The sequence below is a fragment of the Colius striatus genome, chromosome 4, assembly GCF_028858725.1.
Source record: "Colius striatus isolate bColStr4 chromosome 4, bColStr4.1.hap1, whole genome shotgun sequence".
Taxonomy (NCBI): domain Eukaryota; kingdom Metazoa; phylum Chordata; class Aves; order Coliiformes; family Coliidae; genus Colius; species Colius striatus.
Window position 1 is genome coordinate 43,242,433 of NC_084762.1, and position 69,298 is coordinate 43,311,730.

The 69,298-nt window shown below is 48.8% G+C and overlaps 6 protein-coding genes across 6 annotated transcripts; 5 read left to right on the forward strand and 1 right to left on the reverse strand.

Annotated features, from left to right (window-relative positions):
• Positions 1–612: 612 nt before the first annotated feature.
• VAPA (VAMP associated protein A) lies at positions 613–33,687 on the reverse strand. Its single transcript, XM_061995094.1, has 6 exons — positions 33,404–33,687; positions 14,683–14,835; positions 6,506–6,609; positions 5,141–5,221; positions 2,333–2,509; positions 613–1,394 (listed from the first exon to the last, which is right to left on the reverse strand). Exons 1-6 carry the CDS (start codon positions 33,477–33,479, stop codon positions 1,236–1,238), a joined length of 750 nt encoding a protein of 249 aa, XP_061851078.1. The 5' UTR covers positions 33,480–33,687; the 3' UTR covers positions 613–1,235.
• Positions 33,688–41,784: 8,097 nt separating this feature from the next.
• Positions 41,785–42,553, forward strand: LOC133625272 (feather keratin 1-like). Its single transcript, XM_061994519.1, has 2 exons — positions 41,785–41,911; positions 42,237–42,553. The coding sequence occupies exons 1-2, from the start codon at positions 41,785–41,787 to the stop codon at positions 42,551–42,553; spliced, it is 444 nt and encodes a 147-aa protein (XP_061850503.1).
• Positions 42,554–47,901: 5,348 nt separating this feature from the next.
• Positions 47,902–48,670, forward strand: LOC133625271 (feather keratin 1-like). The gene is made up of 2 exons (XM_061994518.1): positions 47,902–48,028; positions 48,354–48,670. Exons 1-2 carry the CDS (start codon positions 47,902–47,904, stop codon positions 48,668–48,670), a joined length of 444 nt encoding a protein of 147 aa, XP_061850502.1.
• Positions 48,671–54,017: 5,347 nt separating this feature from the next.
• On the forward strand, positions 54,018–54,786 carry LOC133625277 (feather keratin 1-like). Its single transcript, XM_061994576.1, has 2 exons — positions 54,018–54,144; positions 54,470–54,786. The coding sequence occupies exons 1-2, from the start codon at positions 54,018–54,020 to the stop codon at positions 54,784–54,786; spliced, it is 444 nt and encodes a 147-aa protein (XP_061850560.1).
• Positions 54,787–60,133: 5,347 nt separating this feature from the next.
• LOC133625276 (feather keratin 1-like) lies at positions 60,134–60,902 on the forward strand. The gene is made up of 2 exons (XM_061994575.1): positions 60,134–60,260; positions 60,586–60,902. Exons 1-2 carry the CDS (start codon positions 60,134–60,136, stop codon positions 60,900–60,902), a joined length of 444 nt encoding a protein of 147 aa, XP_061850559.1.
• A 5,348-nt stretch (positions 60,903–66,250) lies between these two features.
• On the forward strand, positions 66,251–67,019 carry LOC133625278 (feather keratin 1-like). The gene is made up of 2 exons (XM_061994593.1): positions 66,251–66,377; positions 66,703–67,019. Exons 1-2 carry the CDS (start codon positions 66,251–66,253, stop codon positions 67,017–67,019), a joined length of 444 nt encoding a protein of 147 aa, XP_061850577.1.
• Positions 67,020–69,298: the final 2,279 nt, after the last annotated feature.

Sequence of the window (69,298 nt, forward strand, 5' to 3'; positions counted from 1 at the left end):
TATACATGGTTTAACACAGGTAGATCTGCCAAGAGTTGCATAAAAATCACTTTCATTTTCAAAAGGTGAACAACTGAGGCTCACTCAGCAAGTATCAACTCTTCTGCATCATGGAAGTCACTATGGGTGTCTGAATGATTCAAATTGCGTTTTTGATTATCTGCTAAAATTACAACTAAGTTAGTATACGTGCATTAAGTATCCTTTCAAAATCAAAGAATAATGTGGACTCCTGGAAGACACCCAGAAGACCCAAAGATAGAACAGAAGGTTGATTGTTACACTCCTGCACAATCCAAGCAAATTCTTAATATATGAAAATCATTTATGTCTGCTATTTATACCTGCTGGATATCCAAATTATTCTGTCCCAAGGCAATCCTGGTAATCATCTGCTCTGTAGTTGAAAGCAGCCAGAAAACAGTTCATTTTTTTTTAAACAAATGGAATGGAAGCCTTTCCCCCTGCTCCCCCAAGCTTCAATTACAACAGTCTAAGCCAGAGACTTAAGCAAATAAACTTCAAAACAGCCATTTGTTACAAGTAGCAAATCACCATGAACAATGAATTTGTTAGGAATCCCTTCTAAAAGTACGACACAAACAAACAGGCTACCCAGCAGAAAAATCTGTTAACAATTTTATTTCTTTGTAATGTTAAATATTACGGGACAGGATTGTAAAGATGAAGAATTCTCAACAATGCCTCACAAGGAATAAGAAAGAAATTCTGCCATATTAGCAAAGTAAGGTAAGGAGAAAATTTACACAGTAAGAGGCACCATTCCCCCCAGAACACCTCTTGCCATATTCCTGAATGAGTGGGATTAGCAATCTAATAAATCATTTTTCAAGAGGTAACAGCAACAGATAAAATTTTAAAGGATTATTAAAATAACATTTACAAGACTCTGAACAATTTTTGAATTCTTATTAAAACCACAGAAAGAACAATTCTTTATTTATGAATTTTCCAAGGACTGACTGTGCAACTGACACCTGCTATTGATGACTTAATGTACAATTTTGTCCAGTAGCCGAACAGTTTGTCTTTTCAGATTGTGTTTTCTAACCGTGTGAGATCATTAAAGGCAAAGCCTGTTATGATGCTGTACACAAAATGGCCACTTGGGCCATACTACCAATGAAGTGGTAGGTAAACAAATCTTTTTCTGGCCAAGAAAAAAAAAAAAAGAAAAGAAGCTGCATTTTGCATGCTTCTCTCACTTATTCTTTCTACAAGATGAACTTCCCTAGAAAGAATCCAATGAAAATGGCTGCAATTACAACAAGAAGTGAAGGAAGAGAATTAGAGCCATTATCTCTGAGGGCCAAAGCTGTGGGTGATCCAGATTTATCCGAGTGCGCTAACTTTCTGAGCCTCAAGCCTTCATCCTGCGGGGGAAAAAGAAACAGATGGAAAACAATTTATTACTACATCTTCTTTACAATCACAAAAACAGAACTCAAAGGCCAAATTTACCGGTGAACATCTAAAGAAAGTTAAAAAAACAGCATTCAAAGGTTAACATAGCAAACTATATTTGAAAAAAGGACAGGTAATCCACCGAGCTCTCTCTCTGTGCTCCGGTTCAGAAAGATTCTGAAATTCTGGCAAGGTACATCGAAGAATGCTGCTTCTACTTCCTATGTGTCAGAATTTAATAGCAGTAATTCCTTATTGTTAAGGAGAAATACCTGCTTTGTCTAGTGTTTCTCCAAATGTTCCAATCAGAATTGCAGGTGTGGAGATATCAGCATTATGTCATGTTTCTTTAAAAGGTTACCATGGCCAATGAAACTGTCAGATACCCAAAAGTAAATATACAGAGATGTCACAAAGCCAAGTATTGACTAGTTACAGGTTACCAAAATGGCACCTTTACATCAGGGTACTGGAAAGTGGTGTTTGCTTTCCTCCTCTGGTCAAACAATTGCTCTTGTTAAGTAACAATTTCTGACACAGAACATGTTACCACTTTAGATCTCATTTACTCATTTTTAATGAATAATAAAGCACTTTTAATGAAAGATACTAACTCGGTACCTCTGATGTAAAGTAACTACAACCACCTTAAATACGACGATTTCATTTGAGGAGAAAATTATGTAACTTCAGTATCTCATCTACGACAAGCACTAAGTGTCAGTCACCACAAAATTAAAAATATACAACATATACAAGACAGTAAAATGATACTACAAATTAATCTTGACATTACAACACTTGTATCTACTTTCTGGAATTCATGTCTATTGTCCTAATGGCAAACCAGATCTTTCCATCAAGAAGAGTGAAGCCACCTCAATATAAACCTGTAAACAGAACTTACTCTCAGGTGTCGATTTTCATCTGTCAGCTTCATAATCTCTGCTTGAAGTCGTTTGCACTCCTCCATTAGTTTCCTCGTTTCAGTATCATTAAGTGAAACACTATGTGGTTTTGGCATCGGTCCATCCTGCTTAGATGTATTCAGTACTGGGGCGGGTTTGCTTGCATCTATATCATTCTATAAATATTAAGAATGACTTGAGAATTTTACTTACCTAGAGAAAAATCATCCACAGCTTAAAAGTGAAACAATTCAGCCACTAATGTAGCTCTATTAAGTTTTTGTTTACAATAATCTGAACAAATACTTCTATTATCAGTTCAATTCTGATTAACTCAAATATTTTAATATTTGCAGGAGACGACTGAACTTTTTACATTGGGTACAACATTCTAGCAAGCATCCAAAAGGTGGCATGAAATACACTAAGCTGCAATTGATCTTGAGGGGAAAAAAATAAAAGGGGGAAAGTAATCCTGCCATGGTAATAAACAAAAAGTGAAAAGAAAATAGGTTGTGTCACACACTAATATGAAGTATGTGTGGCACAAATATTCTGTACTTATAGCACCTCTTAATGAAAGAAAAGTGTTGCACAAACATGGAATCTTACTATCACAGCATTTCTGAAACACACATTACTAATTTTGAATACAGTAAAAAAAAATTAAAATCTAGTTCTCCAAGCTCTGCTCAAAATACACAATGATCTTCAGTAGACATTAATAATACAATGGATTCAACTGTATATCCCAGGTTTCCATTTGTAAAAACACAGTACTCATATGGCAATACACTCAGAAACAGCTCAGATTCAGGCTTCTCTATTCCTACTTGTTTGGCTACAGTTATATCACTTAGACCACCACCATACTTGCATCCTTCATAACCAAAGTAGTCCAAGAGCAGTACTAAATGTAACAGAAAAAGGGTAAACACATCTTTGTAATAATAAAGCAACTAAAAAAAAAGCAAGAATTTCTTTAGTTTCTATGCAAGTAGCAGTTACTTGGTCTACAGCATCTACTTGCCTTTTACTTTTTTTGTAATGCAGCCACAGATAAGACTAAGATCCTGCTACTGCATACAGGCACTCCTCCTAACTGGATTTTAAAAGACCAACACATTTATATTATGAGTAAACAGACCAGGATCTGTTGCTTAGTTAATCAGTTTGCTAGCTCAACTTACTTCCTTTAGTAGCACCAAAATTTCACTAGAGATCTAAGACTTTTCTCCCTGGAACAAACCTCCTTCTGCTGCTTGACCTCACTGACTGGATTCTTCATGTCAGTCTTCTGGCTATGACTGGTAAGCATCTGAAGAATGAGGTTGCTGACTGGAGCGAGATACTCATGTCCTGCTGTAAGTATATCCTGAGGTGACAGGCAGGGCTTATCCTCAGGACTTGACAGATTTCTCATTTCCAGGTTTAAGGAATTGACTAAGTCAACTGCTAAAGAGGGGTTCTGCAACCCTATGCTGCTACTCAGAAAAATACTAATATTATGTAGAGTCAATTCTATGAAGATATCACATTAAAGGAAATACAAAAGGTGGCAGCTTTGTATAATCCATTACACTTATCTCTCACCACATTACACACTCTAGAAAATTAAAAACAAGTATAATTTTTCTAATATCCAAGATGTAATTTAGTAAGATAACCACAGAAAGTAGTCAACTAAGTGCCTTGATAATAAATGCTTAACGATTTAACAAGCAAGACACATTTAGGCAGCTTACACCTGAATAAAAGACTGCATTTCATAAATAATCCTCTACTAACACTGGAAAAAAAACCCTATCAAAAAACATTATACTGACATTGTACCTAAAAATTATCCTTACATTAGAATCCAAAAACTATATCAAAAGAATGTTTGCAAGGACAGCTACTGGCCAGCTAGCAGCCTCCACTGAGACCCTTTACGGATGTAAATAATGAGATGGTTTTTTACATGCACGGATTTGTGCTACAACATGCCTTAAAGACTACTGTAAAAATGGGATAGTGCTAAAAACGGTCAAGGCTATAAAGCAAAAAAATAAATAAAAGTTAATGCATAAGAATTTAATAATATTCTGCAAATCTTCTAGCTAACTGACAGTTAACTATTATTCCAAATACGAGGCAACACAAAATGACATCTTCAGTCTACATACAATGAAACTGTCATCTCCTACACAACTGGAATAGATTTTTGTCTGAAGGCAAGAGCATGAAAGAAGTGATGGGATTTATATCTTTTTTTTAATTATCTGTCTTTACCAGTACCTTAAAAAATGCATTTAAGATTCCCAAGGCATGTATTACTATCTAATCAGTACTTCCTTTTCTACTTCATCTGAATTAGAAACAGAATGTGTTAAACTGAAAAGCATTTAATACTTTAAAAAAACAAATGATGCAATCCACTTTTCACTGTATGCAGTACTGAAGAGTCTCTTTTTTTTAATCTGACAGCAATAAAATGCTAAAGCAAATAAATATCAACAAAAGTATAGCAATTTTTTGCACTAGTCTCCATTGCTGGAGGTTTTTAAAGTAGGGTTGAATAGGGAGCTCTCTTTCCAACAAAAGGTTAGACCAGATGGTATTTCAAGGTCCCTTTCACAACCTGCACTGTTCTATGATTCTCTGCACTCTTCAAAACTTACATACTGAACATCCCTCCCGCCTCATTTAGTACAAATTCCTACATATCATTTAATTGACAAATTGAATAGGTTTAAAAAACATTTAAAACAAATTTCTGAGAGATTCTACCAGTCAGCGTATGATAGTTTCTTACTTTTCTTACTTACCAGTTTATCATTTTCATTAGGCATTTCAAACACACATCTCAATTTGGAGTCCATTAATTCATCAGGTTTTGCTTCTTTCCACTAAGACAATAATTAATGTAGTTACTTAAAAAATGCAAACACTTGAACACTCTATAAGCTTGTTCTTAGTACTTGCCTCCTATACAGCTACTGTCCTTATCCTAGCCACACATTTCAGACTTGCTTCTGAACAATGTTCTTTGTTCACATTGACTGCCACAAAGTAAAAAAAGCTAGAAATGGTTAATTCAGTCTGGAAATGGATATGAGTAAACTGAATCTAAGAATGAATCCAGAGATTTGTGGGGGATAGGCAGGGTACAATACAGCAGTTGCTTTAACACACAATGAGGAACAAGTAACATCTGAGCCTGTTTAAGAACAGAGTTCTAGTTCTATTACTCCTTGGTAAATATACTCCTTATACTTGGAAGCATGAATTTTAAGCAAATGATTGAAAGACACCTTTTAGTGACTCTGTGTTTAGTTGCAAAATAAATTTCTTTAGTTCTTCACATTTTAGACTTTTGACCACTCCCTCCTTTGACTGCATAATACATAACAATTTGGGTTTGGAGAACTTCCCGAAGCTGTTTATAAAAAACATTTTAAATTACAATGGTTATCAATATTTAAGTAACTGTGAAATATGCTGGAATCTTTCTGTTCAACTGACAAAAAACTTTGAATGCATACACTTCTTGTAGTTGCCCTAAAGATTTAGGCTCACAGACCCATCTGAAGTCTGTGACAATCAATAGGTCCCTTTGAAGTTAGCTTGGTCTTAAAAGACTAGAATATTGAGGCTTTTCTTAACATCCTTCAGGGTTGGAGAGGGGTGTTCCTTTTTTTTCAGTGGCATTAGTTGTACTGTAATTTATAACTACAATTACTGATTTTCTGCAAAATCGGTTTCTCAGTACGCTATACATGAACATGCTGAGAAAATAGTTATTTCAAAGGGACTTCTAAAGTAAGTTTTTATATCCTCACTAAATTGCTACACTTCACTTACCACACATAACCAAGAGCTATCAGAGCATATTAAGAAAAAGTAAACCAAATCAACAAGGAAGGAGACATTAACTCTCTAGCTACAGTCTCAAAAGCTTAACAATTACTATCATTACAACACTGAACTGACCTTACCATATTCACTACTATTTTCATTTGCTGAGCTTGTATTTAATGTTACAAACCCTGAATCACAAACGGAAGCCATACTGGTTCACAAAAACTCCCAACTCCTCTCTAAAAATAAACTGCAAAACCATGATACGTTTACACTTAAACCTGTATTTTTAAGAAAAACAATACAAGTCACTTTACCCCAGTTTTACTTACCACTGCCTCCATATCTGAAATATTTGGTGGTGCATAGGTTGTTTGTACCATAAACTTGTGTTTACTCTTCTCATTTGGGTCATAGTCAAAAGGCTGCAGCATTACTGTTCAAAAGAGAAAATAAAGCATAAAACCGATTCTTTAGCTAACCACTGCCATGAGCATGGTATTCACTTTGGATTTGCTTCTCATTAAAGAGACACTCAAAGTTAAAATGCAAAGACATTCTTGAAAAAACAGTAGATAAACACTGACAACAGCTATGGAGAAGAAAGATTCTAAAGCCTTTCAGAGTCTGGCTTAGATGACATAACTAGTTCTGTAATTACTATAGCTAAAAGACATTTCATACACAATTACGAAGAAACGGATTCAGTAAGATAGACAAAAAAATCCCCAAGCAAACACTACAGGACTTTACCTTGGAATAAACACATTTTATGATCAGTAAACGTGCAGTTAAAGAACTGTAGCACATATTGTCACAGTCACTCAGTGGGGAGGGGGTGAAGAAATTAAAAAAAAAAAAGAAAAGAGAACCTACATGAGGTAGATCACCAAGCTGTGGCGCGAGTTCGACTGACTTCGAAAGGTATAGTAATCAAAGCTGGGAGCAAAATTTGTAAAATACTCCATGCAAACTATAGTTACTATGGGAAGTAAAGCTGCCTGGGGTTTTAATAATATATCTTTGTACAACACACTCGTATTGAGCTCTTTAAAAAGAAAATTATAGTGATTAAGTAGTAACTACACAACACATTTTACTCACATTCCAACGTTCTTTGACACAGGTCCAATCTAACAGTTAACATTTGTCCACAAGTACAGTAAAGCCCAGGTACGCTCTTTAATTCTATGGCAAGTTTTATGCCTCTAGCATATTTTGCCAGCAAAGAAAGTGGGATGGGACACAAAATCAAATTCCCTGTAAAGGTAGCTTTAAGTAAAACACTGAAATAAAACTCATAATACTCACTCCTTTAATTTTGTCTTATGTATTTTCTCACTGCATTTTCAGCTTTCAGGAGATTAAAAAAAACAACCAATCAACAAATCTTCCAGATGAAAACAGACATTTTTGACACATCATTTTTCCTACAAATACCAGAGACAGAGTATGCAAGCAGTTCAGACTTTCTGAATGACATCCTTTTTATGAACATTCAGCTTTTTGAAGTTGAAAACTGTTGGTCAACAATAGAAATTCACGTTTCTGAAGTTATTTTGAAGTGTGAACAAGCTCAGTGAAAAAAATTACTTATTTGACAGTATTTATAGCCTCCATCACCTGTACAGCACTACAGTAGTTTTAAATTAAAGTTTTTACTACAGAAGCAGGGTACCTTCATCCAAGTTGTACAAAATCATCCAGTAGTAGACTGTTTTTACACCACACAGTGGTTGCCCAGGTCAACTCGGTATCACTATTTTGTGTGTGGTTTCTTCATTTCAAAGGGACTGACATAATACAGTGTCTATGATGCAGACCAGGAGGTTAGAACTTTTATAGGATACAGTTGCGTATTCAGAGAATAATGTAAGGGTTTGCAGACATACCAGACCACATAACTTTTGTTATGGTGGTGTTGAGGAAGTACAGAAGCAGAGGGATGGTGTCATGGGTTTGTGTTGAGACACTTTTTGCTTGGTGACAGGGGGAGGGATCTGCAGTGCTGTCCCAGTAAGCAGTTCTCAAAAGATTCCCTGTCTCTGAGGTGAACTTATTCCAGCCGGCCGGGCCAATCTGATGCCTCTGCCATCACTAAGAAGGGAAATCCACAACAGAAGAGGAGGTGGAGGAGTGGTACAAGATGGAGGCCCCCATGTGGACCCCACAGTCAGAGAACGAGCAAGGAAGGAGGCTGTGCCCTGCAACCCATGCGGGGTATTGTTAAAACTGAGAGCCATCAGCAGCTCCGGGTGAGTGCACCCAGACAGGCAGGAGACTCTGTGAGGAGGCAGTCATGGTGCAGGCCATGCTGGAGAGCCTGCAGGCCCTAGAGACCCATAGAGGAGATGGAAAGGAACTGCAGCCTTTGGGATGAATGGACATTGGAGCAGCCCGTGCAGGGCTGCCATGTGTGTGAGGGATCTCGCAGTGGAACAGGGAGGACCAGCGAAGAGCCCAACTGCCCTGAGGAGAGCCCAGAGGGTGGTGATCAATGGCACGGAATCGAGTTGGAGGCCTGTGGCCAGTGGAGTTCCACAGGGATCGGTTCTGGGGCCAGTCTTGTTCAACATCTTCATCAACTACCTGGAGGAGGGGACAGAGTGTACCCTCAGAAAAGTTCCCTGATGACACCAAACTGGGAGGACTGGCTGATTCCCCAGAAGGCTGTGCTGCCATTCAGCAGGATCTCGACCAGCTTGAGAGCTGGGCAGAAGGAAACCTCATGAGCTTCAACAAGGACAAGTAGAGAGTCCTGCATCTGGGAAGGAACAACCTCGTGCACCAGTACAGGCTGGGGACTAACCTGCTGGAGAGCAGCTCTGCAGAGAGAGACCTGGGAGTCCTGATTGATAATAAACTAAATATGAGCCAGCAATGTGCCCTCGTGGCCAAGAAGGCCAATGGCATCCTGGGATGCATCAAGAAGAGTGTGGCCAGCAGGTCAAGGGAGGTTCTTCTCCCCCTCTACTCTGCCCTGGTGAGGCCTCATCTGGAGTCCTGTGTCCAGTTCTGGGCTCCTCAGCTCAAGAGGGACAGGGAAGTGCTAGAGAGAATCCAGCGCAGGGCCATCAAGATGATCAGGGAACTGGAATATCTTTCATATGAGGAAAGGCTGCAGGAACTGGGGTTGTTTAGTCTAGAAAAGAGGAGACTGAGGGGGGATCTTATTGACATTTACAAATATCTAAAGGGTGGGTGTCAGGAGGTTGGGACGTCCCTTTTTTTCTGTAGTAGCTAGCAACAGGACAAGGGGTAATGGAATGAAGCTGGAACACAAAAAGTTCCACTTAAATATAAGAAAAAACTATTTCACTGTGAGGGTGAGGGAGCCCTGGCACAGGCTGCCCAGGGAGGGTGTGGAGTCTCCTTCCTTGGAGGTCTTCAAGACCCACCTAGATGTGTTCCTATGTGACCTGACCTAGGTGAACCTGCAGGGGTTTGGACTAGATGATCTCTAAAGGTCCCTTCCAACCCCTACCATTCTATGATTCTATGAAGTGGTAGGAGCCATCAGAGCAGGACTGACTGAAATCCCCATTCCCTGCCTCCCTGAGTCAGTCAGTGGGAAAAAAACAAAGACGCTGGGACCAGGGTAATGAGCCCGTATCAGGGGCAGAGACTCATTTTGCTAAAGCCAGCCCCAGACCAGGGGCAGCGATTCACTTCATTAAAGGCCCTGAGCCAGGGACAGTGATTTTGGCCGGAGGAAGCCGTGCCCTAAAGGAGGGACCCTTTATCACTATGGCCGGAGCAGGCCCTGTCCCAAGGAAGGGACCCAATATGCACAGCTCCAACTGTGGGGAGGAACCCATGACAAAGTAGCTCATTAAACTTATGCCCAGAAGAGGCCTTGTCCCGAGAGAGGGACCCTGCAACTACAGAAACTGCAACCGCAGTGAAGAATCCACGCCAGAGACATTCACCAAGGACTGTGTCCCGTGTGAGGGAACCTGTATTGGCAGAAGCCACAGCTGTTGGGAACAACCCACACCAGAGAAGTTTGTTAAGGACTGTGTTCCGGGGGAGGAACCCCATGTTGAAGCAGGGGAAGAATGCAAGGAGTCGTCCTCATCTGAGAAGACAGAAGCAGCAGAGCCCATCTGTGAGAGACTGACCACATCCCCCATTCCCTGCCTCTCTGAGCCATTGTGGGGGAAGAGGTAGAGATATCGGGAGCAGTGAGCTGGGCCCAGGAAGAAAGGAGGGATGAGGGAGGGAGATCTTAAAGTGCTGGTTGTAATTTTCTCATCATCCTACTCCCTTTTTGCTTTTATTCCGTTCTGTTTCTTGTAGAATAAACTTTCCTACTTTCCTCTCTAAGTGGAGTACTGGAGTCTGTTTTGCCCAGAACCATAATTGGCAGCGAGCCCTCCCTGCCCTTGTCTCAATCCACAGCAACCTTGCTTATCTTTTTACTCCCATTTCGCTAGGTCCTCCGCCATCCTAACAAGGGTGGCGGTGAATGGGGGCACCGAGCGAGAGACTGTCGTGGTGCTGCTGTGCTAGCTGGGCCAAACCACGACAAGGACTTAAGAGTGAACTGTAGAGATAAATTATTTGTCAGTATACACACACTTGTCTTCCACAGAAAGGGAATTTCAGTTATCAGTATAAAGAAAAGATGAAGTTAGATTCAAAAAAATATTTTTAAAAAAACAAGAATGACATTTATGGAGTCCTATCAACCAGTATCTGTGTATTTACCTATTTTACAGCAATGAAAAGGCTACAGCAGAAATATCAATTTAGCTAGAAAAAACACATTGCATATTCTGAACAAACTTCCATTATATTCTAAACCAATTCTGTTTGTAGACTTTGAGACTGATACAGTTTTCAACAATTCAACTGTATTTTCCACAATTCCAAGTCTTCATTGGATGTACACTTCAACATGCTTTCCTTCATACAGAGCCTAAATTCTTCATGGTAGGATTGAACTGTATTAGTTTATAAAATGCTAAGTATAGTGGCAAAATTACTAACTTGGCCTTCCAAACCCACTAGTAACCATGAAAAAAAGCGACTTCTAAATTTTATTACACTGCCATTTAACTTTATGCCTTAAATACTAGTTACAAGTTGCAGGTGTTTGCTCCAGGATGGTTTTCTTTTCCCAAAGCCAAGGGAACAGATGGAGCAACTTCATCAGAGAACTTCTTCACATGCTGGCAGAATCCTTGGAGAGCTAGTTAAATAACTTTATGTTCTTTGACCACTCAGTAACAGCTGAAAATCTGACTGAATTGAAAAGCAGTAGAAAAAGACAATCTACAAATTCAAAGAGTGCTCTTCAGAGTTTAAAGTAACCATGGAAAACCTCATAAATATATACAGGTTTCAATACGTTCTTGAAATCCCTGAGTAGTCCAGAGACCACACCTAGAGAAACTGCAACAAGCAGCTACAAAAGCCTCTTTATTAACAGGCCTAGCTTTTCTACACCAGAGAGCTTTAGCCACAAAAACATTCTTAAAGGACTGAAATCCAGAAGGAATTTGGGTAACAAGTAAAGGAAGAAGAGTACCACATTATATTCTGAAAAGAAAAATCAACACCAAGCAACTGTTGTTAACAAGTTAACAACACGCAAAACATGATGCAATAATGCATAGTTAATTCAGGGCCTCCAGGTAAGGAAAAATAGGTCTTACTTAAGCAGTGTTTTTTGGAAAAAATGTAAATATGGTTTGGAAGAAGTTTACCTAGTGATTCACAACTGAAAGACAAGCAAAATACCCCATGGACTTCCCTGAAACAACTGTTAAATCACATCTCCAACAACGACTTCAAAAACTGGCCTGACTCTGAATCAGCATGATGCGTTATACAGGCTGAAGACAGCTAACTCTATCTCAACATTTATTTTTGAGCACAGTGTTTCAGCCCACAGTATCCTATAGTGGTAACTTTCTGCACAACAATGTGAGATAAATCTACTTTTTAATTATATGAAAGATGAGTCAGCACTGAAAGCATTCAGTTGAGAGATTGATGAGATAAAGTGGGTTACCAGAAAAACTATCTGCACACTTCGCTTCCCAAATGAAATTATATGCTTAAAAACAAAAAAAGCTAATACTTTGGGGAAGGGAACTTAATTCTGAAAAGCACTGTGGAGTCGCTGTAAACAACTGCACATAAAAACATCTTGGAGTCACTGTTGCTGAATAACTGCATGAGAATCCAGTAACACAGAAGAAGGAATATCAACAATTCTGTGCTATGCAAAACGAGGAGCTGAGCAGTATGATATTTGGTCTATTTTTATCAGTGAACCCAAAGCTGAAATACTATTCACAGCTACAGCATCACCTCATTTAAAAAAAAATGAAGTATTCAAAGCATTAGAAGAATGATTTTTTAAGTACAAAACCACATTTTACAATAGGCAAATGAAATCCTCCAATCTATTTAATTCCCTGGAGAAAGAGACAAGCGATATCTTGACCTTTCTTCACAGGAAAGATCTCTGATACCAAGTCAAACACACAGTTAAGACAAAACGGCTCCAAGATGAGTCGAATATGTAAATAAAGTAGGCTCTCAGTTACTTGAATCTTGAACTAATTCTCAATAAAATGATCTTTGATCCCCAAGATGCTGGACTGTCCATTATAAGCAATATGTCCACTGTAAGCAAGTTTTGAAGGGTCACATTCTACAGATCATCTCAGATTAGAAAGCTGGTGTCTCTCCTGCAAGGAAAGTTGCTGTAAGGTTTTAATCCATTATAAAGTTTTCCTGAGTCATTCCTTGCAATATTTGAACATATCACCTGAAGCTAGTTGTTCAGTTTATTTTAAACTTCCCCAAGGGTATAAGGATATGAATCTGGAAAACTCTGATGATTTCACTTTTGCTTTGCTACAGCTCTCCAAGGGTTCTACAGAAACCACCTTTCTAGATTTAGAAGATGTAGGAGCTTACACTTGTTTTGCCTGTGGCCTCTACAACCTATAGGACCACAGCCTACAAAAAGACTCTCTCCAAGTTGAGAAATATGGAAGGACCAGAGAAAAAAAGATTCACAGTTGCTGGTTTGAGGTGAATTAGGAAGGGGTATGGATAGCAGGTCAAGAAAGGTTCTCCTCCCTGTCTACCTTGCCCTCATGAGACCACATCTGGAATATTGTGTCCAGTTCTGGGCCCCTCAGTTCAAGAAGGACAGGGAGCTGCTGGAGAGAGTTCAGCACAGGGTCACCAAGATGATGGAGTGGAGCATCTCCCTTATGATGAAAGGCTGAGAGAGTTGGGGCTCTTGAGCTTGGAGGAGACTGAAGGGTGATCTCATTACTATTTACAAATACATAAAGGGTGGGTGTCAGGAGGATGGAGCCAGGCTCCTCTCAGTGATGTCCAATGACAGGACAAGGGGCAATGGGTATAAGCTGGAACATAAGAGACTCCAAAGAAACACAAGGAAAACTTCTTCACTGTGAGGGTGACAGAGCACTGGGACAGGCTGCTCAGATGGGTTGATGAGTCTCTTTCTCTGGGGACGAGTTCCTGTGTGACCTACTCTAGGTGGTCCTGCTCTGGCAGGGGGTTGGACTAATGTTCTTTCAAGGTCCCTTCCAACCCTTAAGATTCTGTGAAGACTGATACCTAGTCTTTTCCCAGTTTCTTGTGAATGTCCACTCTCACCTGGTCTTTTTGACATTGTACAGTTCCGTATATATAAGTGTGTATATATACATATATATACACACACATAGATATATATGTTTGTATATTTATACATCCAGTTATCAAAATTTTGCAGATTGTCAGAATGAAGTATGCCAAACCTATAAGGTGTTTCATGGCAATAATAAAAATATTTTCTGGCTTCAGGAAGGATTATTTTTTTAACCTTCTCACCCCCCTCAAAAAAAAACCAAACAAACCTCCAAACAAATCAAAAAACCAAACCAGTAAAACGAATGTTTCTACAGTGAAACATATTAGATTTTTAAAATTCAAGGGCTACACACTGTTCCACCTAACTAAAATAACAGAAAAGATTTTTTTTAAAAGCAATTTAATGATTGCCACTTAACATATACTACTATGATAAATGGAAGAATTATGAAATAATAGAGTTCAAGGACCAATATTATGTTCAAAACAACTCATTTACAATTGTGAATGAATTTTTTTAAAATGTAAGGAACTGTCAAATGTTAAACCTTAAACACATCAGAGCAGCCAAGCTATGTCCTACTTCAAAATATGAATAGAATACAGTGTTCTGAAGCAAAGGTGCTGTTAACGTCACTGCTTATTTCCAGCTTTATTATTTGTCTATTCAGAGAGCTGAAGATAAATGTTACAAATGACAAGTACTTCTGTATGCAGGACTCTTCATCTGACATTCCACTAATGAAGGGGAAAAGTTTTATTTTTTAAAAATATTTTTAAAAAGTTGACACACTCCAAACAGCCTCTAAGATCAAGCATTAGAGAATTTCATGAAAGGCCTAAAAACATCTAACCTACAGCTGCATACATCTGGTTTTACCTGAAACAATTACGGATGATCCTGGGTCGATAATTCCACTGTTTGGCCTCACACAGTATCGACGAGGCGCTGTGGTCTTCACTTTGAAGCATACTTTTCTATCTGATGGATTTCGTAGTTTAAGATTTGTAGTTACTACATCTGTAAAGGGACCTGAAAAAAGCCATTTTTTTTTTTTAATATGCGTGTACCTCCGGAAAAGAAATATGTTTATACTGTACAAATTATACTTAAAATATAACTTCATGGTAACAAACTTCTAAAAGTGGGTTAAATTACACATCCATTAAGCAAATTGACTATTATATGCAAAGCACACCCTATCATCTTATTTATAGTAATATACATTACAGCGATGAACAAATACTCATAAATAGTACGACAGAGTCAAGCTGCTGGCACAAAGTTTCATGTACACGTATGTTAATTTTACCAAATCATTCTTAACATTTTAACACCTAGAAGGTAACAGTCATACACAGAAGTAAATTTTGCTGAATTTTACTTTAGGCATAGAAGCAACCTAAACTTTGGAGCCCTTTCAAATGTTTAAAGAAATTGAATTGATATTGAAAACATACTTCTTGCTCTAAAGACTTGCACTTCTGATTTCCCATAGACTTGACAGAAACAGACATTAACCTCATCTTTTAAACTCAAAACAGGCATGAGAAATGATACTCTGTTAATGCATATAAGCTAGCTGAGCCACAGAAAAGAAGCTGTAGTCGCCATATTTACATATTCAACACAGTGTATTGTCTAAAATATATTTACATAAAACATCAGGACAGGAATTGCCTCTAAGACTGTATCAAACAAGATGCATAATATCAGTGTCAAGCTGCAAAAGCACATCTTCCAACACAGATCACCCTCCCTGTGATGCCATACAGCATCAACACGAAAAGCAAGTAAGGTTCACAGTGGTTGGAGCCATGTTAACCTCCTTAATGCTTGTGTCATCTGAAAGCCACGCACTAAAAGAACATGGCATTTATTCAATAATATTTCATGTGTACCTTAACTTTTAAGAATCTTCTTAATTGTTCTTTTTAAACTTAAGTCACTGATTTGAGAATTCCCTTAGTTCTATTATCACCACAAAATAATTTTCAGCAATACTGAAAACATGACAGCTACTTTTCCACTTAAAAAAGCAAAAAATATAAAGAAAGTAAACCTTAAACTGCATTAAAAATATACACTATATGAATAAGTAGTAAGGTATAAAAAAAACCCACTAACTGCATGAGACAAAGGAAGTAAATTCTTTTTCAAATACCTTATTCCACAGAGGTGTCCCAACTACTCTGAAGGAAATAGTACTGGCCACTAACAAACCTGCTGCCTCACTAGAGGGCTCACCACCTGACTAGTGCCTTCAGTTCCATAATTCCCATTCAAAATCCTTGGTTTTGAGACTGCACTAAACAGTCTTGACACAAAACACTGATACATAAAGCAATTAAGGACTAAAACAGGAACTCCTTAGGAACCAGAATACCAGGATGTAGATTAAGATATATATGAGCTAGGTTTACATTCAACTAGGCTTTTTTGAGAAAATAGGAACTGGCATTACTTGGCTGAAACTAATCCAGCTAATACAGTGGACGAAATAGTCACCCTCTCAGACCAAGCAATTCGGCAGAGCCCCCTAGAGGAAGGTTTACAAACTGCTTCAAAGTTTATTTCCACTTGCTTCTCCATGACTCTTGGAGGATCCAGTTGCATTTACTTCGAATGTGATCCAAAAATAATTCCCATCACCCATACCACAAGCTGACTAAAATCAGGCAGCTGAATACCCCTCTAAATCTAAGACTGGTGATATAATCAGAAAAGATCAAACTTTTTTTTTTTTTTCAGGCTACACAAACATTTTTGAGGAAGTTATTCTGGGATTTTTACTAACAGTCACCTAGGTGTTTATGCCTAGTAACATGTTACTCTCAAAGTGCATAATAATGAGATAGGACTCAAGATACTCTTCAAGTCATTCTGATATCTACTGCTAGTTCTAACACCACAGATAATTAAAATTAAAAAAAAAAAGAAACCAAAAACATAACAAAACACCACTCTGCTTTTGTTCCCCAGGTACATGAATGTAGTAACCTCCTTTGCATTTCCTGGATACTTTACAAAAAAAGAGCCTTTAGCTCAGGAAGACTTTTTAGTATCAGACATTTCTTCCAGATTGGACTGAAAACTTCCTCGAGGTGTTGACCACCCTTATGACAGCTTTATCTTCCACCTGCTTTTGAAAAGCTTCAAAAATAAAAAAAACAGCTGTACAGATCCTCTTGAGACTTGCAACCATCAGATTTAGCAAACAGCTGCTAACAAACTGGTGCACAAAAGGACAAGATGACTAAAATTTCCCTTTTGCTATTCCTGCAGAACCCAGCTATTTTGGTTGTGGCATACTGACAGACAGACGGGAACATACACAAGGAGAGTAAATCAGAAAAAAATATGTATTGCCGTTCCGAGAAGGTGCACCATCTAAATTAGCATGATATAGCCTTCAAAAAAGAAACCATGAAATACTAGAAGAGGATTTTGGAGATCCCACTCACACAAACATAAATACTGCTACTTGGGGGAGAGGGGAAACAAAGTACAAGCTGGCATTAACAGCATGAGTGTAAAAGGCTGAATCATAACCGTTTCTTGAGAAAAACAAGAGAAATAGAGGGGAGAGGGAGCACCAGGAAGAAGAAATGATTTAGGCCATACCATACAGACTGCATCTGAATAAGTTAAAAAACAAAGATACATACAGATATTCTGCACATGCACGAAGACAGACAAATGCACACCAACTTCATCTCAGAAAACATACAGCTACACTAGGACAGCAAAAAAAAACTAGGACTCCCAAAAAAAAACCATCTCACCCTCCTCCTTGCATTACATACAAGCCAAAGTTGGTTTTCATTTGAGCACTTAAACTTCAGATAGGCTCACGTCTAACAGTACTTGCCACACAAAATACCACATGAATACTCATATATTACCATTTGCCCAATAATTCCATTGTATACTGCTTAAGACTATCTTTTATTTTATACTTGTACAACTTAAGAAAATGGACCTGCAACTAGGGTTTTCAGAAACTGTAGCAACTTAACCAATACAATCCTCAAGCTATACTGATATAACAATGATGTCTAATGACAAGAGACCACCATTTTATAAACCTGTCACTTCAATCTAATAACCTTTAGGAATCAAGAGTTACTTTAAAGGGGATGGGGAATTCAGCAACTCACTTGGTAGTGTAAATTCAAGACACTAATTACCACATCCTCCTAGAATAAAAGATGCAAGACTGCCAGGTTATCCCAACTGGTTTTAATAAATATCCTGGCTTGCATCAGAAATGGTGTGGCCGGCAGGACCAGGAAAGTGATTGTCTGCCTGTATTCAGCAGTGGTGAGGCTACAGCTCGAACACTGTGTTCAGTTTTGGGTTGGGCCCCTCACTACAAGAAAGACATTAAGGTGCTCAAACATGTCTAAAAATGGGCAACAAAGCTGGTGAAGAGTCTAGTGAACAAGTCTTATGAGGAGCAGCTGAAGGAACTGGTGGTGTTTAGCCTGGAAAAAAACTGAGAGGAGACCTTATCACTCTCTAGAACTACTTAAAAAGAGGTTGTAGTGAGGTGAGGGTTGGTCTCTTCTCCAAAGTAACAAGCAACAATGGGAAACAGCCTCAAAGTTGCACCAAGGAAGGTTTAGAATGGATATTAGGAAAAATTTCTTCACCAAAAAGGTTGTCAAGCACTGGAACAGTGCTTGGAACAGTGAAGTAAACCGTGTAATCTCCATCCCTAGAGATATTTAAAAGCCATGTAGATGTTGAACTTAGAGACACAGCTTAGTGGAAGACATGGCTGTGCTGGGTTAATGGTTGGACCTGATGATCTAAAACATCTTTTCAAACCTAAACTATCTATATTCTACAAATGGAGCAGTGACAATCCATGCTGAATTTTTTCCTGTCTTTTTTACTTACAAGGGAGTAGTGACAAAAGGAATGACAGATACCTACCTAATCACACTCAGAAATACTAACAATCTCCAAAAACATTATGTACTGAATTTCTATTCCAGTGATCTTACAGTGCAGCCACCAAAACATTAATGCCAGGGCTACCTCTGGCAACTATCCATCTTGGACTACAGCAACCAGTGGGCAGAAGAAATGACACAGACTCTGCAGAGCCAGTTTCCACTGCTGAAACATGATTCCAGGTTTTCTAGCCTGCCACAATCTTGACAGTCATACTGTTGTAAAACCAAAACATATGGGATCTATACTGAGATCTTTTTTATCAATGTTGTCATTTTTTCTTCAAATTCCAGTCTCTCTCAGTTCCGCTGCTCCATAAGTCATCCGTCTACTACCTGGGATGGTCAAACATAAGGGAAAAAATAATGTGACTATGCCTTTCTAGAGTGGGAAGGAAGAGCTTAGAGAAACCTCCTCAGCCTGTGGAACCTCCAAGGCGAGAGATCACTGTCAGTATCTCTAGTTGTTGGTAGTACAGCATGCATGTAATGGACTTTGGAGAAGCAGACAGGTTTGGTTATCAAGCAGTTCCCTTTAAACTGAGTAAGGCTGTACACATAGAGACTGTTATGGACTATCATCTCTACCCAAAATTGGATAAGAAATTACAATTTTATTAAATGAAAAAATCTTTGATAACTGAAAGGCGGGTAACTTGCAGAGTTGTACAAAAATGAACACACATATTAAACAAAATCAACAGCCTTTTATATTAAACAGCTTAAGTGTTAAGTATACTGTCCTCTTCAATTTAAGATATTCAACTGTAGCAGTTATAAAAGCTAATACCTTAGCTGACTCTGACAGAACGTGCTCTATTTCATGCACAGAACTAAAGTTTATTTAAGCTGTAAACTGGCATATATTCAGCTACATCTAAAAACAATGTGAGTACACATACAAAACTACAGACTGGAAAAGGAACTCAAAGTGTGTAAGTTTATAAGCTACAGTGTAACTTCAAAGCATATAACCCTAATAGTTTTTCAGTGTGATGATGTTTTTTTCACAACTGCTTTATCACCTTTGAAATGTCAACAGCACTTGAAACACACAGAACACTTCGAGGCATCTTTACCAGTCTCAGGCAGGGTAGGTTTCTTTCAGTGCACAAGAGTCAGGTTAGGCAGGAAAAGAAAAATCATTTACTGCATTTGACAACTTCAGCGCTAATGAATGAGAAAGGAGATAAAAAGTCAGCAAGATAAAAAACTAGTAGTGATACTATAAAACCAGCAAGACAAATCTTGAGAATAAGTTAACTGACTTTTATTAGAGACTTGGCAGAAACAGAGTAAGATCATCAACTCATTCTGCCAGAATTAGAAGCAGTAAGAAATAAAGAAAAGGCAAAATTAACATAGTTCTATGTAATCTACATTCATATGATTTAATAATAAGTTTTTAATTAGGCCAAAACTTGTTAGTTTTTTCTTTCCTATTATTTCACAGAGTCACTGAGGCTGGAAGAGATCTCTGAAGGTCATCTGGGCCAAATCCCCCGGTTCAAGCAGGGCCACCCAGAACGAGTTGCCCAGGATTGTGTCCAAATGGCTTCTGAATATCCCCAAGACGGTAAACTCCATGATCTTCCTGGGCAACCTGTGAGAGTGCTTGGTCATCTTCCCAGTGAAAAAGCATTTTCTGATGTTCTGAGGGAACCTCCTGTGTTTCTGTTTGTACCTATTGCCTGTGGTTCCATCACCAGGCATCACTGAAAGGAGCCTGGCTCTGTCCTCTTTGTACCCTCCCTTCAGGTATTTGTACATACTGATAACGATTCCCCTGAGCCTTCTCTTTTCCAGGCTGAGCAGCCTCAGCAATCTCAGCCTTTTCCACCATCTTTGTGGCCTATTATTGGACTCTCTCCTGTACATCCCTATCTCTCTTGTAGCTGGCAGAATAGAACTGGACTCAGTACTCCAGTAAAGGCCTCATCAGTGCTGAGTGGAGGGTGCAGGATCACTTCCTTCAACCTGCAGGCAACACTTTTCTTAATGTAGCCCAGGATACCATTGGTCCTCTTTGCTGCAAGGGCACACTGGTGGTTCATGGACAACTTGATGTCCACCAGGGCCTTTTCTGCAAAGCTGCTTTCCATCTACCCAGACCTCAGCCTGTACTGGTACCTGGGGGGTTGTTCCTCCCCAAGTGCAGGACTTTGCATCTCTTCCTGAACTTCACAAGGCTCCTGGTAGCCAGCTCTCTTGGCACTTATGCATTACACCAGGGCACATGGACTTAGTTATGTCCAAGTTTACCTAGGCATTCCCTGACCTTCATCACCAAGGGTACTGAAGGAAAGATGTCTAAAAATGAAAGACCATCTTGAGTGTCAGATACAACAACTAATCTTAGAATATACATAAAGCACTTAATTGCTCCAAATAGAATTTTATAGTACTTTCTGAAAAACACACAGGTGATGTAGCCGACAAAAGAAAGCATGAGGAATGCTTATTTCCATAAATTAGCTTTAAGAAATTAATATTCAGATCTCTGTGAAAACAATGTGAAAAAAAATCCATGACATGCATTGCTAACGAACATCATTCCATCCTCATGAAATATCAAAACCATGACCATTCAAATACATTCTCCAATGGGAAGAAAAATTTTTACTATAACTAAACACCTATGTTAAAATCGTTAGTGGTCCATGAAGCATAACAGCTTAGGTTCCACGGATTAATACGTCTAAATTATAGGTATGAATGGTCAGGAATAATCAGTGGATAAAGGTGCAAGGTTAATAATATCTACAAATAACCATGGCACTCAGGTAGCTATCCATATATTAGAGCAAAAATACACAATCTTTCAGTTCTTATTCTACCCCAGAACTTGAAAATTAGTTATTAGTTTTATCATCAACCTGCACATGAACGTCAGAATGCAAAAAATGCTTTATAAGAAAGCTGACACACCTCAATGTTCTCTGCTCCTGATGGCTGATTTTGTAGGCTAGCACTGTTTACCATGTAACACCAGATGTTTACCTAAGCTCCCTACAATGACATGCTGTCAACATCCATGCTGATGATATATCTGTCAAAGAATTTTCCTTCCCGAGATGCTGAGACAATGCCGATTTTTTAATCCTAAAAGAGCTCATCTCTTTCAAAGGGGCAAGTAGAATCTATATATATACACCTATATAGCTTACTAGACATGGTTGTGCAGAGAGATGCTTATATGCATGCTTTAGTGAGGGCTGTTGTAAGAGAAATGGGAATTCAAACCTTTTGCCTGCAATTCTGATAGAGAAAAGACAAGAACACAATACAGTGGTATTGCAAAGTAGACAAAATAAGCAATTTTTTCTTACATTTTCTTCCCAGATCAAAATTTTGTATTCACCTCATTTTGTTAGTAACAAAAACAGACATTAAAAATGCAATAAGCATCTATCTCAAGGGTACAGCCTCAAAACATTACCATGAATTCTGGTAAAGAGAACATTATCTGCTTTAAAGATTATATTAGGTGCAAACTGAAAGGAGATTGTCCCACATTTAATATTAAATATGAACAAGAGTTTCTTTAGCCTGAAGAACAACAAAAAACACTGTTAATAAGATAGTATAACTTCAAAGGTATTAATGCTTGTATTTAGCTTAAGCTTTAAAACCCAGCAGTCTGAATCCAAATCAGTCATATATGTCTACTCTTGATATCTTCCCTAGTGAAAAAAAATGTAATTTCACAAAAGAGCTGTCACATTACTAACACAGACATGTTTGTTACTTAAACTTAACATCCACATTATTGCGAGTTCCTTATTTGTCACTTAGCTTTACTTGGTCACATTGTTATTCTTGTCAAATACACATTAAGAATATAATAAAAATTGGTAGTTCTTATATCTACTAGGATAAAATCTTAAGAATCTAAGGATAAAGTATTTTTCATCCCAAAGCAGTCTCACCATTGAAATAGTAAGTGTAGTAGAAATATGTTACTACTGCTAAACACGAACATTTAAACCAGTAAATTATCCCCAAAGTCCTGACGCAAGCAATCTTTCAGTACAGACACAATATGAAGGGCTGTGTTATAAACCCCTCCAGCTGGAGCAACTATTTTCTTTACTTGCATAAGGTAGGATAACTAATGAATTTGATAATTATAGAGGCCCTCTGATTTCAAAGAACACTAGCAACCTGAACAGAACTAAATAAACAAGTAACTTTTCCCTTTCTCATTTTCATCTTGCTTTGTATTTGAACCTGAATTAGCTTCCAAAATGTTTCAGCATTGCTGAAAAGCCCCAGATCTGCTGTTTAAAATATTCAAATACTCAGTAGCTTCAAATAGATACGCATTCTCAAATACAAAATTTCCAATTGGATACCCCTCTCTGATCTGAACTGCAACATACAAAATACTCTTCAATCTCCCTAGCAGTAATCAGAACACTTGTAATCATCGCAGATGACAGCAGTAGTGGCACACAGAACATCAGTCTTTCCCAAAAGCTGTTACCTAGCTCTTTTCTCAGTGTGCTCCAAGAACTGAACATCAGAAGCCAGAGACAAACATTAAACAGAACACTACAGCTCTTGTGGTTTTCACCAGTATCCTTGCAAGTAGTATCCCAAGAGTATAACAAAGTAACTTCAAAGACCTTCACACCTCTCCTAGAGATCCTGAAAGGTCTCTTTTAAAAAAACAAAGAAACAAAAAAACAAACACACTCAACTTTTCCAGGTGTTTGACCATTAGAAGGTGTCCAAACTCAGCACCTAACACAGAGCTTGATCTAAACAGGCCTGTATATTAGAAATTCAAATTTCCTACAGATAAGTCTAGCTAATACTGTACTACTTCCCAAGGACATGTATACTTCAGCTTCAGAGTGACTTTTCATTCTCTAGAAGTACAGACCACAGGTCTCTGAAAGCCAATTATAGCATATCTCACAGTCACCCAGGGAAACAAATAACTGCTTCAAATAAAAGTTGCATTCACAGGCTTGTCACGCAGGAAAACAAACTCCAACCCCTTATTACCTTCACATCACAGTTTTGAGCTGTGCTATACACTGAGGTGCTGGAGAGGACCCAGAGAGGGGCTACCAAGCTAGTAAAGGATTCATAGCACGTCTCATATGAGGAACAGCTGAGGGATCTGGGGCTGTGTGGCCTGGAGAAAAGAAGGCTCAGGGGACACCTCATCACCCTCTACAACTACCTGAAAGGAAGTTTTAGCAAAGCAGGTGTCGGTCCGTTCTCCCTAGTAACAAGCAATAGGACAAGAGGAGACAGCCTCAGGTTGCACCAGGGGAGGTTCAGGGTGGATATAAGGAGGAATTTCTTTACTGAAAAGGCTGTCAGGCATTGGAACGGGCTGCCCAGGGAGGTGGTGGAGCCATTGTCCCTGGAGGTGTTTAAGAGATGGTTGTATGTTGTACTTAGGGAACTGGTCTAGTGGTTGATAGGGCTGGGACAAGGGTTGGACTCAATCTTAAAGGTCTCTTCCAGCCAAAACTATCCTATGATTCTATAATGTAGCCATGCTTCCCAGGACCAGTCAGGTTAGAACTTCTATAGAATTCTATAATTCTAACTTAAGCTGCAACATGGAACATGGCTAGTAGCCATCCAAATTAAAAAACAGTCTTTACCTTCACTGGGTTTACTAGAATTAGTGGTCGTATTAACATTAAACTATTAATATGTTAAATCAACATCGTACTCCTATAAACTGTAATTACTAAGTTTACTTCACATATGAAGCAGTTACTTCTATGTATATGACTTTTAAATTTAGTAGTATCCCTTCTTACAAAGGGAAAAAAAACATTAAATGTATACCTCAGTGAAGCTATTCTAACGTCTTGGAATGTAACATGACATACTAGCTTGTAGCTAAAGTACATAATTAGAGACCACCATTGTTCCACTAAACTTTCAAGAACATTCTAAACTCATGACCTAGGAAAAGCCTTCTAAAGTTCACATGAAATAAATCATTTTGTAAGATGGTATCTGATGTATTTAAAACTATTTTCGCTCACATAATTTTTAGATGGTTAGTTCTGACTGACATGATTCAGGTCTGAAATTCTGCTAGTTTCTAATGATCTAAATACACTCATAGCCACCTGATGCCAATTCATTTTTGTATCAATCCTACCCTTTAGCCTATATAGCTTTTCTTTTCCCCAGTGCTTACCTCTTCTACTATATTTATAGATAGCAATCAGATCCCCTTTCAGTCTTCATTTTGCTAAGATAAACCAGCCAGGCTATTCTACTTCATTTATGTTAATAACTTCTTTGCACCGTTCCTGTTTGGGTTCATTTTTTCTGACAAGGTGTTTGCCAGAGATGCATGCAGATAAAGCTTCATCTCAATGTCATAAACCTTGACATTAGTACTTCCCTCACTTCAAAATTACAGTCCCGTATTTGCCCCATTTCATGACTCATCACACTTGCAATAAACCTGTGACTATCTAGTTTTACTTCTTTATCACTTCCAACTACAACAGTAAAACTGCAATTCTATTATTGGCATATATCAAATGCATTATATTATTTTTTTTTATTCGTCACATCACTTAACTTTGCATTACCAATGAGTTCTACCAGCACAGGCCCACCATACCAAGGTCATTATGACACTAAACCAAGTGCATATGCAACACTTATCCATCCTTTAAAAACGTGCTTGATAAGCTTCCAATAGCCCAACAGCTGTGCTGTAGTTCATTTTATAGCTTCTCCACCTTATGTTCTTCCACTAAGCCTTTACTTGCAACTCAATTATTTTCACAGACACCTCTGTATCAAATAATCAAAATCAAGATCACAGAACAGACACTCCTGAAATACATGTCAAAACACATGGAAGACAGGGATTTAATCAGAGACAGACAACATGGTTTCACCATGGGAAAACTATGCTTGACCAATACAGTGGCCTTCAACAAAGGAACTGAGGAGTCGAAAAAGGAAGAACTACAGATGTCATCCACCTGGACTTCTGTAAAGCCAACTATCTTACCTCTAAATTGGAGAGATATACATTTGACAAATGGACCGTTAAGTGGATAATTAGTTGGCTGAGTGGTCATGCCCAACGAGTTACAGTAAATGCCTCAACCTCCAAATGGAAACCAGTCACCAGTGGTGTCTCACAAGGATCTGTGCTGGGGTCAATGTTACTCAAAGTCTTTATCAACCACTAGTGGGATCAAGTGCACCCTCAGCAAATTTGCAGATGATGCCAAGCTGAGTGGTGATGTTCATTTGTTTGAGGAAAGGGATGCCATTCAGAGGGACTTTAACAGGCATGAGAGGTGGGCCCATGCAAACTTCATGAGGTTCAACAAGGCCAAGTGCAAGGTCCTGCACCTGTGTCAGGGCAATCTCATTACCAGTACAGACTGGGGGACAAACGGATTGAGAGGACCCCTGTGGAGAAGGACTTTGGTGTTGGTGGAAGAAAAATTGACAATGAGCTGGCACAATGAGCACTTGCAAACCAGAAAGCAAATTGTTTCCTGGGCTGCATAAATAGAAGCATGGGCAGCAGGCTGAGGGAGGTGACTCTCCCCCTCTACTCTGCTGTCATAAGAGACTCTACCTGGAGTATTGCATCCAACTTTGGGACCCCAGTACAAGACAGAGATGGATTTGTTAAAGTGGGGTTCAGAGGAGGACCACAAAAATAATTAGAGGGCTGGAACACCTCTCCTGTGAAGAAAGACGAGACAATTGGGATTGTTCAGGCTATAGAAGAGAAGGCTCTGGGAAGATCTTATTGTGGTCTTTCAATATAAGAAGGGGGTCTGTAACAGAGAGACTCTTTACCGGGAGTGGTAGCAACAGGACAAGGGGCAACAAAGTTAAACTCAAAGAGTGTAGGTTTAGACTGAACATAAAGAAGAAACTTTTTATGATGAGGGTAGTGAGACACAGAAGTTGCAGAGGCTGCATCCCTGGAGGCATTCAAGGCCAGGTCAGTTGGAGCTCTAAGCAACCTGATCTAATGAAACACGTCCTTGCCCATAGGAGTTGGACTAGACGACTTTTAAAGGTCTCCTGCAACCCAAACTATTCTATGATTGTATGAAATAATACGATGACATCCAGTAAATCCAGTGGTAAGATCCTATTTTGTCTGGGCAATGTACAGAAGAGATGAAAAAATAAACACAGAAAGAGGTCTCAGATCAGACTGGCACATTCTACCTAGGACACTCATGCTGCATCTTATTCCACATTCCATATAGTCCCATGTTTTTCATTATCTTTTCTCTAAGGCTTTGCATAGTATCGAGGTCAGCCCTATTCAAGCATTGACGTGTCAAATTAAGAATTACTCCAAGTGAGACTACACTTTGAAAAACACAGGAGAGAAAAATTCTTGTGTGATTATCTTTCTAAAATTCAGGTAAACAATATTGCTTTGTTTTCTTCCCTATTCATCTCATTAAGAAACAAACAACCGAAGTCCTACACTTGGATAATATTTAGCAAACGACCTTAATGCTCAAGACCTTTTTCATATAGAAATAAATTCCTAGTGTTTCTTTTCATTTACAGAATCATGTATTTCTACTATTAACCACAAAACGAAATATGATATCTACATTGACAAGTAATTTACAAGGCAACAAAACAACTGTTTATAATACCAAAAAAGAAAACCCCCAGCTAAAAGACAAGAGAAGCTTAAAGAGGTCAAGTTCATTATGCACCAGATAAAAGCCCAACTACTTTAAGGAAAATAAAGTCACTAAAATTCTAACTTGTGTTTCTGCATTTTTATTTTCAACAATACTACATCAGAAATTATCTTAATAGTCACTTTGCTGATTTTTTTTTTCTTTCAAAATGAAGTTGACTTATACAAACTTACCTGACTTATCTGACAATAAAACCCTTGCAGTTTGACAACTTTCACATTGGAGAATGTTATACTTATCTAATTAGTGAGTGATTTTTTTTTCCACTTTTGACACAGCAATTTCTCTCCAGTAACTCTTTCCAACTTGAATTTATAGCTTGTAAGCTGAGCATGTAATAACCCTTTAATGACTGATGGTCATAAAGATCTTGTTAACAAACTTCTCCCAAAGACAAAGTGGTCAGAAAGTAAAGCACCTTCAAAAACCACAGTCAAGTCAGAACAGAAACAATTTATAATACCACAATGGAGAGCTGGTGCACTAAATATTCAGACCTATTAAGTGATGCATAAAACAGATCCTCTTGTTCATCCTAAGTCTCTACTTTTCAACTTGGCCTTGAACAATGAGTCTTCATGTAGAGTGTTCATGTATAGTACAGTCTTTTTTACAATGTTAATATTGGTGTATTAGAGTGACGTAGAACACTTGCTTAGACCATCAAACAAGCAGGATGAGTAGGCATTTCATACATATTACAACATAAAAGTGAAGCTTTTATACCAGTGACTACACTAGAGGTACAAGGTGGTAAGGCTTGGGTAGTGTTTCCCTGTTGAACAATGATGCAATATTAAGTAAAACACAGTTCTATAAATTGCAGGTAAAGAATAAAACTTCCAAATCTTCACTGCCTTATACTTCTATCATGACAGGAAAACCCTGTGTTATTGAATCTCAAAACAAACTGCAAGCTAGACCTGCCAAAATATAATCTAACACCTAGAATACACCTGAATTCACAGATAACACAACTCCAATTTTATTAGTTTTCAATGCAGTCTGACAATTTGGTAGAGACATACATATTATTGGAATATCACATCATAAGCAATACTTGGTAAAAAAATTATCTTCCTTTCTCTTCCTCAACATATTTCCACAAATAATTTTGCATTTCCATTTTCCATTAATATCTACCATTTAAAACGGATATAGAGTATATAGATATAGAGGAAGAGTAAGGATTACAGTAATCTTTCTTGAATTACAATTTTTTTTAAAGTAATCAAACCAAACTTGAGTCATTCTTTGGGATGTTCAGTCTTTGTCATTACACAATAAATGTTAACTTAAATGGAACCATTTCCCAGGATCAAAAAGCGAGAGTTGTGTTAGCAATCACAAACAGTTTTTCCCCTCTGCAATCCCATTGTTTAGTTTCAAAAATGCTCTACAATGTAGATTTCAGAAAACTGACATCACAAGTGCCTTAGTTTTCTTCACCTTATCTTAAAAAGCTGGAATATCACAAATTTGACAATACTTTGAATAAGGTGAAAACAGGTACAAAATTTGAGACAATCGAGACACAGAAATAAGGCAGTAGGATCATACTTGAGGCCTTCAAACCTTGTCTACACTAAAGGATATCCTGGGCCAACTCTGGCAACAGATCGTTAAGGATGGGATGAATTTAATGATGAGCTATTTTTACCTTTAAATTCACCCTTCTCAATTTGCAGCAACACATAACCTATGGCTTTCAATATTACCAACAGCAGTGTAATCATTACAAAATAATCTACAGCAATGTTTTTGTATTATTTAAAAGGTCATTGAAATCTGTATTTCAGAATGAGCTGTAATACTTAGTGAAGTGCTCTCCACTTCACCTGGAAAGGGTCATTTGTACAGATACCAGCTGATAAGCTATTTTATGCACCAACCATGCCAGATTATGAATCAGAAATTAATAATAATAACCAGAAATTAATCATGTCACAGTGGTCTCTCCCTGTAATTCAAACCATCGAAGACAAAATTTATTGCATACAAACATGCTTAAAAGTTTATTTTAGTCTGCTTATTTTCTGACTTATTTCTAAACACAAGGTAATAATAAAACAACAAAAAAAGGAAAAGTGTGCCTAATTATTCTGAGATAGTTACAAAGTTGACATAAGTGGATTTCACATGCTTGCAAGCAAGAACTTCAATAAAGGATGTCAATTCAGAATATTCAGACATTTTAATGATATCACATAAAATTAAAACTCCAAATGCTATCTACTGATCTTCCAAGGCTCATCAAATCAACTAGTGTTGATTTTCAATTAGATGTTGCAGAACCATGTCTTATGACTGATTTAAAGACCCAGGGAAGCTTTTTTAAAAGGGCCATCATCTGACATCAAGTTAAATACATGGTATTTACAATTGCAGAAATGTTTTCCCTGACTTAAGGAAGACGAGTTTCCATTAAAATGCTAGATATCTTTACACTGAAAACTTCAATGCTACTATTTAACAACACACTGTTTATAACTTTTTTTATTTACTCATAAGGAACCAATTCCAAGTTACCACAATTTTCCTGAACTAGAGATATTGACAATGGTTATATGCATGAGTCAGAATAAAGACCACAGTAAGAAGCAGATGTTCCACCTTCCAAATTAGTTGCTTTGCAGCATCTTGTGTTTCAATTCTTCCAGTCCATTCCTAAACAAACCCAAACAACTCCCAATTTGAGAAGCTAAACAAAATACATTAGACTGATACAGAAGAAAGCTAACCTGTAGGATAGGAATGAAGACCTGGATACAAGAATCATGAGATTTTATGTGCTCCATATGATAGTCTCCAAAAGCTAATTTCATGATGTAGCAACTGCTTCTTAGTTTCATCATTTTTAAACGCAATTTGTCCCCTTCATACATTTACACAGCACTCTAAAATGTACTTCTTTGGTTTGTGGTTTTCTTTGTGCATTCCAAATGGTTCCAGAACCCAAACAAACTCAGCTATGATAGAAGCAAAGGGAATTAACCATGATCTAAAACACTACTAATGGCCGAAATTTCTAGGAATGCAAAGTACTATAAAAAATCAAAATTATAATCTTTTGATTGCTAAGGGAAATATGTAATGTGTTAGCTACCATGTGATGTGACATGTTCTTCAGGCCTCTCCCTGAATTGTGTGGAATAAAATTCAATATAAATGTATTATAGATCTTAAGTTTTGCTGATGAGTAAAGTAGATTTAAAAAAGACAGTTTCATCAGACGATGATGAATCTAAAACCATGACAAAACCTCCTGAAGACAAGTTCTATGTTCTTCTAATTTAAATCATTGTTTGCATAAGGGCATACTAACACATTTCACTGTTATCCTAAAGCTCCTGATGCAAGACAACCAATACAACTATATGTCCACTTCAGATGTTTAAACTGGACATCAACAGTATAACATCAATAATAATAACTACATAATTGTCCCAGCAAAATAACTTCAGATAATCAGCTACATGGATTTTTTTTTAAACAAAGTTGTATGATTTTCCTACACTGTTACACTTGAGTCTGATATTCTCTTACTAACCAATTACTTTAAGCACATAACAGTCAGAATTCCTTTCCATGGATATTGTATTCTTCAATGCAGTACTCTAGAAACAAACTTTATAGAGTTTGCACTGTAAACAGAGACTTAACAGAGACTGCACTGGATGCTCTCTCAATAGACAGTTCTTTCTATAGCATATTGCTCTTATAATATAGTAATTGGGAGCGCTTTCCATGGAGTATTAAGACTGCAACCTCATTATGCTTAAGATTTGGCTTTCACTTAGTCTGCAACACAGACATTTTTCTAGTGTATGCATTAGCCTGAAAGCAAAGTTTACGACTAAAGAACATGCATTTCATGCTCTAAGTACATAAACACACAGAACAATACAGATCACTGATTGGCAATGGCTCCATATAGACATGACTGCTAATCTACTATTTATTCCATATCACCTGAATCAACATTTTGTTTCATATCACATTGATAAAAATCACATTCTATTTGTTTCATATCGATCACAGAATGGTAGGGGTTGGAAGGGACGTTTAGAGATCATCTAGTCAGACCCCCCTACTAAAGCAGGTAAATACATATGGCTTACTTCCAGCTTGAAGACAAATCATTTGACTTTGAATTAAAAACAGTAGGTTTTCATTTTTAATTATTTATTTTTTAATCCTGCATTTTCCTTCAACCTGTTCTTGCACTAAGAGTACAATATATTGAAATCTGAGTGCAGCCAGACCTGGCAACATTTTTAAAAAAAACAAAGTGCAAAAGGTAAGTTCTCACTATGTTTTTGACCCAATGTGCCATTTAGAAATTTTTAAAATGAAGCTATTGAGAAATTAATGCATGATGTGACAGATTTGGGGATTTAACTGACTTGATGGATCAATAAAACAAGTCTGGTTTGTTAAAAATCTCTTTAATAAATCAGACTCAAGCTATATTTCTAAAAGCCAGGCTTTGGGGGAATACAGTGTTCTTCTCTAATGTAAACATTAACTTGTTCTAGTTGTCCATTTAAAGAATTTTACAGCCACATAAATTCCATCCTATCCCTCTAAAACAATGAAAAATGAGTTTACTAAAAAAGGAAAAGAAAACAGAAATATTTATCGGATTAGGCAAGTACATGTGCTGACACTAGTCACAAAATTTAAAATGTAAATTCAAACAACATTAACAGCTTTAAAAAGAAAAAATCTAATATTTCTGACTCTAACCTGAAACATTCTGAGATTTTTCTCAGTGACCCTTATTTGGTATAAAATACAATCACCTGTGAAGATACTACTGAGAACTACTTACTTTATTCTACCATGCATTTCTTTCAGCCCTTACCTTTCAAGGATCACTCATCTTTGGAAGAGTCTTCCTAATTTATTAGAAAAGAGCCCCACACAATAATAGCACTAATTGGAACCTATTTTGACAGAAGCATGTCACGCTGGTCACTGTCATGGGATCAGCACGCAGTACCCAAATACACAGAAACTTCCAAAACGCACACACTCCTTTCCCTGTTTCCCAAGAAAGGAGCGAGCTGCCTGCTCTCACTGTACCGAGATCCTGCCTGACACGACAACCTGGGGGAGAAGGCGGGCGGGTGGGCGGCCGAGTCATTTGCCAGGCCAGCGGACCAGGCTGCACGTCTTCTGCCCGCGTTCCCCGGGAGTGATGATGCAAAACCGCACCATCCCCGACGGGGGTAGCGACAGGTGCTGGGGCCAGGCTCTGACCAGTACCCACAGGCGCTCTGGCAGGGCGCGGCAGGGGTTAAAGGCCAGGGAGGGTAGCCTCGGGAAGCGAGTTTCCTCCCCCCACACTCTGCCGGGTTTCCTCGCACGGCGACAGGGCTTCAGTCGCCGACTTCGGGGCCTCTCCTCCCTGCTACAGCCAGAGGGAGACCTCGTGGAGAGGGACTCGCGGCCGTAGGAATGACAGAAGAGCGACCCTTCCGTTCCCTCCCCGGGCCGGGCCTCGTCCCCGGGCCGGGCTTCCGAAGCGGAGGGGTGACATGGCAGCGGCCACGCCAGCATGCGGAGAGCGGCAGGGGGGCAGGGGGCGGACTGGCGCAGCGGTGGAGGCCGGAGCGGGACGGCAGGGCGGGCGGCGGGCGGGCACCCGCTGGGGCCGCAGACACGCTCTCGAGTCCCTACGGGAGCCCAAGATGGCGGCGGCCGAGCCCGTTCACCGGCTTGACGGTACCCCAGCCTCCCCCACCCCCCGACGGACCCGGGCAGGCAGAGCCTGCCGCCTTGGCCCAGGGAAGAAGAAGAACGAGGTGCCTGGAGGCGGCCTGGCATGGAGGCGAAACGGGACACCCCGCTGGGCTGGGCTGAGCCGAGCTGAGCTGGGCCGGGCCGAGCCGAGCCATCCCGCTGCCCCACTCCCCAGCACCGGGCTCCCCTCACCTTTGAATTTGAGGTCGGTGGGCGGATCGAGCACTAGGATCTGCTCATGCTTTGCCAGAGCCCCGGCGGCCGCCATCTCGCTCGCTCGCTCCGGCGGGAGGAGGGGTGAGGGGAGGAGGAAGAGTGGGAGGGGGGAGGAGGAGGGGCGGGAAGAGGAGGCTGGGCGGCGGCGCCGCTCGCTCACAGCGGACAGAGGGGCGGGCTGGGGTGCAGTGTGTCTCCGCGGTTGCAGGCACTGTAGCTGCACGCGTTACCGCCCTAAACCTCACTCGCCGCCCTCCCTCACTCTCCGTACGACTGGCTCCACGAAGGTGGCGGGGCCCCTGCGCGCATGCGCTTGCGGGCAGTTCGCGCCCTTGTGAGTGAGACCTCGCGGCCTGGCCCTCGCAACTGCTCCGTGCCGGAGCCGCCGGGGCGCGTAGAAGCGGCACAGCCTCCACCCCAGGCATAGACACGCACACGGCCGGTGAACAGGCGGCGGCAGCAGCGGCGCCCGTGCGGCGCTGGCTTGGCGCATCGGGCGGCGGCAGCGACCGTTCGGGCGCAGGGCATGACGGGATATGTAGTCCACACGAGAGGCGGAGAGAGCGCGCCGGCCTGAGGGGAAGCGCGGGAGTCGCTGCCCTCGGGTGGATGGGCTCGACCTTGCCCCGGAGCTGAAGGAGGGCGGGCGAGCGAGAGAGCGAGCCTCAGCAGTGGTGGTGGGTCCCTGAAGGGCAAGCGGGAATGGGAGAGGGATAAATTGGACAAATGGTCTCAAGCTCCCATGGCGCCTGTCGGCTCTCCCTCGGGTCCCAGCTGCTCAGGGCAAGGCTTCAGGCCTTTGGTGCCAGCTCCTGGCTCGGGACGGCTGCAGCCAGGCCTAGGGACACCTCTACCAACCTGTCAAGTTCTTAGGCCTGGCTCTCACACAGTCCTGGAAACAGGCCAGAAACTCTCCTGGAGTAGGAAAATTGCTACTTGCTGAAGGCTTAGAAGTATTTAACAGAGATGTTGAGAAAGATTAAGTTGTTGCAAAACCTGAATGAGAATAAGAGCCATTATTTATTAGTGGGCAGGAACACAAGGTATTTGCCATCCTTGTTGTTTGCACGTTTTGCCTGACAGTGTTTTCATGGTAGGCCTTTTCATTAATACCATACTTTAAAGCAGATGGTGCATCTTGGGGATATTTGAATCCACTGGTAACAAAAAAACAAGAAAAAACAGATGGACAGACAAATCCATCTGAACCTTGATGATTCCTGTGTTCTAAATCTACTTCTGAAGAATCTGGCTGTATTCACATGAGGCTGGACTACAGGTGGTGGAAATGAAGTGAGAAGCATTAGCACATTCATTTTTCTGTGCTTGCAATCTGTTGTAGGTTTCCTAAAAAAAAAACACAGAGGGACAGAATAATCCATTTGAAAAATACACCCAGATAATAAATACACTGAAATAACTTAAATCCTTCACCTTCAAAATCAGGTCATCATAGTAAGACCAGTGGATCACATTGTTTCTTTGGTGATTACATCTGCCTTGGCCTTGATCGTGAATGAAGGGTTTTGAGGCTATTTGGCAGGGAAAACTGAGTAATTCAGGTTCACTCTCCATTTCAGCTGCCTGCCTCTCCTCCAGGCCTGCCACCATCACAGTACTTCAGCACTTTTCTCCACACCTCTCTTGCCAATAGCAAATACTCATATAGCTTTTTATACCTATTGGTTTCAGTAGGCTTCAGCAGGTGGAGTTAGGTAGCACGTATGTGAAAATGTTGCTAGAGGTCTGCAACTACTCTGGCTGCAGTTTTCCTGCTACAGACTTATTTTATGATTAGCATAAAACAACATCTTAAATTACATCCTTTATTTACAGTGCCATGTTTGAAGTTATTGTCTGGTGGTCTGCTGGGCTTTGTTAGCAAAACCAATGTTCCACTCCTTTTATGCATTTTTATCCCTTGGGATCTGGAAAGTAAACTAGAAGGCAGAGTGGTTTTTTTCTGTCCTAGTGTATTTTTTTTTTCTCCTGCTACTAACATGGACATTTATTACTAGCACTCTGTTTCTGTTCATGAATCCACCAAAGTGTAAGCCATAGCGTACTCTTCTCAGAAATGGTAATTCAGTTCCAGAATTATCAGGTGATTACGTACAGAATAACTGGGGCTCAGCTTGAAAAATGTAGAGACATAGGGAACTGCTGCAAAATACTAAAAGCCACAAAAAACGTTCTGTCTTTTCCCCTTTTAATGGGTTTCAAAAAGAATAGTAAAGAGTAAAATTCAAAAGAAGCTTCCTCAATGCAGATTCAGAAATTAGAAATACCTGTTTTCTGATTCTTTTATACATATCTTGTATAAGAAAATCTGAGGAGAACCAGAAGTTAAGATCTGTCCTTGATAATGACAACAGGTCTTACAAGTTTTCCCATGCTCAGCTTTTGGTGGGAGAGGATTATGTTAATTCTTATCACCAAAGGCAATGACCGAGTCCAGCCTCACACTGTGGCTCATGGAGGGAGCATCACAGCATCCCTGAGGCTGGAGGAGACCTCATGAGGGCCGTAGTTCCTTTTCCAAATCCAAGCAGGTCAAAGCTGAATTCAGGCCAAGTTACTGAGGGCTTTGTCCTGTGGGGTCATTAAAACCTCTAGTTTCTCTCCAGCAGAGATTTCACAGCCTCCCCAGGCAAGGCTGGCTCAGCTCTTACCCATCCAGCTTCAATCGGCTTGTTCGGCATTGTAGCAATGGCTAAGTTAGTACATAAACACTGAGTGGGTGGCTTAAGGTTAATGATGTATTAACATGTTAATGGAGCTTTTGTTGTTGTTTCAACACAATGAGTACCTTAATAATGCATATTAATAATCGATGTTTTGTTGCATTTAGTATCATTTCTGATCTAATGCTTTTATTTCATCCAGACTTGTGTAATCTTTTATAGTAAACAACTCCTGTGCTGTTGAGCAGTAATATCTGGCAACCTTCTCCAACATCTGATTAATTTCATTTTAACACCCTGTAGCAAAGTTCAGGAATGAAATCTTCAGTCTGTTGCAGTCGAGAGAACTCTTCTCACTGATCTCAGTGAGATGATGATGTCATTCCAGAAGCGTCTTCAGTATATTCATCACTGCTTGCAAAAGGATAACATTTGCTTAATCTGAGGCCAACGTTTGTCCTCTGTGTTTGCAGATATTAATATTTTTCACGCTGTGAATTCAGTATAATTGTTTTAATATCTCCATCTGGAGATGGTCTGACATTTTTCAAAGTTGCTTGCTATTGGATATTAAATAGTATTCAATACCTGAGAAGCAGCAGAGTGGATTTAGTTTCATGATAGTGTTTTCTGCTGTTTATTATGCACGTAGTTTATTCAGACCCACCAATTATGAACTTGAATAAAACAATATCATGACCTGCTTTTCAATTTCTTGGTGTTATTAAGACTGTCAGGAAAAGCAAGCAAGTGCCACGTTACCTGTCATGTTACGGGGAAAATTCTAGGTCTCATTCAGTGACGTATCTCATGCATCCTGCACTGCTAAGAAAGTCAGAGAATATTGCAAAATGCAAAGGTATAAAGGTAAGAGTGTGTTTTACTCCCTCTTTAAGGAAATTCTTGGCCTTTTTGGTGCTGCTATTTATCTTCTGAGTGCAAAACTGTTCATAAAGCAGGCTCTAGTAGTCATCATTTACTTGACTGCTAATGACTTCCATATATAATTTTAGGCCTGCTTCTTATACTGTAAATCAAGGGTAAAATTGCAGCCCATGCTATTGAAGACTTATGACATTATACAAACATTGCCAAAGATTGGAAAAGTAGAACTTCAAGTTTGTTCAACTACATTGTATTTCTTCACCTAGCGACATTAAGATATAAACATAGAATGTGTGTTGAATAGTCAAGAGGAGAGAAGGCAGTAACATACAATGATATTCTCATAAGTACCTGTAGCATAAAATTTCATGTATTTCTCGTACTTTGAACTCGATTCTCTTCTACTGAACACAAAAATACTCTCAACCATTAAATTAGATAAGAACAATACAAAAAAGTATCCTGTCTTTGTGGTTTAAAGTATTATTTAAAGAACTGAATGAATCCTGAACCAATGTGCTAAAAAACATTAGTCCTTTAAAAAAAGACAAAGTTATTAAGGAAATGGATTTTTAAATACTACTTTTAACAGTTGATTCATACAGTTCATTACAATTCAATATATAAAATATAAAATGAGTGTGTGTGTGTGTGTGTGGTGAAAACATTAACAAGTCTGTCTCTCTGTGACACAGACAGAGATAAGCAAACAAGCATGTGGTCATCCCTGCACAGGCACGAGGACAAAGCTAGCATATACTTTGCCTACCTTCTGCAGAGCTACTCCTCACACATTCTCTTACTCCTCTCTGCCCTGTTGTCTGCCAGATCACCTCCATCTGGTAGCCATGTGCTGCTAAATCCTGTGCCAGCAATATAGGCCAACAAGGCTGATGCATCCCTACCGTCATTTTTGTTCACCTTCTCTGGAACTACTGCAACAGGTTCCGGTCTTTCTTTCTGCACTGGATCCGACGGAGCATAAACAAAGGCAGGGCTGGCACGAGCCAGGCTGCTCCTTACTTACCCCACCTGCTTGCTTTCTTACCTCTGGACACGTTGGCAGTTTTGAGCTGAGCATGCAGGGGCTGTGTAGCAGTTACTTGTTAGCAGGCGCCTGTGCAGGTCAGGGGCTCTGGTGGCTGAACTGCTTCCCTCTGTGTCTGCTCTTTTGAAGGTGTTAATGGAAGCAATGGCTACGTGCTGTGGCCTGGCATTGCTGCCCATACTATGCCGCGGGAGCTGTCTCGTGGAGAGGGTCTGGGAACGCACCTCCCTCTTCCCATCTGGGACTCTGGTGTGATGCTGGCGTGACAAGGGATGCCTTTGGCTGAAGTGACAGCGACCCACGGCCTGAGGTGGCCGGACCCTGGGTGGCAGCTGCTGGAAAAATCATCCCTTGGTCAGGGGTGGTTGTGGAGGGTGTTGCAGGGGAAAGTTTCTCAGCTCTCCTTGGGGCTGCAGCTGGAGCGACGTTTCCTCCCTGGGACCCCCATCCGAAAAAAAAGACGGGGACCTGTTGTAGCAGCTCCAGAGAAGGGCTACAAAAATGACGGTAGGGATGCATCAGCCTTGTCATGAAGGAAGGCTGAGGGATCAGATTTGCCAGCAATTTGAATAACGTGATCTAGTGACAGATATCCCTGCCTCTGGCAGGAGGGTTGGATTGGATGATCTTCAAAGGCCTCTTCCCACCCAAACCGTTGCACCCTTCGGTGACAACACGGTTCTGTGCTGGGGCAGCCGAGTGCACCCTGTCCCTGGCTGTGAGAACGCGGTGGTAGGGACGGCTTCTCCTGGCCTCTCCTGGGAAGCGAGTGCCCGTGTCTTGTTCATAACACATGTGGTTCTCCTACTGCCCTTGGTCAAACGTTGAGCTTAATGAGGGGAAAAAAAAAAAAAAAAAACAAACGGAAAAAAGACGAGGTTTTGACGGCCAAGGGGCTGGCAGTCACCGGACTGCGTCGGGTGACTCTGTACGCACCCAAAAAGGCCGAAAAGGAGAGAAACTAGAGGGTCGCGGGATGCGTAACGACACACAGTCAATGCGAGCGTGTGTTGCCCATCCCGACAAAAACATGGTCAAGAAGCCCCACGCAGAGCAGCCCTGAGCAACTTGTCTCTGCGTGGGCAGCTGGGAGGAGCATCTGCAAGAGCCAGGACTACACAGAGGCATGGGATGCAATGCAGCAGAACTTTAATGATTCAAAAGGGGAAAAGGGGGTTGTGTGAGTGGAGGCCCCAGTGCTGGAGCAGCTTTAGCAGGGGAGGATCCTCCTGCCGCACAGGCCGCTGCCAAAGCCGGAGAGGCCAAAGCCCCCGGAGGAGATGGGCACTCCCTGGCTGCTGAGGATGCTGCCAACGGCGGCGGAGGTGGAGGAGCCCACGGCGGTGTTCTGCGGGAAGGAGCTGAGGATGGGGCCGGGCAGGGTGACCACCACGGGGGAGGGCTGGATGACGACGGTGGAGTCCTGGCACTGCCTGACACAGGGCTCGTTGCAGCTGTTGGCCAGCGGGGTCGGGCCGCAGGGCTGGCACGAGCTGTAGCAGGACATGGCTGCGGGACGGAGGTGACCTGGAGGGAAACAGGGCGGGGTGGGGGGGGAGAAAGAAAGCAGGTGGGGTGAGTAAGGAGCAGCCCGGCAACCCGTCTCGCTGCATCAAAGCCATGAGATGGTGACAAGGGCTGTAGGTGTTGTAGGGAAGCCCACGGGCATCTCCTTCCCCACATTCCAAAAGAGCCCTGCAAAGAGGAACAAAGCCCAGGGAGATTCCTACTGACCCGTAGGTCAGGAGACACCTTCGTGTCACGCCTTCCGCCTCCTTCCCTCTCGCATGACAAGCGGCCCCAAAAGCAAGTGGAGGACCGAGGCGCAGGTGTGTGCTGGGATATGCCACAGGGGGACGAGAGGGAAGAGAAACAGAAGAAGGAGCATAAAGAGCTTCAGACTCACCTTGCTGGCAAGGAGATGGAGGCGAGAGGAGTGGATGAGAGAGTGAGGACAAGGGCCCACTTTTATACCGCTCCTGCACCGCCCCAGGCGCACAGTCACCGCACACGGGCAGTAATTATCCAACAGAGTCACCTGCAAAGCAAAATGCCCGTCCCGATGGCTCAGGTTGTTTTGTGGTTTCCATCACTGCTGCCATTTCATTTCCTCATCTGCGACATGCTTGGTCTGCAATGCAGGCTCCTTTCATGTGCTGGGATGAGAGGCCCCAGGATTTCTCAGGCAGGACTGTATCCGTGCAGGCAGAAGGTGCCTCCAAAGTGATGGCGGGGTCCCATAGAGGCAAGGGATGTTGGCTTGTGAGGGGCCGTTGTTTCCAACTCCCTTTGCAGGAAGAGGCCCAGGTGAGTGCAAGCGGCCTGAGGCCATGCACCCGGGGGAGGCGGTTGGTGTCACGACAAGGCCGCTCTCAACTCCCCTCGGAAGTGGGGGCATCAGGGCGTGCGCCTGGGGACTGGGAGGAAGGCGGTGGGCCTCGTGTCTGCAGGAAGGGGTCGCCGGAGGAGGTGGGGAACGCCTCACTGCGACCCCTTTGCGGGTAATGGAGCAAATGGTCCTGGAAAGCCTTTCAGCGGGTGAAAGGACAAGAGGGTGCCTGTGAACGGCCAGCACGGACTTTTGGAGGGGAAAGCGGTCCTGGTGAGCCTCGTGGCCTTCGTTGCCGATGTGCCTGGCTGCAGAGAGTGATGTAGTGCAGCAAACGGTGTTTGCCCCATCTAACCAAGGCTTGTGGCGCTGCCCGCTCAAAGAATCTTTAGAGACTGACTGAGGAAATCCAGGCTGGGGAAGAGGACTGGCGGGGGGGCTGAAGGGAATGAACAGCCAGGCCTCATCTTCCTGGCCAAAGAGACCAGGCTGTGGTGAGCAGCTCTCCCGAGGGCTCCGTGGAGAGAAAGAAAGAACTGCTGAAACCATCTCCCAACCAGTCGGGGCTCATCCCTGGTCCCGGGGAACACGTCTTCTCTCAGCGCTAGGGTTAGGTAGGTCTCCTTTCCAGTGCCCGAAAGGCATCCGCAGACCGGAGAAAAGCCCATCACCACTGAGGAGGCAAAGAAATTTCCCCCAGCTGCCCACTGTCTGGGGGCTGTCAGGACCCTGCAGTGCCGAGTGCCCGAGGGTGCTCAGGGAGGGGATGCGCTCAGCAGGGCCCTCTGTGTACAAAAGCGGCACTTCAAAGAGGCGAAGCACTTCCCTGCCCTGCAGACATGGAGGCAGCTGGGACGTGTCCCAGGACAGCCAGGGAATACCTGTAGCAGGCAAGCTTCCTGGGATAGCCTCTCCCTGCCCACGGAGACTCTATTTTGGATGGGCCGTGTGTCAGCCTTCTGGCGTGAGGCCAAGCCAGGAGCGTGCTCTCTGCAGGCCCGCGTCCTCCCAAGGTCCTCCGAAGGTCTGCATTTCCCTGCAGCCAGGGCAGCTCCATCCCTTCCCCGGGGAAAGCCGTGTCTGAGCCCTGGGCCGTGCCCAGACACAGCTGCAGAGAGACGCGGCGGCCACGGCCCTCGGCGTGGCCTTCTTCCAGCTCAGGGGGCTGGCAGGAGTCGGCTTGCTTTGGAAGAATGTCCAGGCCTTGGTGTGTCATGAGGGTCAGGCTGCAAAACAGGACCCGGGCCCATGTCTTTCCTTTGTCCAGACCCCTCGGAGCCACTTCTTCCCAGTACTTCAAAAAGAGCCTCCGAGGCTTCATGGTGCTGTCAGAAATGAGGAAATGAAATGGCGGCATTGAGGGAAACCAAAACACAAGTGGGACGGGTGTTTTGCTTTGGAGGTGACTCTGATGGATAATTACTGCCCGTGTGCGGTGACTGTGGGCCTGGGGCGGTGCAGGAGCAGTATAAAAGTGGGCCCTTGTCCTCACTCTCTCATCCGCTCCTCTCGCCTCCATCTCCTTGGGAACAAGGTGAGTGCGATCCCCTTGCTTGTCTTCCTCGTCCTGTCAGTCCTGACTCCTCTGGGATTTCCCAGCACACAGCTGCCTTTTCCCCCTCTGCTGCGTCCTGAGGCTGCTGGCCGTGGGAGAGGGAGCGTGCGAGATGGGGAGGTTTTGGTCTGGGCTGAGGTGTCCGCTGAACCGTGGGCTGGGCTGGGAGCTCTGTGGGCACGGCTGGTCTTGGCCACACTCTGTTGAGCTGTGGGAAGGAAAGGGTCTTCCTTACGGAGGCTGACGGGCCGCTCCTTACTCACCCCACCTGCTTTCTTTCTTCCCGCCGGGGCCCTGTTTCCCTCCAGGTCACCTCCGTCCCGCAGCCATGTCCTGCTACAGCTCGTGCCAGCCCTGCGGCCCGACCCCGCTGGCCAACAGCTGCAACGAGCCCTGTGTCAGGCAGTGCCAGGACTCCACCGTCGTCATCCAGCCCTCCCCCGTGGTGGTCACCCTGCCCGGCCCCATCCTCAGCTCCTTCCCGCAGAACACCGCCGTGGGCTCCTCCACCTCCGCCGCCGTTGGCAGCATCCTCAGCAGCCAGGGAGTGCCCATCTCCTCCGGGGGCTTTGGCCTCTCCGGCTTTGGCAGCGGCCTGTGCGGCAGGAGGATCCTCCCCTGCTAAAGCTGCTGCCGCCGATGGCCCTGGGAAAGGCCTCAGGGAGCCACAGGATGGTCCCGGGCCGGGGAACGGAGCATCGGCTTGTTGCTTGCAAGAGGGGCTGAGCGACCCCAGCCGCCCCAGCAGAAGGACGGGGCCAGCCTGGGCTCTCGGAGAGCACGGCCCGTGCCTGCCTTTACCCTCTTCCCCTCTCTCCTTTCCCTCCCATGCCCTTGCTCTCTTGTGCTGCCCTGGGCTGTGAGCCCCACAAAGCCAGCCTAGGGAAGGGAAGGCTGCTGGTCCTGCTCCCTCTCTGGGGTGGGCAGGTGGGCAGCGGCCGGATTGTCTGCCACAGCCACGGTGCTCCCTGCACCGGCTTATCCACTCGGAGCAACCTCGATCTCCACTCTTGGACTCATTAAAGTTCTGCTGCATGCCAAGCTCACGCCTCTGCGTCATCCTTTCCCCTGCAGACGCTCTCCCCCGTTGCCCGGGCCAAGAGACGTTGCCCAGGGATGGTTTTGAGCGGAGGTTGTTCAGGACGGTTGTGCAGCGAGTGGCGGCAATATCGTAACGAGCCTACCTGGGGTGGAGGTAGGCCTCACTGCATTTGCCCTCCTGCTGCTTCTTTCTGGTTGTAGCTCGAATGCTGTTGAGAAGACATTCGTGTTCTGGCTTTTGCCTGGCGGTGCCCGCGCAGCAGCCCAACTGAGGACACGGCCTGGACGGCTGACCCAGGCTGACCAAAAGCTTCTTCCGTACCGTACGACACCGTGGTCGGCCATAAATGCTAAGGGGAAGGAGGAGGTGGGGGACTGGGGGGCACTCCTTCTTGAGCTGCTTGTCTTCCGAAGGAACTGTAAAAGGTCCCGTGACTCTGCTTCCCAGGAGGGGATGCTCACGGACTGCTGGTGGGAGGCACAGAAGAAGTCTCTGTGCCGTGCTTCCGCGCGCGCTTTGCTTTCTTTCCCTCGTTCGGCCGTCTTTACCTCGACCCACGAGGCTGTCACCTTCTTTTTCCCCCTCTTTCACGTTGAGGAGGGGTAGCGATAGAGTGTCCGGGGGAGCGCTTGGCAGGCAGCAAACGCCAGCTCCCCGCTGCCTTTTTGGTGTTGTCCGAACGCTGTGTTGCTGCAGCTCGCCCAGAGTCACGCCCTCGGCAGAGACGCCGCTGATGGATTCCGGTTGGCGCCGTCCCAGCTGCTCGGTGGTAGTGGCACAGGCCAAGCGCACCCGACACAGGTTTCCGCCCTGTCTTTGTGCACCAAAGTTACAAGGTCGTACGCTGCCATTGATAAGGGTTGGTTAGTAACTTGCACACAGTTCCCACGTTGCTGCATCGTTGCAAATGTCTCCTACGCGTGCTCTCAGAGGGTCTTTGGTGGTTCCTGGTGGTCCTCCATGCGTCGGTGGTCGCCCTCTCCCCCTGCTGCACCTACCTTCCAGCTCGGTTCTGCGTGGTTTGGCAGACACGGGCCAGGCTTGGTCGCAGGCTCTCGACTCTGCTTCCCGTTAGTCCTGCCCAGGGTTCTGCCTTTGACGTGCGTGTGCGACAGCGTCTTGTTCCAAGCGTAACCGTTGTTCTTACTGTGCTCCTAAGAAAGCTGTCCTCGTTCTTCTGAGCTCCCGTGGGGCTGGAGACGCTGGCAGTTTTGAGCTGAGCATGCAGGGGCTGTGTAGCAGTTACTTGTTAGCAGGCGCCTGTGCAGGTCAGGGGCTCTGGTGGCTGAACTGCTTCCCTCTGTGTCTGCTCTTTTGAAGGTGTTAATGGAAGCAATGGCTACGTGCTGTGGCCTGGCATTGCTGCCCATACTATGCCGCGGGAGCTGTCTCGTGGAGAGGGTCTGGGAACGCACCTCCCTCTTCCCATCTGGGACTCTGGTGTGATGCTGGCGTGACAAGGGATGCCTTTGGCTGAAGTGACAGCGACCCACGGCCTGAGGTGGCCGGACCCTGGGTGGCAGCTGCTGGAAAAATCATCCCTTGGTCAGGGGTGGTTGTGGAGGGTGTTGCAGGGGAAAGTTTCTCAGCTCTCCTTGGGGCTGCAGCTGGAGCAACGTTTCCTCCCTGGGACCCCCATCCGAAAAAAAAGACGGGGACCTGTTGTAGCAGCTCCAGAGAAGGGCTACAAAAATGACGGTAGGGATGCATCAGCCTTGTCATGAAGGAAGGCTGAGGGATCAGATTTGCCAGCAATTTGAATAACGTGATCTAGTGACAGATATCCCTGCCTCTGGCAGGAGGGTTGGATTGGATGATCTTCAAAGGCCTCTTCCCACCCAAACCGTTGCACCCTTCGGTGACAACACGGTTCTGTGCTGGGGCAGCCGAGTGCACCCTGTCCCTGGCTGTGAGAACGCGGTGGTAGGGACGGCTTCTCCTGGCCTCTCCTGGGAAGCGAGTGCCCGTGTCTTGTTCATAACACATGTGGTTCTCCTACTGCCCTTGGTCAAACGTTGAGCTTAATGAGGGGAAAAAAAAAAAAAAAAACCAAACGGAAAAAAGACGAGGTTTTGACGGCCAAGGGGCTGGCAGTCACCGGACTGCGTCGGGTGACTCTGTACGCACCCAAAAAGGCCGAAAAGGAGAGAAACTAGAGGGTCGCGGGATGCGTAACGACACACAGTCAGTGCGAGCGTGTGTTGCCCATCCCGACAAAAACATGGTCAAGAAGCCCCACGCAGAGCAGCCCTGAGCAACTTGTCTCTGCGTGGGCAGCTGGGAGGAGCATCTGCAAGAGCCAGGACTACACAGAGGCATGGGATGCAATGCAGCAGAACTTTAATGATTCAAAAGGGGAAAAGGGGGTTGTGTGAGTGGAGGCCCCAGTGCTGGAGCAGCTTTAGCAGGGGAGGATCCTCCTGCCGCACAGGCCGCTGCCAAAGCCGGAGAGGCCAAAGCCCCCGGAGGAGATGGGCACTCCCTGGCTGCTGAGGATGCTGCCAACGGCGGCGGAGGTGGAGGAGCCCACGGCGGTGTTCTGCGGGAAGGAGCTGAGGATGGGGCCGGGCAGGGTGACCACCACGGGGGAGGGCTGGATGACGACGGTGGAGTCCTGGCACTGCCTGACACAGGGCTCGTTGCAGCTGTTGGCCAGCGGGGTCGGGCCGCAGGGCTGGCACGAGCTGTAGCAGGACATGGCTGCGGGACGGAGGTGACCTGGAGGGAAACAGGGCGGGGTGGGGGGGGAGAAAGAAAGCAGGTGGGGTGAGTAAGGAGCAGCCCGGCAACCCGTCTCGCTGCATCAAAGCCATGAGATGGTGACAAGGGCTGTAGGTGTTGTAGGGAAGCCCACGGGCATCTCCTTCCCCACATTCCAAAAGAGCCCTGCAAAGAGGAACAAAGCCCAGGGAGATTCCTACTGACCCGTAGGTCAGGAGACACCTTCGTGTCACGCCTTCCGCCTCCTTCCCTCTCGCATGACAAGCGGCCCCAAAAGCAAGTGGAGGACCGAGGCGCAGGTGTGTGCTGGGATATGCCACAGGGGGACGAGAGGGAAGAGAAACAGAAGAAGGAGCATAAAGAGCTTCAGACTCACCTTGCTGGCAAGGAGATGGAGGCGAGAGGAGTGGATGAGAGAGTGAGGACAAGGGCCCACTTTTATACCGCTCCTGCACCGCCCCAGGCGCACAGTCACCGCACACGGGCAGTAATTATCCAACAGAGTCACCTGCAAAGCAAAATGCCCGTCCCGATGGCTCAGGTTGTTTTGTGGTTTCCATCACTGCTGCCATTTCATTTCCTCATCTGCGACATGCTTGGTCTGCAATGCAGGCTCCTTTCATGTGCTGGGATGAGAGGCCCCAGGATTTCTCAGGCAGGACTGTATCCGTGCAGGCAGAAGGTGCCTCCAAAGTGATGGCGGGGTCCCATAGAGGCAAGGGATGTTGGCTTGTGAGGGGCCGTTGTTTCCAACTCCCTTTGCAGGAAGAGGCCCAGGTGAGTGCAAGCGGCCTGAGGCCATGCACCCGGGGGAGGCGGTTGGTGTCACGACAAGGCCGCTCTCAACTCCCCTCGGAAGTGGGGGCATCAGGGCGTGCGCCTGGGGACTGGGAGGAAGGCGGTGGGCCTCGTGTCTGCAGGAAGGGGTCGCCGGAGGAGGTGGGGAACGCCTCACTGCGACCCCTTTGCGGGTAATGGAGCAAATGGTCCTGGAAAGCCTTTCAGCGGGTGAAAGGACAAGAGGGTGCCTGTGAACGGCCAGCACGGACTTTTGGAGGGGAAAGCGGTCCTGGTGAGCCTCGTGGCCTTCGTTGCCGATGTGCCTGGCTGCAGAGAGTGATGTAGTGCAGCAAACGGTGTTTGCCCCATCTAACCAAGGCTTGTGGCGCTGCCCGCTCAAAGAATCTTTAGAGACTGACTGAGGAAATCCAGGCTGGGGAAGAGGACTGGCGGGGGGGCTGAAGGGAATGAACAGCCAGGCCTCATCTTCCTGGCCAAAGAGACCAGGCTGTGGTGAGCAGCTCTCCCGAGGGCTCCGTGGAGAGAAAGAAAGAACTGCTGAAACCATCTCCCAACCAGTCGGGGCTCATCCCTGGTCCCGGGGAACACGTCTTCTCTCAGCGCTAGGGTTAGGTAGGTCTCCTTTCCAGTGCCCGAAAGGCATCCGCAGACCGGAGAAAAGCCCATCACCACTGAGGAGGCAAAGAAATTTCCCCCAGCTGCCCACTGTCTGGGGGCTGTCAGGACCCTGCAGTGCCGAGTGCCCGAGGGTGCTCAGGGAGGGGATGCGCTCAGCAGGGCCCTCTGTGTACAAAAGCGGCACTTCAAAGAGGCGAAGCACTTCCCTGCCCTGCAGACATGGAGGCAGCTGGGACGTGTCCCAGGACAGCCAGGGAATACCTGTAGCAGGCAAGCTTCCTGGGATAGCCTCTCCCTGCCCACGGAGACTCTATTTTGGATGGGCCGTGTGTCAGCCTTCTGGCGTGAGGCCAAGCCAGGAGCGTGCTCTCTGCAGGCCCGCGTCCTCCCAAGGTCCTCCGAAGGTCTGCATTTCCCTGCAGCCAGGGCAGCTCCATCCCTTCCCCGGGGAAAGCCGTGTCTGAGCCCTGGGCCGTGCCCAGACACAGCTGCAGAGAGACGCGGCGGCCACGGCCCTCGGCGTGGCCTTCTTCCAGCTCAGGGGGCTGGCAGGAGTCGGCTTGCTTTGGAAGAATGTCCAGGCCTTGGTGTGTCATGAGGGTCAGGCTGCAAAACAGGACCCGGGCCCATGTCTTTCCTTTGTCCAGACCCCTCGGAGCCACTTCTTCCCAGTACTTCAAAAAGAGCCTCCGAGGCTTCATGGTGCTGTCAGAAATGAGGAAATGAAATGGCGGCATTGAGGGAAACCAAAACACAAGTGGGACGGGTGTTTTGCTTTGGAGGTGACTCTGATGGATAATTACTGCCCGTGTGCGGTGACTGTGGGCCTGGGGCGGTGCAGGAGCAGTATAAAAGTGGGCCCTTGTCCTCACTCTCTCATCCGCTCCTCTCGCCTCCATCTCCTTGGGAACAAGGTGAGTGCGATCCCCTTGCTTGTCTTCCTCGTCCTGTCAGTCCTGACTCCTCTGGGATTTCCCAGCACACAGCTGCCTTTTCCCCCTCTGCTGCGTCCTGAGGCTGCTGGCCGTGGGAGAGGGAGCGTGCGAGATGGGGAGGTTTTGGTCTGGGCTGAGGTGTCCGCTGAACCGTGGGCTGGGCTGGGAGCTCTGTGGGCACGGCTGGTCTTGGCCACACTCTGTTGAGCTGTGGGAAGGAAAGGGTCTTCCTTACGGAGGCTGACGGGCCGCTCCTTACTCACCCCACCTGCTTTCTTTCTTCCCGCCGGGGCCCTGTTTCCCTCCAGGTCACCTCCGTCCCGCAGCCATGTCCTGCTACAGCTCGTGCCAGCCCTGCGGCCCGACCCCGCTGGCCAACAGCTGCAACGAGCCCTGTGTCAGGCAGTGCCAGGACTCCACCGTCGTCATCCAGCCCTCCCCCGTGGTGGTCACCCTGCCCGGCCCCATCCTCAGCTCCTTCCCGCAGAACACCGCCGTGGGCTCCTCCACCTCCGCCGCCGTTGGCAGCATCCTCAGCAGCCAGGGAGTGCCCATCTCCTCCGGGGGCTTTGGCCTCTCCGGCTTTGGCAGCGGCCTGTGCGGCAGGAGGATCCTCCCCTGCTAAAGCTGCTGCCGCCGATGGCCCTGGGAAAGGCCTCAGGGAGCCACAGGATGGTCCCGGGCCGGGGAACGGAGCATCGGCTTGTTGCTTGCAAGAGGGGCTGAGCGACCCCAGCCGCCCCAGCAGAAGGACGGGGCCAGCCTGGGCTCTCGGAGAGCACGGCCCGTGCCTGCCTTTACCCTCTTCCCCTCTCTCCTTTCCCTCCCATGCCCTTGCTCTCTTGTGCTGCCCTGGGCTGTGAGCCCCACAAAGCCAGCCTAGGGAAGGGAAGGCTGCTGGTCCTGCTCCCTCTCTGGGGTGGGCAGGTGGGCAGCGGCCGGATTGTCTGCCACAGCCACGGTGCTCCCTGCACCGGCTTATCCACTCGGAGCAACCTCGATCTCCACTCTTGGACTCATTAAAGTTCTGCTGCATGCCAAGCTCACGCCTCTGCGTCATCCTTTCCCCTGCAGACGCTCTCCCCCGTTGCCCGGGCCAAGAGACGTTGCCCAGGGATGGTTTTGAGCGGAGGTTGTTCAGGACGGTTGTGCAGCAAGTGGCGGCAATATCGTAACGAGCCTACCTGGGGTGGAGGTAGGCCTCACTGCATTTGCCCTCCTGCTGCTTCTTTCTGGTTGTAGCTCGAATGCTGTTGAGAAGACATTCGTGTTCTGGCTTTTGCCTGGCGGTGCCCGCGCAGCAGCCCAACTGAGGACACGGCCTGGACGGCTGACCCAGGCTGACCAAAAGCTTCTTCCGTACCGTACGACACCGTGGTCGGCCATAAATGCTAAGGGGAAGGAGGAGGTGGGGGACTGGGGGGCACTCCTTCTTGAGCTGCTTGTCTTCCGAAGGAACTGTAAAAGGTCCCGTGACTCTGCTTCCCAGGAGGGGATGCTCACGGACTGCTGGTGGGAGGCACAGAAGAAGTCTCTGTGCCGTGCTTCCGCGCGCGCTTTGCTTTCTTTCCCTCGTTCGGCCGTCTTTACCTCGACCCACGAGGCTGTCACCTTCTTTTTCCCCCTCTTTCACGTTGAGGAGGGTAGCGATAGAGTGTCCGGGGGAGCGCTTGGCAGGCAGCAAACGCCAGCTCCCCGCTGCCTTTTTGGTGTTGTCCGAACGCTGTGTTGCTGCAGCTCGCCCAGAGTCACGCCCTCGGCAGAGACGCCGCTGATGGATTCCGGTTGGCGCCGTCCCAGCTGCTCGGTGGTAGTGGCACAGGCCAAGCGCACCCGACACAGGTTTCCGCCCTGTCTTTGTGCACCAAAGTTACAAGGTCGTACGCTGCCATTGATAAGGGTTGGTTAGTAACTTGCACACAGTTCCCACGTTGCTGCATCGTTGCAAATGTCTCCTACGCGTGCTCTCAGAGGGTCTTTGGTGGTTCCTGGTGGTCCTCCATGCGTCGGTGGTCGCCCTCTCCCCCTGCTGCACCTACCTTCCAGCTCGGTTCTGCGTGGTTTGGCAGACACGGGCCAGGCTTGGTCGCAGGCTCTCGACTCTGCTTCCCGTTAGTCCTGCCCAGGGTTCTGCCTTTGACGTGCGTGTGCGACAGCGTCTTGTTCCAAGCGTAACCGTTGTTCTTACTGTGCTCCTAAGAAAGCTGTCCTCGTTCTTCTGAGCTCCCGTGGGGCTGGAGACGCTGGCAGTTTTGAGCTGAGCATGCAGGGGCTGTGTAGCAGTTACTTGTTAGCAGGCGCCTGTGCAGGTCAGGGGCTCTGGTGGCTGAACTGCTTCCCTCTGTGTCTGCTCTTTTGAAGGTGTTAATGGAAGCAATGGCTACGTGCTGTGGCCTGGCATTGCTGCCCATACTATGCCGCGGGAGCTGTCTCGTGGAGAGGGTCTGGGAACGCACCTCCCTCTTCCCATCTGGGACTCTGGTGTGATGCTGGCGTGACAAGGGATGCCTTTGGCTGAAGTGACAGCGACCCACGGCCTGAGGTGGCCGGACCCTGGGTGGCAGCTGCTGGAAAAATCATCCCTTGGTCAGGGGTGGTTGTGGAGGGTGTTGCAGGGGAAAGTTTCTCAGCTCTCCTTGGGGCTGCAGCTGGAGCAACGTTTCCTCCCTGGGACCCCCATCCGAAAAAAAAGACGGGGACCTGTTGTAGCAGCTCCAGAGAAGGGCTACAAAAATGACGGTAGGGATGCATCAGCCTTGTCATGAAGGAAGGCTGAGGGATCAGATTTGCCAGCAATTTGAATAACGTGATCTAGTGACAGATATCCCTGCCTCTGGCAGGAGGGTTGGATTGGATGATCTTCAAAGGCCTCTTCCCACCCAAACCGTTGCACCCTTCGGTGACAACACGGTTCTGTGCTGGGGCAGCCGAGTGCACCCTGTCCCTGGCTGTGAGAACGCGGTGGTAGGGACGGCTTCTCCTGGCCTCTCCTGGGAAGCGAGTGCCCGTGTCTTGTTCATAACACATGTGGTTCTCCTACTGCCCTTGGTCAAACGTTGAGCTTAATGAGGGGAAAAAAAAAAAAAAAAAACAAACGGAAAAAAGACGAGGTTTTGACGGCCAAGGGGCTGGCAGTCACCGGACTGCGTCGGGTGACTCTGTACGCACCCAAAAAGGCCGAAAAGGAGAGAAACTAGAGGGTCGCGGGATGCGTAACGACACACGGTCAGTGCGAGCGTGTGTTGCCCATCCCGACAAAAACATGGTCAAGAAGCCCCACGCAGAGCAGCCCTGAGCAACATGTCTCTGCGTGGGCAGCTGGGAGGAGCATCTGCAAGAGCCAGGACTACACAGAGGCATGGGATGCAATGCAGCAGAACTTTAATGATTCAAAAGGGGAAAAGGGGGTTGTGTGAGTGGAGGCCCCAGTGCTGGAGCAGCTTTAGCAGGGGAGGATCCTCCTGCCGCACAGGCCGCTGCCAAAGCCGGAGAGGCCAAAGCCCCCGGAGGAGATGGGCACTCCCTGGCTGCTGAGGATGCTGCCAACGGCGGCGGAGGTGGAGGAGCCCACGGCGGTGTTCTGCGGGAAGGAGCTGAGGATGGGGCCGGGCAGGGTGACCACCACGGGGGAGGGCTGGATGACGACGGTGGAGTCCTGGCACTGCCTGACACAGGGCTCGTTGCAGCTGTTGGCCAGCGGGGTCGGGCCGCAGGGCTGGCACGAGCTGTAGCAGGACATGGCTGCGGGACGGAGGTGACCTGGAGGGAAACAGGGCGGGGTGGGGGGGGAGAAAGAAAGCAGGTGGGGTGAGTAAGGAGCAGCCCGGCAACCCGTCTCGCTGCATCAAAGCCATGAGATGGTGACAAGGGCTGTAGGTGTTGTAGGGAAGCCCACGGGCATCTCCTTCCCCACATTCCAAAAGAGCCCTGCAAAGAGGAACAAAGCCCAGGGAGATTCCTACTGACCCGTAGGTCAGGAGACACCTTCGTGTCACGCCTTCCGCCTCCTTCCCTCTCGCATGACAAGCGGCCCCAAAAGCAAGTGGAGGACCGAGGCGCAGGTGTGTGCTGGGATATGCCACAGGGGGACGAGAGGGAAGAGAAACAGAAGAAGGAGCATAAAGAGCTTCAGACTCACCTTGCTGGCAAGGAGATGGAGGCGAGAGGAGTGGATGAGAGAGTGAGGACAAGGGCCCACTTTTATACCGCTCCTGCACCGCCCCAGGCGCACAGTCACCGCACACGGGCAGTAATTATCCAACAGAGTCACCTGCAAAGCAAAATGCCCGTCCCGATGGCTCAGGTTGTTTTGTGGTTTCCATCACTGCTGCCATTTCATTTCCTCATCTGCGACATGCTTGGTCTGCAATGCAGGCTCCTTTCATGTGCTGGGATGAGAGGCCCCAGGATTTCTCAGGCAGGACTGTATCCGTGCAGGCAGAAGGTGCCTCCAAAGTGATGGCGGGGTCCCATAGAGGCAAGGGATGTTGGCTTGTGAGGGGCCGTTGTTTCCAACTCCCTTTGCAGGAAGAGGCCCAGGTGAGTGCAAGCGGCCTGAGGCCATGCACCCGGGGGAGGCGGTTGGTGTCACGACAAGGCCGCTCTCAACTCCCCTCGGAAGTGGGGGCATCAGGGCGTGCGCCTGGGGACTGGGAGGAAGGCGGTGGGCCTCGTGTCTGCAGGAAGGGGTCGCCGGAGGAGGTGGGGAACGCCTCACTGCGACCCCTTTGCGGGTAATGGAGCAAATGGTCCTGGAAAGCCTTTCAGCGGGTGAAAGGACAAGAGGGTGCCTGTGAACGGCCAGCACGGACTTTTGGAGGGGAAAGCGGTCCTGGTGAGCCTCGTGGCCTTCGTTGCCGATGTGCCTGGCTGCAGAGAGTGATGTAGTGCAGCAAACGGTGTTTGCCCCATCTAACCAAGGCTTGTGGCGCTGCCCGCTCAAAGAATCTTTAGAGACTGACTGAGGAAATCCAGGCTGGGGAAGAGGACTGGCGGGGGGGCTGAAGGGAATGAACAGCCAGGCCTCATCTTCCTGGCCAAAGAGACCAGGCTGTGGTGAGCAGCTCTCCCGAGGGCTCCGTGGAGAGAAAGAAAGAACTGCTGAAACCATCTCCCAACCAGTCGGGGCTCATCCCTGGTCCCGGGGAACACGTCTTCTCTCAGCGCTAGGGTTAGGTAGGTCTCCTTTCCAGTGCCCGAAAGGCATCCGCAGACCGGAGAAAAGCCCATCACCACTGAGGAGGCAAAGAAATTTCCCCCAGCTGCCCACTGTCTGGGGGCTGTCAGGACCCTGCAGTGCCGAGTGCCCGAGGGTGCTCAGGGAGGGGATGCGCTCAGCAGGGCCCTCTGTGTACAAAAGCGGCACTTCAAAGAGGCGAAGCACTTCCCTGCCCTGCAGACATGGAGGCAGCTGGGACGTGTCCCAGGACAGCCAGGGAATACCTGTAGCAGGCAAGCTTCCTGGGATAGCCTCTCCCTGCCCACGGAGACTCTATTTTGGATGGGCCGTGTGTCAGCCTTCTGGCGTGAGGCCAAGCCAGGAGCGTGCTCTCTGCAGGCCCGCGTCCTCCCAAGGTCCTCCGAAGGTCTGCATTTCCCTGCAGCCAGGGCAGCTCCATCCCTTCCCCGGGGAAAGCCGTGTCTGAGCCCTGGGCCGTGCCCAGACACAGCTGCAGAGAGACGCGGCGGCCACGGCCCTCGGCGTGGCCTTCTTCCAGCTCAGGGGGCTGGCAGGAGTCGGCTTGCTTTGGAAGAATGTCCAGGCCTTGGTGTGTCATGAGGGTCAGGCTGCAAAACAGGACCCGGGCCCATGTCTTTCCTTTGTCCAGACCCCTCGGAGCCACTTCTTCCCAGTACTTCAAAAAGAGCCTCCGAGGCTTCATGGTGCTGTCAGAAATGAGGAAATGAAATGGCGGCATTGAGGGAAACCAAAACACAAGTGGGACGGGTGTTTTGCTTTGGAGGTGACTCTGATGGATAATTACTGCCCGTGTGCGGTGACTGTGGGCCTGGGGCGGTGCAGGAGCAGTATAAAAGTGGGCCCTTGTCCTCACTCTCTCATCCGCTCCTCTCGCCTCCATCTCCTTGGGAACAAGGTGAGTGCGATCCCCTTGCTTGTCTTCCTCGTCCTGTCAGTCCTGACTCCTCTGGGATTTCCCAGCACACAGCTGCCTTTTCCCCCTCTGCTGCGTCCTGAGGCTGCTGGCCGTGGGAGAGGGAGCGTGCGAGATGGGGAGGTTTTGGTCTGGGCTGAGGTGTCCGCTGAACCGTGGGCTGGGCTGGGAGCTCTGTGGGCACGGCTGGTCTTGGCCACACTCTGTTGAGCTGTGGGAAGGAAAGGGTCTTCCTTACGGAGGCTGACGGGCCGCTCCTTACTCACCCCACCTGCTTTCTTTCTTCCCGCCGGGGCCCTGTTTCCCTCCAGGTCACCTCCGTCCCGCAGCCATGTCCTGCTACAGCTCGTGCCAGCCCTGCGGCCCGACCCCGCTGGCCAACAGCTGCAACGAGCCCTGTGTCAGGCAGTGCCAGGACTCCACCGTCGTCATCCAGCCCTCCCCCGTGGTGGTCACCCTGCCCGGCCCCATCCTCAGCTCCTTCCCGCAGAACACCGCCGTGGGCTCCTCCACCTCCGCCGCCGTTGGCAGCATCCTCAGCAGCCAGGGAGTGCCCATCTCCTCCGGGGGCTTTGGCCTCTCCGGCTTTGGCAGCGGCCTGTGCGGCAGGAGGATCCTCCCCTGCTAAAGCTGCTGCCGCCGATGGCCCTGGGAAAGGCCTCAGGGAGCCACAGGATGGTCCCGGGCCGGGGAACGGAGCATCGGCTTGTTGCTTGCAAGAGGGGCTGAGCGACCCCAGCCGCCCCAGCAGAAGGACGGGGCCAGCCTGGGCTCTCGGAGAGCACGGCCCGTGCCTGCCTTTACCCTCTTCCCCTCTCTCCTTTCCCTCCCATGCCCTTGCTCTCTTGTGCTGCCCTGGGCTGTGAGCCCCACAAAGCCAGCCTAGGGAAGGGAAGGCTGCTGGTCCTGCTCCCTCTCTGGGGTGGGCAGGTGGGCAGCGGCCGGATTGTCTGCCACAGCCACGGTGCTCCCTGCACCGGCTTATCCACTCGGAGCAACCTCGATCTCCACTCTTGGACTCATTAAAGTTCTGCTGCATGCCAAGCTCACGCCTCTGCGTCATCCTTTCCCCTGCAGACGCTCTCCCCCGTTGCCCGGGCCAAGAGACGTTGCCCAGGGATGGTTTTGAGCGGAGGTTGTTCAGGACGGTTGTGCAGCAAGTGGCGGCAATATCGTAACGAGCCTACCTGGGGTGGAGGTAGGCCTCACTGCATTTGCCCTCCTGCTGCTTCTTTCTGGTTGTAGCTCGAATGCTGTTGAGAAGACATTCGTGTTCTGGCTTTTGCCTGGCGGTGCCCGCGCAGCAGCCCAACTGAGGACACGGCCTGGACGGCTGACCCAGGCTGACCAAAAGCTTCTTCCGTACCGTACGACACCGTGGTCGGCCATAAATGCTAAGGGGAAGGAGGAGGTGGGGGACTGGGGGGCACTCCTTCTTGAGCTGCTTGTCTTCCGAAGGAACTGTAAAAGGTCCCGTGACTCTGCTTCCCAGGAGGGGATGCTCACGGACTGCTGGTGGGAGGCACAGAAGAAGTCTCTGTGCCGTGCTTCCGCGCGCGCTTTGCTTTCTTTCCCTCGTTCGGCCGTCTTTACCTCGACCCACGAGGCTGTCACCTTCTTTTTCCCCCTCTTTCACGTTGAGGAGGGTAGCGATAGAGTGTCCGGGGGAGCGCTTGGCAGGCAGCAAACGCCAGCTCCCCGCTGCCTTTTTGGTGTTGTCCGAACGCTGTGTTGCTGCAGCTCGCCCAGAGTCACGCCCTCGGCAGAGACGCCGCTGATGGATTCCGGTTGGCGCCGTCCCAGCTGCTCGGTGGTAGTGGCACAGGCCAAGCGCACCCGACACAGGTTTCCGCCCTGTCTTTGTGCACCAAAGTTACAAGGTCGTACGCTGCCATTGATAAGGGTTGGTTAGTAACTTGCACACAGTTCCCACGTTGCTGCATCGTTGCAAATGTCTCCTACGCGTGCTCTCAGAGGGTCTTTGGTGGTTCCTGGTGGTCCTCCATGCGTCGGTGGTCGCCCTCTCCCCCTGCTGCACCTACCTTCCAGCTCGGTTCTGCGTGGTTTGGCAGACACGGGCCAGGCTTGGTCGCAGGCTCTCGACTCTGCTTCCCGTTAGTCCTGCCCAGGGTTCTGCCTTTGACGTGCGTGTGCGACAGCGTCTTGTTCCAAGCGTAACCGTTGTTCTTACTGTGCTCCTAAGAAAGCTGTCCTCGTTCTTCTGAGCTCCCGTGGGGCTGGAGACGCTGGCAGTTTTGAGCTGAGCATGCAGGGGCTGTGTAGCAGTTACTTGTTAGCAGGCGCCTGTGCAGGTCAGGGGCTCTGGTGGCTGAACTGCTTCCCTCTGTGTCTGCTCTTTTGAAGGTGTTAATGGAAGCAATGGCTACGTGCTGTGGCCTGGCATTGCTGCCCATACTATGCCGCGGGAGCTGTCTCGTGGAGAGGGTCTGGGAACGCACCTCCCTCTTCCCATCTGGGACTCTGGTGTGATGCTGGCGTGACAAGGGATGCCTTTGGCTGAAGTGACAGCGACCCACGGCCTGAGGTGGCCGGACCCTGGGTGGCAGCTGCTGGAAAAATCATCCCTTGGTCAGGGGTGGTTGTGGAGGGTGTTGCAGGGGAAAGTTTCTCAGCTCTCCTTGGGGCTGCAGCTGGAGCAACGTTTCCTCCCTGGGACCCCCATCCGAAAAAAAAGACGGGGACCTGTTGTAGCAGCTCCAGAGAAGGGCTACAAAAATGACGGTAGGGATGCATCAGCCTTGTCATGAAGGAAGGCTGAGGGATCAGATTTGCCAGCAATTTGAATAACGTGATCTAGTGACAGATATCCCTGCCTCTGGCAGGAGGGTTGGATTGGATGATCTTCAAAGGCCTCTTCCCACCCAAACCGTTGCACCCTTCGGTGACAACACGGTTCTGTGCTGGGGCAGCCGAGTGCACCCTGTCCCTGGCTGTGAGAACGCGGTGGTAGGGACGGCTTCTCCTGGCCTCTCCTGGGAAGCGAGTGCCCGTGTCTTGTTCATAACACATGTGGTTCTCCTACTGCCCTTGGTCAAACGTTGAGCTTAATGAGGGGAAAAAAAAAAAAAAAAAACAAACGGAAAAAAGACGAGGTTTTGACGGCCAAGGGGCTGGCAGTCACCGGACTGCGTCGGGTGACTCTGTACGCACCCAAAAAGGCCGAAAAGGAGAGAAACTAGAGGGTCGCGGGATGCGTAACGACACACGGTCAGTGCGAGCGTGTGTTGCCCATCCCGACAAAAACATGGTCAAGAAGCCCCACGCAGAGCAGCCCTGAGCAACTTGTCTCTGCGTGGGCAGCTGGGAGGAGCATCTGCAAGAGCCAGGACTACACAGAGGCATGGGATGCAATGCAGCAGAACTTTAATGATTCAAAAGGGGAAAAGGGGGTTGTGTGAGTGGAGGCCCCAGTGCTGGAGCAGCTTTAGCAGGGGAGGATCCTCCTGCCGCACAGGCCGCTGCCAAAGCCGGAGAGGCCAAAGCCCCCGGAGGAGATGGGCACTCCCTGGCTGCTGAGGATGCTGCCAACGGCGGCGGAGGTGGAGGAGCCCACGGCGGTGTTCTGCGGGAAGGAGCTGAGGATGGGGCCGGGCAGGGTGACCACCACGGGGGAGGGCTGGATGACGACGGTGGAGTCCTGGCACTGCCTGACACAGGGCTCGTTGCAGCTGTTGGCCAGCGGGGTCGGGCCGCAGGGCTGGCACGAGCTGTAGCAGGACATGGCTGCGGGACGGAGGTGACCTGGAGGGAAACAGGGCGGGGTGGGGGGGGAGAAAGAAAGCAGGTGGGGTGAGTAAGGAGCAGCCCGGCAACCCGTCTCGCTGCATCAAAGCCATGAGATGGTGACAAGGGCTGTAGGTGTTGTAGGGAAGCCCACGGGCATCTCCTTCCCCACATTCCAAAAGAGCCCTGCAAAGAGGAACAAAGCCCAGGGAGATTCCTACTGACCCGTAGGTCAGGAGACACCTTCGTGTCACGCCTTCCGCCTCCTTCCCTCTCGCATGACAAGCGGCCCCAAAAGCAAGTGGAGGACCGAGGCGCAGGTGTGTGCTGGGATATGCCACAGGGGGACGAGAGGGAAGAGAAACAGAAGAAGGAGCATAAAGAGCTTCAGACTCACCTTGCTGGCAAGGAGATGGAGGCGAGAGGAGTGGATGAGAGAGTGAGGACAAGGGCCCACTTTTATACCGCTCCTGCACCGCCCCAGGCGCACAGTCACCGCACACGGGCAGTAATTATCCAACAGAGTCACCTGCAAAGCAAAATGCCCGTCCCGATGGCTCAGGTTGTTTTGTGGTTTCCATCACTGCTGCCATTTCATTTCCTCATCTGCGACATGCTTGGTCTGCAATGCAGGCTCCTTTCATGTGCTGGGATGAGAGGCCCCAGGATTTCTCAGGCAGGACTGTATCCGTGCAGGCAGAAGGTGCCTCCAAAGTGATGGCGGGGTCCCATAGAGGCAAGGGATGTTGGCTTGTGAGGGGCCGTTGTTTCCAACTCCCTTTGCAGGAAGAGGCCCAGGTGAGTGCAAGCGGCCTGAGGCCATGCACCCGGGGGAGGCGGTTGGTGTCACGACAAGGCCGCTCTCAACTCCCCTCGGAAGTGGGGGCATCAGGGCGTGCGCCTGGGGACTGGGAGGAAGGCGGTGGGCCTCGTGTCTGCAGGAAGGGGTCGCCGGAGGAGGTGGGGAACGCCTCACTGCGACCCCTTTGCGGGTAATGGAGCAAATGGTCCTGGAAAGCCTTTCAGCGGGTGAAAGGACAAGAGGGTGCCTGTGAACGGCCAGCACGGACTTTTGGAGGGGAAAGCGGTCCTGGTGAGCCTCGTGGCCTTCGTTGCCGATGTGCCTGGCTGCAGAGAGTGATGTAGTGCAGCAAACGGTGTTTGCCCCATCTAACCAAGGCTTGTGGCGCTGCCCGCTCAAAGAATCTTTAGAGACTGACTGAGGAAATCCAGGCTGGGGAAGAGGACTGGCGGGGGGGCTGAAGGGAATGAACAGCCAGGCCTCATCTTCCTGGCCAAAGAGACCAGGCTGTGGTGAGCAGCTCTCCCGAGGGCTCCGTGGAGAGAAAGAAAGAACTGCTGAAACCATCTCCCAACCAGTCGGGGCTCATCCCTGGTCCCGGGGAACACGTCTTCTCTCAGCGCTAGGGTTAGGTAGGTCTCCTTTCCAGTGCCCGAAAGGCATCCGCAGACCGGAGAAAAGCCCATCACCACTGAGGAGGCAAAGAAATTTCCCCCAGCTGCCCACTGTCTGGGGGCTGTCAGGACCCTGCAGTGCCGAGTGCCCGAGGGTGCTCAGGGAGGGGATGCGCTCAGCAGGGCCCTCTGTGTACAAAAGCGGCACTTCAAAGAGGCGAAGCACTTCCCTGCCCTGCAGACATGGAGGCAGCTGGGACGTGTCCCAGGACAGCCAGGGAATACCTGTAGCAGGCAAGCTTCCTGGGATAGCCTCTCCCTGCCCACGGAGACTCTATTTTGGATGGGCCGTGTGTCAGCCTTCTGGCGTGAGGCCAAGCCAGGAGCGTGCTCTCTGCAGGCCCGCGTCCTCCCAAGGTCCTCCGAAGGTCTGCATTTCCCTGCAGCCAGGGCAGCTCCATCCCTTCCCCGGGGAAAGCCGTGTCTGAGCCCTGGGCCGTGCCCAGACACAGCTGCAGAGAGACGCGGCGGCCACGGCCCTCGGCGTGGCCTTCTTCCAGCTCAGGGGGCTGGCAGGAGTCGGCTTGCTTTGGAAGAATGTCCAGGCCTTGGTGTGTCATGAGGGTCAGGCTGCAAAACAGGACCCGGGCCCATGTCTTTCCTTTGTCCAGACCCCTCGGAGCCACTTCTTCCCAGTACTTCAAAAAGAGCCTCCGAGGCTTCATGGTGCTGTCAGAAATGAGGAAATGAAATGGCGGCATTGAGGGAAACCAAAACACAAGTGGGACGGGTGTTTTGCTTTGGAGGTGACTCTGATGGATAATTACTGCCCGTGTGCGGTGACTGTGGGCCTGGGGCGGTGCAGGAGCAGTATAAAAGTGGGCCCTTGTCCTCACTCTCTCATCCGCTCCTCTCGCCTCCATCTCCTTGGGAACAAGGTGAGTGCGATCCCCTTGCTTGTCTTCCTCGTCCTGTCAGTCCTGACTCCTCTGGGATTTCCCAGCACACAGCTGCCTTTTCCCCCTCTGCTGCGTCCTGAGGCTGCTGGCCGTGGGAGAGGGAGCGTGCGAGATGGGGAGGTTTTGGTCTGGGCTGAGGTGTCCGCTGAACCGTGGGCTGGGCTGGGAGCTCTGTGGGCACGGCTGGTCTTGGCCACACTCTGTTGAGCTGTGGGAAGGAAAGGGTCTTCCTTACGGAGGCTGACGGGCCGCTCCTTACTCACCCCACCTGCTTTCTTTCTTCCCGCCGGGGCCCTGTTTCCCTCCAGGTCACCTCCGTCCCGCAGCCATGTCCTGCTACAGCTCGTGCCAGCCCTGCGGCCCGACCCCGCTGGCCAACAGCTGCAACGAGCCCTGTGTCAGGCAGTGCCAGGACTCCACCGTCGTCATCCAGCCCTCCCCCGTGGTGGTCACCCTGCCCGGCCCCATCCTCAGCTCCTTCCCGCAGAACACCGCCGTGGGCTCCTCCACCTCCGCCGCCGTTGGCAGCATCCTCAGCAGCCAGGGAGTGCCCATCTCCTCCGGGGGCTTTGGCCTCTCCGGCTTTGGCAGCGGCCTGTGCGGCAGGAGGATCCTCCCCTGCTAAAGCTGCTGCCGCCGATGGCCCTGGGAAAGGCCTCAGGGAGCCACAGGATGGTCCCGGGCCGGGGAACGGAGCATCGGCTTGTTGCTTGCAAGAGGGGCTGAGCGACCCCAGCCGCCCCAGCAGAAGGACGGGGCCAGCCTGGGCTCTCGGAGAGCACGGCCCGTGCCTGCCTTTACCCTCTTCCCCTCTCTCCTTTCCCTCCCATGCCCTTGCTCTCTTGTGCTGCCCTGGGCTGTGAGCCCCACAAAGCCAGCCTAGGGAAGGGAAGGCTGCTGGTCCTGCTCCCTCTCTGGGGTGGGCAGGTGGGCAGCGGCCGGATTGTCTGCCACAGCCACGGTGCTCCCTGCACCGGCTTATCCACTCGGAGCAACCTCGATCTCCACTCTTGGACTCATTAAAGTTCTGCTGCATGCCAAGCTCACGCCTCTGCGTCATCCTTTCCCCTGCAGACGCTCTCCCCCGTTGCCCGGGCCAAGAGACGTTGCCCAGGGATGGTTTTGAGCGGAGGTTGTTCAGGACGGTTGTGCAGCGAGTGGCGGCAATATCGTAACGAGCCTACCTGGGGTGGAGGTAGGCCTCACTGCATTTGCCCTCCTGCTGCTTCTTTCTGGTTGTAGCTCGAATGCTGTTGAGAAGACATTCGTGTTCTGGCTTTTGCCTGGCGGTGCCCGCGCAGCAGCCCAACTGAGGACACGGCCTGGACGGCTGACCCAGGCTGACCAAAAGCTTCTTCCGTACCGTACGACACCGTGGTCGGCCATAAATGCTAAGGGGAAGGAGGAGGTGGGGGACTGGGGGGCACTCCTTCTTGAGCTGCTTGTCTTCCGAAGGAACTGTAAAAGGTCCCGTGACTCTGCTTCCCAGGAGGGGATGCTCACGGACTGCTGGTGGGAGGCACAGAAGAAGTCTCTGTGCCGTGCTTCCGCGCGCGCTTTGCTTTCTTTCCCTCGTTCGGCCGTCTTTACCTCGACCCACGAGGCTGTCACCTTCTTTTTCCCCCTCTTTCACGTTGAGGAGGGGTAGCGATAGAGTGTCCGGGGGAGCGCTTGGCAGGCAGCAAACGCCAGCTCCCCGCTGCCTTTTTGGTGTTGTCCGAACGCTGTGTTGCTGCAGCTCGCCCAGAGTCACGCCCTCGGCAGAGACGCCGCTGATGGATTCCGGTTGGCGCCGTCCCAGCTGCTCGGTGGTAGTGGCACAGGCCAAGCGCACCCGACACAGGTTTCCGCCCTGTCTTTGTGCACCAAAGTTACAAGGTCGTACGCTGCCATTGATAAGGGTTGGTTAGTAACTTGCACACAGTTCCCACGTTGCTGCATCGTTGCAAATGTCTCCTACGCGTGCTCTCAGAGGGTCTTTGGTGGTTCCTGGTGGTCCTCCATGCGTCGGTGGTCGCCCTCTCCCCCTGCTGCACCTACCTTCCAGCTCGGTTCTGCGTGGTTTGGCAGACACGGGCCAGGCTTGGTCGCAGGCTCTCGACTCTGCTTCCCGTTAGTCCTGCCCAGGGTTCTGCCTTTGACGTGCGTGTGCGACAGCGTCTTGTTCCAAGCGTAACCGTTGTTCTTACTGTGCTCCTAAGAAAGCTGTCCTCGTTCTTCTGAGCTCCCGTGGGGCTGGAGACGCTGGCAGTTTTGAGCTGAGCATGCAGGGGCTGTGTAGCAGTTACTTGTTAGCAGGCGCCTGTGCAGGTCAGGGGCTCTGGTGGCTGAACTGCTTCCCTCTGTGTCTGCTCTTTTGAAGGTGTTAATGGAAGCAATGGCTACGTGCTGTGGCCTGGCATTGCTGCCCATACTATGCCGCGGGAGCTGTCTCGTGGAGAGGGTCTGGGAACGCACCTCCCTCTTCCCATCTGGGACTCTGGTGTGATGCTGGCGTGACAAGGGATGCCTTTGGCTGAAGTGACAGCGACCCACGGCCTGAGGTGGCCGGACCCTGGGTGGCAGCTGCTGGAAAAATCATCCCTTGGTCAGGGGTGGTTGTGGAGGGTGTTGCAGGGGAAAGTTTCTCAGCTCTCCTTGGGGCTGCAGCTGGAGCAACGTTTCCTCCCTGGGACCCCCATCCGAAAAAAAAGACGGGGACCTGTTGTAGCAGCTCCAGAGAAGGGCTACAAAAATGACGGTGGGGATGCATCAGCCTTGTCATGAAGGAAGGCTGAGGGATCAGATTTGCCAGCAATTTGAATAACGTGATCTAGTGACAGATATCCCTGCCTCTGGCAGGAGGGTTGGATTGGATGATCTTCAAAGGCCTCTTCCCACCCAAACCGTTGCACCCTTCGGTGACAACACGGTTCTGTGCTGGGGCAGCCGAGTGCACCCTGTCCCTGGCTGTGAGAACGCGGTGGTAGGGACGGCTTCTCCTGGCCTCTCCTGGGAAGCGAGTGCCCGTGTCTTGTTCATAACACATGTGGTTCTCCTACTGCCCTTGGTCAAACGTTGAGCTTAATGAGGGGAAAAAAAAAAAAAAAACCCAAACGGAAAAAAGACGAGGTTTTGACGGCCAAGGGGCTGGCAGTCACCGGACTGCGTCGGGTGACTCTGTACGCACCCAAAAAGGCCGAAAAGGAGAGAAACTAGAGGGTCGCGGGATGCGTAACGACACACGGTCAGTGCGAGCGTGTGTTGCCCATCCCGACAAAAACATGGTCAAGAAGCCCCACGCAGAGCAGCCCTGAGCAACTTGTCTCTGCGTGGGCAGCTGGGAGGAGCATCTGCAAGAGCCAGGACTACACAGAGGCATGGGATGCAATGCAGCAGAACTTTAATGATTCAAAAGGGGAAAAGGGGGTTGTGTGAGTGGAGGCCCCAGTGCTGGAGCAGCTTTAGCAGGGGAGGATCCTCCTGCCGCACAGGCCGCTGCCAAAGCCGGAGAGGCCAAAGCCCCCGGAGGAGATGGGCACTCCCTGGCTGCTGAGGATGCTGCCAACGGCGGCGGAGGTGGAGGAGCCCACGGCGGTGTTCTGCGGGAAGGAGCTGAGGATGGGGCCGGGCAGGGTGACCACCACGGGGGAGGGCTGGATGACGACGGTGGAGTCCTGGCACTGCCTGACACAGGGCTCGTTGCAGCTGTTGGCCAGCGGGGTCGGGCCGCAGGGCTGGCACGAGCTGTAGCAGGACATGGCTGCGGGACGGAGGTGACCTGGAGGGAAACAGGGCGGGGTGGGGGGGGAGAAAGAAAGCAGGTGGGGTGAGTAAGGAGCAGCCCGGCAACCCGTCTCGCTGCATCAAAGCCATGAGATGGTGACAAGGGCTGTAGGTGTTGTAGGGAAGCCCACGGGCATCTCCTTCCCCACATTCCAAAAGAGCCCTGCAAAGAGGAACAAAGCCCAGGGAGATTCCTACTGACCCGTAGGTCAGGAGACACCTTCGTGTCACGCCTTCCGCCTCCTTCCCTCTCGCATGACAAGCGGCCCCAAAAGCAAGTGGAGGACCGAGGCGCAGGTGTGTGCTGGGATATGCCACAGGGGGACGAGAGGGAAGAGAAACAGAAGAAGGAGCATAAAGAGCTTCAGACTCACCTTGCTGGCAAGGAGATGGAGGCGAGAGGAGTGGATGAGAGAGTGAGGACAAGGGCCCACTTTTATACCGCTCCTGCACCGCCCCAGGCGCACAGTCACCGCACACGGGCAGTAATTATCCAACAGAGTCACCTGCAAAGCAAAATGCCCGTCCCGATGGCTCAGGTTGTTTTGTGGTTTCCATCACTGCTGCCATTTCATTTCCTCATCTGCGACATGCTTGGTCTGCAATGCAGGCTCCTTTCATGTGCTGGGATGAGAGGCCCCAGGATTTCTCAGGCAGGACTGTATCCGTGCAGGCAGAAGGTGCCTCCAAAGTGATGGCGGGGTCCCATAGAGGCAAGGGATGTTGGCTTGTGAGGGGCCGTTGTTTCCAACTCCCTTTGCAGGAAGAGGCCCAGGTGAGTGCAAGCGGCCTGAGGCCATGCACCCGGGGGAGGCGGTTGGTGTCACGACAAGGCCGCTCTCAACTCCCCTCGGAAGTGGGGGCATCAGGGCGTGCGCCTGGGGACTGGGAGGAAGGCGGTGGGCCTCGTGTCTGCAGGAAGGGGTCGCCGGAGGAGGTGGGGAACGCCTCACTGCGACCCCTTTGCGGGTAATGGAGCAAATGGTCCTGGAAAGCCTTTCAGCGGGTGAAAGGACAAGAGGGTGCCTGTGAACGGCCAGCACGGACTTTTGGAGGGGAAAGCGGTCCTGGTGAGCCTCGTGGCCTTCGTTGCCGATGTGCCTGGCTGCAGAGAGTGATGTAGTGCAGCAAACGGTGTTTGCCCCATCTAACCAAGGCTTGTGGCGCTGCCCGCTCAAAGAATCTTTAGAGACTGACTGAGGAAATCCAGGCTGGGGAAGAGGACTGGCGGGGGGGCTGAAGGGAATGAACAGCCAGGCCTCATCTTCCTGGCCAAAGAGACCAGGCTGTGGTGAGCAGCTCTCCCGAGGGCTCCGTGGAGAGAAAGAAAGAACTGCTGAAACCATCTCCCAACCAGTCGGGGCTCATCCCTGGTCCCGGGGAACACGTCTTCTCTCAGCGCTAGGGTTAGGTAGGTCTCCTTTCCAGTGCCCGAAAGGCATCCGCAGACCGGAGAAAAGCCCATCACCACTGAGGAGGCAAAGAAATTTCCCCCAGCTGCCCACTGTCTGGGGGCTGTCAGGACCCTGCAGTGCCGAGTGCCCGAGGGTGCTCAGGGAGGGGATGCGCTCAGCAGGGCCCTCTGTGTACAAAAGCGGCACTTCAAAGAGGCGAAGCACTTCCCTGCCCTGCAGACATGGAGGCAGCTGGGACGTGTCCCAGGACAGCCAGGGAATACCTGTAGCAGGCAAGCTTCCTGGGATAGCCTCTCCCTGCCCACGGAGACTCTATTTTGGATGGGCCGTGTGTCAGCCTTCTGGCGTGAGGCCAAGCCAGGAGCGTGCTCTCTGCAGGCCCGCGTCCTCCCAAGGTCCTCCGAAGGTCTGCATTTCCCTGCAGCCAGGGCAGCTCCATCCCTTCCCCGGGGAAAGCCGTGTCTGAGCCCTGGGCCGTGCCCAGACACAGCTGCAGAGAGACGCGGCGGCCACGGCCCTCGGCGTGGCCTTCTTCCAGCTCAGGGGGCTGGCAGGAGTCGGCTTGCTTTGGAAGAATGTCCAGGCCTTGGTGTGTCATGAGGGTCAGGCTGCAAAACAGGACCCGGGCCCATGTCTTTCCTTTGTCCAGACCCCTCGGAGCCACTTCTTCCCAGTACTTCAAAAAGAGCCTCCGAGGCTTCATGGTGCTGTCAGAAATGAGGAAATGAAATGGCGGCATTGAGGGAAACCAAAACACAAGTGGGACGGGTGTTTTGCTTTGGAGGTGACTCTGATGGATAATTACTGCCCGTGTGCGGTGACTGTGGGCCTGGGGCGGTGCAGGAGCAGTATAAAAGTGGGCCCTTGTCCTCACTCTCTCATCCGCTCCTCTCGCCTCCATCTCCTTGGGAACAAGGTGAGTGCGATCCCCTTGCTTGTCTTCCTCGTCCTGTCAGTCCTGACTCCTCTGGGATTTCCCAGCACACAGCTGCCTTTTCCCCCTCTGCTGCGTCCTGAGGCTGCTGGCCGTGGGAGAGGGAGCGTGCGAGATGGGGAGGTTTTGGTCTGGGCTGAGGTGTCCGCTGAACCGTGGGCTGGGCTGGGAGCTCTGTGGGCACGGCTGGTCTTGGCCACACTCTGTTGAGCTGTGGGAAGGAAAGGGTCTTCCTTACGGAGGCTGACGGGCCGCTCCTTACTCACCCCACCTGCTTTCTTTCTTCCCGCCGGGGCCCTGTTTCCCTCCAGGTCACCTCCGTCCCGCAGCCATGTCCTGCTACAGCTCGTGCCAGCCCTGCGGCCCGACCCCGCTGGCCAACAGCTGCAACGAGCCCTGTGTCAGGCAGTGCCAGGACTCCACCGTCGTCATCCAGCCCTCCCCCGTGGTGGTCACCCTGCCCGGCCCCATCCTCAGCTCCTTCCCGCAGAACACCGCCGTGGGCTCCTCCACCTCCGCCGCCGTTGGCAGCATCCTCAGCAGCCAGGGAGTGCCCATCTCCTCCGGGGGCTTTGGCCTCTCCGGCTTTGGCAGCGGCCTGTGCGGCAGGAGGATCCTCCCCTGCTAAAGCTGCTGCCGCCGATGGCCCTGGGAAAGGCCTCAGGGAGCCACAGGATGGTCCCGGGCCGGGGAACGGAGCATCGGCTTGTTGCTTGCAAGAGGGGCTGAGCGACCCCAGCCGCCCCAGCAGAAGGACGGGGCCAGCCTGGGCTCTCGGAGAGCACGGCCCGTGCCTGCCTTTACCCTCTTCCCCTCTCTCCTTTCCCTCCCATGCCCTTGCTCTCTTGTGCTGCCCTGGGCTGTGAGCCCCACAAAGCCAGCCTAGGGAAGGGAAGGCTGCTGGTCCTGCTCCCTCTCTGGGGTGGGCAGGTGGGCAGCGGCCGGATTGTCTGCCACAGCCACGGTGCTCCCTGCACCGGCTTATCCACTCGGAGCAACCTCGATCTCCACTCTTGGACTCATTAAAGTTCTGCTGCATGCCAAGCTCACGCCTCTGCGTCATCCTTTCCCCTGCAGACGCTCTCCCCCGTTGCCCGGGCCAAGAGACGTTGCCCAGGGATGGTTTTGAGCGGAGGTTGTTCAGGACGGTTGTGCAGCGAGTGGCGGCAATATCGTAACGAGCCTACCTGGGGTGGAGGTAGGCCTCACTGCATTTGCCCTCCTGCTGCTTCTTTCTGGTTGTAGCTCGAATGCTGTTGAGAAGACATTCGTGTTCTGGCTTTTGCCTGGCGGTGCCCGCGCAGCAGCCCAACTGAGGACACGGCCTGGACGGCTGACCCAGGCTGACCAAAAGCTTCTTCCGTACCGTACGACACCGTGGTCGGCCATAAATGCTAAGGGGAAGGAGGAGGTGGGGGACTGGGGGGCACTCCTTCTTGAGCTGCTTGTCTTCCGAAGGAACTGTAAAAGGTCCCGTGACTCTGCTTCCCAGGAGGGGATGCTCACGGACTGCTGGTGGGAGGCACAGAAGAAGTCTCTGTGCCGTGCTTCCGCGCGCGCTTTGCTTTCTTTCCCTCGTTCGGCCGTCTTTACCTCGACCCACGAGGCTGTCACCTTCTTTTTCCCCCTCTTTCACGTTGAGGAGGGGTAGCGATAGAGTGTCCGGGGGAGCGCTTGGCAGGCAGCAAACGCCAGCTCCCCGCTGCCTTTTTGGTGTTGTCCGAACGCTGTGTTGCTGCAGCTCGCCCAGAGTCACGCCCTCGGCAGAGACGCCGCTGATGGATTCCGGTTGGCGCCGTCCCAGCTGCTCGGTGGTAGTGGCACAGGCCAAGCGCACCCGACACAGGTTTCCGCCCTGTCTTTGTGCACCAAAGTTACAAGGTCGTACGCTGCCATTGATAAGGGTTGGTTAGTAACTTGCACACAGTTCCCACGTTGCTGCATCGTTGCAAATGTCTCCTACGCGTGCTCTCAGAGGGTCTTTGGTGGTTCCTGGTGGTCCTCCATGCGTCGGTGGTCGCCCTCTCCCCCTGCTGCACCTACCTTCCAGCTCGGTTCTGCGTGGTTTGGCAGACACGGGCCAGGCTTGGTCGCAGGCTCTCGACTCTGCTTCCCGTTAGTCCTGCCCAGGGTTCTGCCTTTGACGTGCGTGTGCGACAGCGTCTTGTTCCAAGCGTAACCGTTGTTCTTACTGTGCTCCTAAGAAAGCTGTCCTCGTTCTTCTGAGCTCCCGTGGGGCTGGAGACGCTGGCAGTTTTGAGCTGAGCATGCAGGGGCTGTGTAGCAGTTACTTGTTAGCAGGCGCCTGTGCAGGTCAGGGGCTCTGGTGGCTGAACTGCTTCCCTCTGTGTCTGCTCTTTTGAAGGTGTTAATGGAAGCAATGGCTACGTGCTGTGGCCTGGCATTGCTGCCCATACTATGCCGCGGGAGCTGTCTCGTGGAGAGGGTCTGGGAACGCACCTCCCTCTTCCCATCTGGGACTCTGGTGTGATGCTGGTGTGACAAGGGATGCCTTTGGCTGAAGTGACAGCGACCCACGGCCTGAGGTGGCCGGACCCTGGGTGGCAGCTGCTGGAAAAATCATCCCTTGGTCAGGGGTGGTTGTGGAGGGTGTTGCAGGGGAAAGTTTCTCAGCTCTCCTTGGGGCTGCAGCTGGAGCAACGTTTCCTCCCTGGGACCCCCATCCGAAAAAAAAGACGGGGACCTGTTGTAGCAGCTCCAGAGAAGGGCTACAAAAATGACGGTAGGGATGCATCAGCCTTGTCATGAAGGAAGGCTGAGGGATCAGATTTGCCAGCAATTTGAATAACGTGATCTAGTGACAGATATCCCTGCCTCTGGCAGGAGGGTTGGATTGGATGATCTTCAAAGGCCTCTTCCCACCCAAACCGTTGCACCCTTCGGTGA

Bases quoted from the DNA above. Each gene is read 5' to 3' on its own strand.
- VAPA (XM_061995094.1), bottom strand. From the start codon at position 33,479: ATGGCGGCCGCCGGGGCTCTGGCAAAGCATGAGCAGATCCTAGTGCTC. The intron at 2,510-5,140 runs GTAAGTAAGAAA...TAATATTTATAG, and splicing joins CTAATGAAAATGATAAACTG to AATGATATAGATGCAAGCAA. The intron at 1,395-2,332 runs GTAAGTTCTGTT...TTTCCCCCGCAG, and splicing joins ATGAAAATCGACACCTGAGA to GATGAAGGCTTGAGGCTCAG.
- LOC133625272 (XM_061994519.1), top strand. From the start codon at position 41,785: ATGGATAATTACTGCCCGTGTGCGGTGACTGTGGGCCTGGGGCGGTGC. The intron at 41,912-42,236 runs GTGCGATCCCCT...GTTTCCCTCCAG, and splicing joins TCTCCTTGGGAACAAGGTGA to GTCACCTCCGTCCCGCAGCC.
- LOC133625271 (XM_061994518.1), top strand. From the start codon at position 47,902: ATGGATAATTACTGCCCGTGTGCGGTGACTGTGGGCCTGGGGCGGTGC. The intron at 48,029-48,353 runs GTGCGATCCCCT...GTTTCCCTCCAG, and splicing joins TCTCCTTGGGAACAAGGTGA to GTCACCTCCGTCCCGCAGCC.
- LOC133625277 (XM_061994576.1), top strand. From the start codon at position 54,018: ATGGATAATTACTGCCCGTGTGCGGTGACTGTGGGCCTGGGGCGGTGC. The intron at 54,145-54,469 runs GTGCGATCCCCT...GTTTCCCTCCAG, and splicing joins TCTCCTTGGGAACAAGGTGA to GTCACCTCCGTCCCGCAGCC.
- LOC133625276 (XM_061994575.1), top strand. From the start codon at position 60,134: ATGGATAATTACTGCCCGTGTGCGGTGACTGTGGGCCTGGGGCGGTGC. The intron at 60,261-60,585 runs GTGCGATCCCCT...GTTTCCCTCCAG, and splicing joins TCTCCTTGGGAACAAGGTGA to GTCACCTCCGTCCCGCAGCC.
- LOC133625278 (XM_061994593.1), top strand. From the start codon at position 66,251: ATGGATAATTACTGCCCGTGTGCGGTGACTGTGGGCCTGGGGCGGTGC. The intron at 66,378-66,702 runs GTGCGATCCCCT...GTTTCCCTCCAG, and splicing joins TCTCCTTGGGAACAAGGTGA to GTCACCTCCGTCCCGCAGCC.